The sequence below is a fragment of the Ochotona curzoniae genome, unplaced genomic scaffold (assembly GCF_017591425.1).
Source record: "Ochotona curzoniae isolate NIBS_2020 unplaced genomic scaffold, NIBS_Ocur_1.0 scaffold_3208, whole genome shotgun sequence".
Classification (NCBI taxonomy): Eukaryota; Metazoa; Chordata; class Mammalia; order Lagomorpha; family Ochotonidae; genus Ochotona; species Ochotona curzoniae.
The window spans coordinates 24876526-24948614 of record NW_024467106.1 but is presented as its reverse complement, the minus strand read 5'-3'; the positions used below and the strand labels follow the sequence as shown (position 1 = coordinate 24948614).

The window sequence follows — 72089 nt, the reverse complement described above, 5'->3', positions numbered from 1 at the left end:
TAGATTAGACTCCCAGTCCTCTTCACTCAGAACTCCAGGTGAACATCCCTGAAGTCTTTGTCTTTGTACTTCATGTATTGACACATTAGAGACTGAACGATTTTGCATCTGGAAAATAATCCAAACATAAAAGCTGATCCTCAGTGTGATTATTTTAAGAAATGGTTCCTGACCTGGTGCTATAGCCTACTGGATAAAGTCCTGGCCTTGCGTGCTCCACGATCCCTTATGGGTGTCAGTTTGTATTCTGGTTACTCCACTGAATGAAAAAAATGATTCCTTATGTCAATAATTGGATCATGAGGGTGAAGACGCAGTGAATGGAATTAATGCAGTGTCCTTCTGACTGATCAGAAAATTAGTTCAATATTCTTCCATCCTTCCCTCCCTCCATCCCTCACTCTCTTCCCCCAACCCTTATTCTCCGTGTGAGCACCAGACTGCAACCCGGAAAAGGGTGCTCATCAGCACCCAAGGAAACTGAAAGCCTAATCTCAGACTTCAGCGACCAGAAGTGTGTGAAATACATTTTCATTATTTGTTAACTCACACCCAGTAGTGTGCTATTTTAGAGTAATCCAAAGTAAGCCCGAATCATTTGTTTAGAATATGTGAAAGCCTACTGAAACCTCATTTTACTGAACTTTGGTTCTTTGGTAATTTGAATATTTTATCTCAAACACAGATGGACAGTGAGAGTTGGTTCTCTCTCTTTTTTTTTTAAGATTTATTTATTCTATTGGAAAGTCAGATAAGCAGAGAGGTGGAGAGACAGAAAGGGTGATCTTCACCCTGCTGATTCATTCCCAAAGTGGCCTCAGCAGCTGGAGCTGAGCTGATCTGAAGCCAGGAGCCAGGAGCATTTTCCATGTCTTCTATATGAGTACAGGTTCCTAATACTTTGGGCTGTCCTCTTCTGCTTTCCTAGGTCATAAGCAGGGAACTGGATGGGAAGAGGGGTAGCCCAGTGCACCAGCACCCACGTAGGATCCCAGTGGATGCAAGATGAGGACTTTAGCCACTAGGCTGTTGTGCCAGGCCGGGACACTGGTTTCCTTTGTAAATAAGTGATTTGTAAAGACCTCCTTGGGATTTTTCTTTTCCTTTTATTACTATTATTTTGGCACCATTCACCCCACAAGAAATTCTTTATTTTCATTCTTTCTTGATGGATGTTTTAGACTTCTCCTTTATTTTGTGTCCCTCCTTGTTGGTGTGATTTTACTCAAGATTATTCATATTAATGGCTTCTATGGAAAACATGACACTTTTTCAAACTGGCTTATTGAAAATTTCTCCCTTCTTATCACTTTTACTCCTGTTTATTAAAAACACATTGTGCCCTTCAGCAAACTTGAGTCTATCTTCTTCAAAACATCTGTCTTCTCTTTTTTTCTTGATTATTCTCTGCTGAACTGAATCCTACCCACTCCAACACATGAACTTCAGTGGTGCTTGAACTTACGGCCTGTTTTCCTATCAGGGTCTCTATAGGAACTAAGGAATTCCAAAAGCAACCTCTTGAGATTGAAAGGCTTAACATAATACGCTGTACCTACCGCAGAATAGTTGATTAATACAAATATTAGCATATAATAGAAGCTAATGCACACACACAAATATTTATTCTGGGATCAATTGAACAGTTAATTTTCTACAAAATAACAAAAGAGATTAGATAAACCTCATGATATGTATCTAATGAAAACTATCTTAACGTCATTGCTATATGAGTCAGAGTTTATGAATTACATCAATCTGAAAATAAATTACAGGTACTTTACCAGCCACTCTTATGGTCCATAGATGTACATAGAACCAGTACTCATTGGAGATAACACACCCACACATGGTGAGCAGCTGTAACTGAGTGAATTTGTCTATTGATTTTTGCTTATCTCAGTACTGAACAGTAAAATAACACTGAAATATTAACATTTGATATTAGAAGTTCATTTGTCTGAGCCAAAGAGTCAGAACTAAATATATATGATTGTTTCTAATACTTCTTTGAGTAAAAGCTTAATCAAACTGCAATGTAATTAAAGGCTTAAAAAGTTTTAATTTAAAACAGAATCAGTTTTATCAGCAACTTATATTTTCTTTTCCAACTTACTTATCTTTGAGGACATAGATGAAAACAAAAGCAAATCAAAAATATCTACAAAGGCTTTACACCCACAAGTAACATGAGATGAAACCTAATTCTAGTATTTTGAGGAACACTTACGAATAGGCAGATAAAACTGAATCTGTAAGAGAATGATCTAAGCTTGCTTTCTCAGCACCCACAACATAACCTCATAAGAGAGAATTCCTGATAAAATGCAGCGATTCCATTCGCAAATACTTTTTGCCTCTGACTTCAAGTCATGATGTTAGGAAAGAAATAAGAAAAAATAGATACACATTCCAAAAGGATAAAATGCACACACAACTTTCTGAAAAGTCCAAATCCTGTTTCGATGTCTTCTTAGTCTTTTATTTCTCACACCCATATTTAGCAAAACAGCAAAATTTTTCAAGGAATTTGTGTAGAAGGTAATTATTTTGGTTTACTTGTGTTGCCTCCTTGAATGATATCAATTAGGTGCATTTGAAAATGAATCTAAAATGTAGGTTAAATTATTTTCTAAATATTTTATAATCTTGTGTACTCTGTTTTCTCAACCAAAAGCAGTTGATCATTGCAGTAAATTCTTTACATTTGGGGCCCGGCACAGTAGCCTAGTGGCTAAAGTCCTCGCCTTGAACATGCCAGGATCCCATATGGTCACCGGTTCTAATCCTGGCAGCTCCACTTCCCATCCAGCTCCTTGCTTGTGGCCTGGGAAAGCAGTTGAGGATGGCCCAAAGCTTTGGGACCCTGCACCCACAAGGGAGACCCGGAAGAAGTTCCTGTCTCCTGGCTCCGGACTGGCACACTACTGGCCTTTGTGGTTATTTGGGGAGTGAATCATCGAATGGAAGATCTTCCTCTCAGTCTCTCCTCCTCTCTGTATATCTGACTGTGTGATAAAAATAAATAAATCTTTTTTAAAAAATCTTTACATTTCTAGTTATCTTTCTTTAAAGCAAAATAAAGCAAAGAAAAACAAAACAAATAAATATGTGTTTAGTTGTTTGAGAGTCAGGGTTCCAGAGAATAACCTCTTTGTTGATATCACTCCCCAATTGGCTGCGACAGCCAGTGCTGGAACATGCTGACATCAGGAGCCTAGAATTCCATCTGGGAATCCCATGTGGGTGGCAGAAACTTAATTACTTGGATCTTCATCTGTTTTCTCCCAAGAGCATTAACAGGAAGCTGTGCGGGAAGCAGGGGAGCCAGGACTTATGCAAGTCCCTGTAACAGGGAATTGCATACATCTCAATCCAATGAGCCACGATGCCTGCTCTCCTCCCTTTAACCTGTTTCTTGCAAAGACATTTTGAAGTACAAATTTTAGCACGCTGTTTAAATCCCCTCAATGGCTTTCTAATGCTCTATGAAACAACATAAATTTGTGAAGTCTAAGTCTATGCAGACCTTCAAGTTATGGCCCCATAGATGTACTCAGACTCATTTCATGCTTTCCTTTCCCTCTCTGCACCTCAAGCACACATACTGTTACTCTGTGTGTTTATAAACATGACATCCTCTTTTCTTAATGCTGGGTACATTTCTTACTTCGATTCCCTTCACACACACACACACACACACACACACACACACACACACACACACACACCTTTCCTTCAATCCAGATAATTTGCTTTTTCAGTTTTTTGACATTTAAGATCTACTGTCTCTTCTGTAAGATACACACGATTTCCAATAACTTTTTTTTTCAACTAAATAAATTCAATGCAATTGAGACCTCTTGGGTGGAACTCTTAACTGATCATTTCAATCAAACACTTGTGAATTAGTGATAACTATGCTATGGAGCCAGTGCTGTGGTGTACCAGCTTAAGCCACTACTTGAGATGATGGTATCCCACACCGTGTTCCAATCCAAGTCCTAGATACTCCACTTCTGCTCCGTCTCCTGCTATTGCTGCTAGTAAGACAACAGATACGGATCCAAACTTTCAGGCCCCTGCCAACTATGTGGAAGATCAGAATGGACATGCCTGGCACATTGGCTGTAGTGTCATTTGGGGAGTGAACCAGCAAAAATAACTAAGTAAAATCTTCCCTAAAGGAGAAATGTGTGGTTTCCCATCAACAGCACACAATGTTAAAACAGAGAAGGAATGAGAACTATGAACACTGCTGTTGGAAATGGTGGCAAATGAAGGCACATAGTCATCAATGATGTAGCATTTCAGAAAACCAGCAGGGAACATAGACAGTATTTTTGTTTGGAGCTCAGAGTTTGGAATGCTACTGCTTTCCAGATCACTGATTTGGCCTTCAGAGTGAATTTTTTTGGTGCTACAAGCAGTCGCTCTTTTACAACTGAATCATTGCCTTGGTCTGAAATTCGAGTATGAAAATGTAAGAGCCCCAAAGGTCTCTTTCCAGTTCAGACTGTTACTAAGTTTTCAGTCCTCAACAGAACTGTGGTTGATCTTGCAACTCTCTTAAAACTTCTGAGTCCTTTATGAGTTTTTGTTCCTCCATGAGACCAAAGTCCATCAACAAAACCCTTCAAGCCAAGTCTTTCTCAACTTGTAATTTTTTTTTTTTTCCTGAGCATGCTGTGGAATAAAGTATTCAAGATTCCAAAAGTACTTGTTATTTGACTCAAGGATTATCTGAAACGCTGTAACAACTTAAATGAGTTAGTATTGAGACAGGCTTTGATCCAGTGACTAAGACTCGGTAGGATGCCCACATCCTGTATCAGAGAGCTCAGGTTCAATAACTATAAATTCCACACTTTAGCTTCCTTCTTATTCATATGCTGGGACACAAAGGTGATAGTTCATGGGGTTGGGTTTCTGGATCCAAGCTTTAGCAACAGTCAGGGAATATTTTTGCCCAACTAGACATTAAAACAGTGAATGTGAACTCTATCTGTATATCTGTTATTCAAATAAATATATTTAAAATTAATTTCCTTATTAATCTCCTGTGTTCATTCGTCATGTTTTCCTGACAGTACATTATATTTTATATTTTTATGGAGGAAGTGATTTCTTAATACTAATATCATTTGTCATATGGAAAGCTCAAGATTTTTAAACTACATAAATCCTGTCTTCCTCACATTTAACATTTATTCTTTAACTTTTTAGTCCTCTTTAATATTTCTTGTAATCAACAAAAAGTAATGAGGTAGCATCTTGAAAACTCTGCCAAGTAATCTTCTTAGTTTCATTGCTGAATTCATCGTGTATATATTCTGCCTTTCAGAACGCCATAAATAAGTGTTGCCAAACACCATACACAAGGACCACCTTTCTTTAACACATTCCTCCCCCTCCAGCATTTCCTTCACTTTTTTAAGGAGAGAAGTTATTTTCATTTGCATTCTCTTTTGCTTGCACTTCACGCTTGCCCTCCTAGTTTTAACTCAATTCCTAGCCCCATAACCACTTGGTATTTAAAGGTGTTGTTACGACAGCATTCCACATCCAGCTGTCTAAATCTGCATCCCATTGTCTAGTACCATGTAACACTGCAATGAAACATTTATGAAACAATCACACACTGCTTATCTGTCAGGATCCACAGGTCATGGACTTCGTGGCTATTTGCCAGGTTGCTCATGGTGTCTTTACATACTGGTAAGGAAGAAAGTCATCTGAGTGTCAGGATGAGGTTGGCCAATCTATTTCTTTTTTGCATGTGTGTTTATGCTATATGTTGTTATGTTTTTAATTTATAAAAGGGGATATAACTCACGTGTTTTTAGGAATACAATGATACTTTCTACCTTAATTCCCTCAATCATTCACTCCCACCTTGTCTTTCTCTTCTTTTTATTATTCTTTCAATTTTTGCAAAGACATACTTTCAAGTTTGTTTCTAATCACAAGCTATCACAAACTTAACCATCCACTAAATGCAGAATTTAACAAGCAAGTTTGAAAATTACTGTTCCTCAAGGCAGTCTGACAGGTAAAGATTCTGCACAACAAAGTAGTTCACTTGCATGGCTTGGTAGGTTGGTAGCAACTAATTTGTCATTTCCACATACATCTCTTAGACAGGAGTGCTAGAAGATCCTCATTACATGGCAGATCTTAAAAACAAAACAAAAACTTCTCTCAGGGAAAGCATCATGGTGCAGCAGATTGTGCCATCAATTAGATATCTGAATTCCACATGAAGGTGCCAGGGTAATCCTGACTATTCTATTTCCAATCCAAATTCCAGCTAATGCATCTGCATCTGCTAATGTTTTCCATGTAGGACAAGCACACAGGGTTTCTGGCTCCTGGTTTACTTTTAGCCTAGACATAGTCATTAGTAGAGCAAAAACAGTTGCTAAAGATCTCTTTCTCACGACCTGTCATTCTTCCTTCAAGGCAAAAATTCATTTTTTAAATTATTTTTTTAAGACTTTTTTATTTGAAAGGTGGATTTACAGAGAGAAGGAGAAACAGAGTGAATGATCTTCCATTTGCTGATTCACTCACCAAAACGGCCACATTGGCCAGAGCAGAGTCAATCTGAAGCCAGGAGCCAAGAGTGTCTCTCAGATCCCCCATGCGAGTGCAGGGTCCCAAAGCTTTGGACTATCCATTACTGCTTTCTCATGCCATAAGCAGAGAGCTGGATGGGAATGGAGAATATGGGACATGAACCAATGCCCACAGGGGCACTTGTAATGGGAAGATTAACCACTTGAGTTATTGAGCTGGGCCCAAAGGTAAAAACTCTTAAAAACAAATATAGATTACTTCTTTTTTGTTTGTTTGTTTATTTTTTTTGTATTCCATATTTTAGGTACCACAAACATGGTGTTTGTCTTTTTGGTACTGGTTTATTTCAATAAATATAGTGGATATTTGTTGAATTAGTTATTTAACAGTGTTAAGCCTATGATTATGAATTCAATTTATACCATGACTTTGCAAAAAAAAAAAAAAAAATAGAAAGAAACCAAGAAGGAGGAGGATGGGTGAGGAACATGGAAGGAAGGGAGGCAGAATGTGAAGTATCATCACACTCCTAAATCTTCATCATGAGATTCATTCATTTTATATTTATAGTAACATAATGTCACAAAAATAATGAGTGAACAAAAATTGCTTCATATAAATAATGTCATGGTTTCTCTGTGATATTTGCCAAATTGTCCTTCCAAAGAATTTCAACTTTTCCTTGCATGATTAAAAATGAAATAAATCAAATAACAATAAAAAACATTGAGAAGAGTATCCATTGTAAATTGGGTAACCTCTATTTTATTTAAACACTGATTTCTTTTTTAATCATTCATTATTATTTACAAGGAACTGTGCACTTGTGAGTCAGACTGCTAAGGTTTAAGGCCAAATTGAAATTGTAATCTATGTGAAAAAAGTAACTGCCTATTTCTTCATTTCTATATTAGTAGCAATTTTGTGGTATTGTTGACGGCATTAAATAGAACAATACACATCAAATGCTTATAGAAGGCCCTGGCACAGCACAAGCATACAATAACCAGTGGTGATTGGTATTTTACCTACAGCAACCCTATCAATAACAAGTATACAACTATGAGATATTTACTGAGTTGTTTCCACTGAATATAAATTTCCCAGTAAAGAATAAACACACTTCTTTCTGAAGCAATTACATCCTGATTTTGCAGCTTAGTTTCTGACAGATTGCCTTCTGCTAAAGCATGGGGATTTAAATCATTTTGTTTGCATTTGATTTGGCAGTAGTAATAGAAACATCTTGGCATGATTTTTTTTCCCTTTTTCCCCCCAATTTTTCATTTCCTGAGATGACCAACTATCTGATTAAATGAATGTATTTTAGAATAGATGCAGATGCACATGTGTAAATCCTCTTTGTAAATGCATAGATGCTATATGGATGTAAGAATAGAACCAAGATGCTCTTTTTGACTGCGTGTTTCCTTTATTCGCCTCTGCAATCAGTGTTGTTCCCCGAGCTTTTAACTCTAGTGGCAAAAGCAGTAAGCAAAGTTTTATTCTTTGTTTTGAGTATAATGCCCTTCCCACATCAACTAAATCCAAACCGGAATTATTCAACAAGCTCTCAACTCCCTTGGTTACACCAGTGTTTGATTTTTGTTACTAGCACAATGCTCTGCCCACTCAGTCCTGACACATGACTTCAGCATGTATCACAGAAATAACCGGGACTCCCCTGCTCTAGAGCACAGACTGTTTAACATGATGAGAACAACTCAGCTCTGGAACTCTGCTAAGGAGTTCTGAATATCTGAAATCAGATAATCTGGATAGAAAACTGCTTTTAGAGATAACATGTTGCTTTTAGAACAACAAAAGTAGTGATCAAGAAAATGAAGAGTCAACCTGTGAGATGGGAGAAAATAAAATTTTGTTACATATCTGAATGGGGATTAATGTACAAAATACATACAGAACTCAAACAACTTGGTATAAAGAAAATGAAAATCAAAATGTCAAATTTAAAATGGGCAAAGGATCTAAGTGGAAATTTCTGAAAAAAAGCACACAAATGATTAAAATTATATGAAACTTTGTGCAGCATCAGTAATTATGAGAGAAAAGTAAGCCAAAACAACCATGAGGTAGTATCTCATATCTTACTCTGTTAGCATGGATACTATCAATGGCAACAGATAGCAAGTTCTAGCAACAACATAAAGAAGATAAAATCACTTTTCACCATTGATAGGAATGTAAAGTGGCATAATTAGCATATGAAATGATACGGGCTTTTCTAAAACAAAATTAAAATTACTTCACACCCAGCAATCCCACTCTTGGCTGTATAACCAGAGGGTATAAAATGAATATGTTGAAGAGACACATGAACTGTCACTTTCATTTCAACATCATTTAGAATAGCCAATCCATGAAATCCCCTAGAGTATCCATTGGCAATGATGAGCACAGGAAGCATGTGTAAGGCAGAATCAGTTCTTTGAAAAGAAGCAGAGAAACCAATACCAAAAGCTCCCAGTAGTGCAGAGAGAGGGGTCCCTGAGGAAGGGAGTCACTGGGAATTGATTGTCTAAGGTATCTTGCAGATTGTAGAAGGGGTGTTCTCAAGCACAATCCAAGGGAGGGATGGTTTTGATTGGCTAATTAGATGAAAGATACAAACAAGAACAACAACAACAACAAAAATCAACAAGAAAACACCTAGCCAGGAATTTATCACTTTATCTGCCCTGTGAAGAGAATGGAAATGGCTATTCTGGCTACTTCAAATCGAGACATGGGAGACAATCGTAAAGATTTCTTCACAACATCTATCCCTTGATCCCCCACAGAAGCCCTAAATCTGTAGCTCCATCTTGGGGTAATTTTAGAACATATCTCATATTCCCAAATAGGCTGTCTCAACTAGCTGCTGCTTAAACAGTTAAGGTATGAGGAGGGAAAAGAATTCCCTGCCCACTCCAAAGGGTGCATACTGAAGACAGCTGTACTCCTCTGAACTAACAGGACAAGAAAAAAAAAATGACCCTAAATTTCTACCTCTGCCCATTTGAGCCACCCTGGCATGTGAGAGCGTAGCACCCGGGAGCCCACTTCTAGGAGAGGTTGGAGAATGGGCGTACACTGACTTACATACATCACCACCCTTGTGTTTTTGGGCATGTGCACAACCTATCCTAATTAAGAAGAGTTGAGCTGGCAAGGGTAGCTGCCGATATATTCACCTCATTTGGAAACTCTGCCCTGTATCCTTTCTGTATCCTTCTCCTTACTGTAGACATTGATGTAGCTGGCTGCCTAAGACATCCTGCCGACATCCAAAGTATGCCTGTAATTGAAAGCAGGTTTCCTGGAGGAGCCAGTAGATGACACTCCTCAGGATATTTAATTTTGTAGGCTTGAATCCCTTTATGTCACATATCTTAGCCTTGTTGCTCTATGAGCCTATTAGGCATACATTCTTCTTCTTCATAATAAACTAGACCTCCTTTTTGGTTCTGTTTTCAATTTGGTAATGCCTGGCTATGTGATGTTTAGCTTTATACTGCCTTTGGTAGTCCCCTTTAAAGAATCTGGGCTTCTCACTAGTCAGCCACCTTGGGCAGAACAAAAATGGCACTTAGTTGCTATTTTTTTGTCCTTAGCCAGCTGCAACTATGCAGCCAGATAATGTTTGCACATGTCTATTTGACATATACTGGAAACTTCCCTGCCCCTCGTGTGGATGCCTTGGTCAGGTGTGGAGACTACCCATGGGTACTTCACTCCAACCCACACACTCATAGAAACATCTGGTAGTTGTAGTTCCCCAGGATTCTGTGAGAGAACATGCTAGGTAGGGCAGTGTTGGGAACAAAGAAGTATGTGGAAAGAAGGCAGCCAACTTCCTGTTCCAGTGTTCACAGGGCCCTTAACAGATACTACGTGTATGGGAGCATCATGTATTCTCACTGAGTCAGTCACCATGCAGCCACATGACACGGAGGTCAAGCTATCTGATATAAGTAATGGAGGATGCTGAATTCTGGAACCATCTCTCATTGACTCGAGTGTAATCATCAGACTTTTACCTAAGTGGAACATTAACTTTGGTATCATTTTAACTCAGATACTTATTATCTCTCCTTGTAACAATCTTACCTTTTGAGAAATCAAGGGATCCAATTAGAAACTTTAAGGTCAAAGACTCATTTTAAGAGTTTTAAATCTGGAGACGTGTCAGAAGATTAAGCCATTTTGTGCAAGTAAAAGTAATAACAAGCCATTTAACCAAAGCAGTTAGCCAGATATAATGAGAATTATTGTAATCATCCAATTAGCTGTAAGCACATACTGGTAGTTTTCTTAAGACTCAGTTCTCCTGAGAAATAGGGATCTGATAGTGGAATAAGCCAGTGAACAACGATATCAAATCAAATAAACAGATGGGGTGGTCCATTTTAAGACTGCATGTTCATGGGCCCGGCGCAGTGGCCTACCGGCTAAAATCCTTGCCTTGAACATGCCTGGGATCCCATATGGGCGTCGATTCTAATCCCGGAGGCCCTGCTTCCCATCCAGCTCCCAGCCTGTGGCCTGGGAAAGCAGTCAAGGACGGCCCAAAGCTTTGGGACCCTGTACCCATGTGGGAGACCTGGAAGAAGTTCCTGGCTCCTGGCTTCGTTTTGATGCAGCACCGACCGTTGCGCTCACTTGGGGAGTGAATCATTGGACAGAAGATCTTCCTCTCTATCTCTCCTTCTCTCTGTATATCTGCCTTTGCAATAAAAATAAATAAATATTTAAAAAAAAGACTGGATGTTCAATTCTCATGTTTTGGATGAAAAGCAGACGAGTGTTGAGAGCAGAATTTACCGAAGGAGCAGAGAAAGCAGAATTGAAGTAAAAGCTCCTGGTAGCACCCAGAGGTCCCCTGAGAGCCATGGCACGACCATCAATGCATTTTTATAGCCTGTAAAAAGAGGAAGTGCTCATGACTGGTACTGGAGAGAGATCAGTTTGATTGGTTAATTGAGTGGAAGTTCCAATTGAGCCTCACACACACACAAAAAAAAAACAATGTAAAACTCATGAAACTTTCCCCCAAGACACATAAATTTCCTGTTATCTGGATCAGTTACAGCAACATAGAAAAGCATTGATGGCAAGGACTAGTGTGTAATCATCATCCTTCACAGAGGCTGGCGGCTCGACATTGCTCATTTCTCCACACAGAGAGAACCAGCCCCGACCCCGGCCTGCCTAGCCAGGAGTGAGAGAGGACCAGCCCCAACCCCGGCCTGCCTAGCCAGGAGTGAGAGAGGACCAGCCCCAACCCTGGCCTGCCTAGCCAGGAGTGAGAGAGGACCAGCCCTGACCCCGGCCTGCCTAGCCAGGAGTTTCTATCAAGATGATCCTGATGGTCCGCGAAGCTAACATGTTTACCAAGTCAAGTGCAAATACTGCTGAGATCCCTTATAAAAATTAATCCATTTCCTACATTAGGTATGTGATGTTTCTATAATGCAAAAAGAAAATGACGATTTTTATAGCTAAAGCTCATTAATTTCATTTTTTTCTTTCTTTTTAACCATATGTTTGATTCTACGTTAATGTTGTATGGTCAATAATTATGTTTTGATTAATTCACTTGAATATCATATGGCCTTATTTTTCATTTTTTCTTTTCTTTTCATGAATTCTATCAGATTCAATGTTATTTTTAGATACAATTATAACTTCAGACTATCCCCTTGCTTCCTGTCTCCATCACTCCCTCCCCCATCCCTTGCCCCACCTCTTCTCCTTTTCTTTAATTTTTATGATAACAAATTTTAAAATTACATTATAGTAAAAAGTGCTTAATATTACACCGAATAAGAAGCTTAACAAATAAAAAGCAAAAATACTCCAGTGGAAATGTAAAGAATACCTATAAACAGTAAGGGAATGGAAAAATGTTTGATGCAGTCCCATTTGCTTTGCTTTTGTTGCCTGTGCTTTGGAACTTCTTGTTCACTCATTTGATCCTCAGATGCTTGTTAATAACACACACACACTTTTTTCCTTGTTTTGAAGGGGAGGTATGAAAAACAAGCAAGCAAGCATGAAAGGGAGAGAAAAAGAGCAATTGGGAGAGAGAGAGAAAGAGAAACATTCCCAAGTGAGGACGACGAACTGTTCATAGGAGCTGTCAACTCAGTCCTGCTTCCATGTGGGCAACTAGGACCCAACTACTAAAGTCTGCATTTGTGGGAAGCTGGAGCAGGGAACCATATCTGTGGCTCAAACCCAGCAACGCTAATGTGGGATTAAACATCCCAGCTGCCAGCTGAACTGCCAGTTCAAAAGCTCACACATACAATTGAGCTCAATTCTCAATTAACTAGTAGACTTAATTAGACATTGAAAGGGATTAACTATTGATGAAGTGATATGGTTAGATCTTGCTCTAATTGCAGGTAGAGATATAAATACATACAGTTATATATATTATATAATATATAATATATTACATATATTACATATATTACATATATTACATATTATATATATGTTATATATAATATATATATGGATATAGATGCTTCAAGTAATGTTAATTATAGTGCTCCATAACTCTAGGATGTTATTATTAATTAGCATTATTTTCATTTGCTGCTGGGGGTCAGAATTACTTTCCTATATTTTCTATTAGGAGAACATTTGCTTCTAAATTTGAGAATTTACAAGTAAGGACAAACACATATTTCTGTCTGAATATTTGAGCACTTATTGTGAGTCAAGCACTGACATTACCTTTGTGGCTAGGTTGTGGAGGCAATGAAAGATAACAATAAAACAAACACAAAGATATGAAAGTGACTACAGGAACAGTTTGCCTAGGATAGGTTAGGCAGATGACGTGGAATAAGGTGACATACAGACAGTGTGATGAAGTGAATATGCAAGTTCTGTAGATGGTTAAAGAAGTAAGGCTTGCAGGAAACAGACGAGAACACAGAATCATATCAACCTCTGATCACGCTGTGATCCCATTTTGCAAAAGAAATTTTTGATACTACAGTTATGTAAATTACCTGAATATGAAAATAAGTTTCCAAACTGTAATATGAATATCTGCTTTAAATATTGTTATAAATATTAAGATAATCAAATAATGTAAGTGCAAACAGTGTTACTTAACATTCTAAATTATCAGCTCCATTGCATTTCATTGCCTTCGGAATAGTCTCAGTTGCTTTAGATTATTTTGTGTATCACATATGCTAGTTTTCTTTCTCTTCCCATTCACTTCCATTTATTCAGCATCAATTTTTTAATAATGAGTAGCCTAGACACATTCAAAACCACATGACTCATTGATACTTAGAGCAAAGCCTGGTACTACTTGTACTTTCTGTAAAACATAGCCAGTGTTGGCACATTTACAATTCATATTATCAGGAAGATATTTTACATTTATTTATAGCCACTGGCATTTTGCACAAATCATAGTAGTCCTTTAGATTCATGCATAGTAGAAACATAAATATTTTCTGATGGACTATATTTTGAAATTTTATTTTATTCTGTACAGTTAACCTCCACCTTTGTGCCCTCCTTATATATTACAAACTGAGATTCTCCTGCATTATTTGACTAACGGTTAGATTACATATGTTAAGAAAGAACAGTATCAGTGTGGCTTGAGCATTATTCACATTTTCTCAATAGCGCTTCTTTTTGTCTTTTGAGTGAGAAGTAAAAAGAAAGAAAAACTGATTCTGTGATTCTGTAATGGCAACAAGACCTTGGAGCAGCTGGATATAGTCAAAGCATGGTGAATGTATCATCTTTTGCAATACATTATTATCTAAATTTTTATTTTCATAATTTAAGCCATTTAGGAAATGTTGAACAGACAATGTCTTATACTATTAGAAAACAAGATAATCTCATTTTTACCATCATTATGTATAAAGGAATTAAAAGATATAATTTTGTAATGACATAAACTAATTCATAGTTGTAGAGCATGACAGAAAGAATATGAGGACATTTTCAGGAACAAAATGACATGATAAAATAAAAATCTCTATACTCTTAGACCTACTTATTACGTTTGAAGAACTATCATAAAAAATGTAACTGACTTGATTGTCTTGCATGTAGGCAAATGTTATGCTGTTGGGAGAAAAGCACCCAATCGCTGGTAGGTATTCTGGGCGGGGTTAATGCCAAATTTGTGTTAACTATACTGGTATACCAGCACAGGTATCTATTCTATTTCTTTTCTTCCTTCCTTGCCTGCCTTCCTTCTCTTTCTCTCTCTCTCTGTATATATATATACATGTATATAATATACATGTATATTATATATTATATATAATATAATATATATAATAAATATAATATATATAAATATAATATATAAATACATAAATATAATATGTGGGGAAGACAGACAACAAAGGGCTGGACATGACATCCTGGCCCCCAGGGCTGGAGGGTTGTCAGTTGCCATGGGAGGAGGGTCTGAGGACATATTGTAATGGAAACAAGTGATGGACTGATGGGGAGGAATGACTTCTGGGGTCTCCCACAAACTGGCTCATGTGTTCACAGATAGGCAAGGGAGATAAGACAAAGTAGTTTGGGGGCTCAGGGACTAGAGGGCATGTCCCAGGTCCAGGCAAGGTTTTTTGGTTTAAAGAAACTTTTTTGTTAAAAAAAATTTATATTTAAGTATTGCCTAATGATCTGTTAAAATATTCTGATAATTTTGTGAGTAGGCTAGTTCATCATTGTGCCGGCGTAATATAGTGTATTTTCACAAGAGTATCTGATCTAGGTCAACCCTGGATATGATCCCTTGATACTATCAAGAAAAGTGCTAAATAAAAGATATATGTATGGCTGCTGTCAGCAGAACAACATACTATTTTAAGTAAGATTATAAATAGCAGTAGCATACTCCAAAATAATAGCAAAAGTGTTCCAAATACAATAATCAATATCATAGTCAATTATTGTCAGGTTTCATGAACTGTATATCATTGCATATACTTCCATCTGACTGGGTACCACAGAAGTCTTATTAATACCAGTGTCATCACAATTGTCATATGTTGCACTGGAAAATTATATCCGTGATCTTACTGGGTTATAGGAATCTTTCAGTTGCATGATACATCTGCGGGATTGCCATAATACAAGTGTTCTATGACTGAAAAGTTATGAGGAACATTAGAGTAATTAAAAATATATGACAAAAATGTCCATATGCTAAATACTTTCAACAAGTATTACAGACCAGAAAATGACTTACAGGATAGCTGGTAATGTTATAAAAATATATTTTTTTTTAAAGTGAAGGTGTTTCATGTAATGCTTTGTTACTTGGGATACCCAACTCACATATTAGAGTTTTCCATTTTGTGTCTTGGGTCCATGTCTGATCACAGCTTCCTGCTATGAACGTCTTTTTTTAAAAATTTTATTTCTTCTTAATATTATAAATCATTTTATTATACAATTCCATAGGCCTTGGACCCCTCCCCACTACCCCTCACCAAGTTCCCCTATATTATTGCTATAACATAGTTCTTCATAAATAGTCATATTGCATCATTGTGGGCATAGACAATGGCAAAGAGTCTAGCATCCTATTGTCAAGAAATAGTAAATGTTTTCATTGAGAGTCCATCTTTAGTCTGGAAGTAGAGATGCATACTGCATTATATCCTCATATCTGGATACGATAATTTCCATTACACAGTTACTATACATCTCCCCAAATGAAAATCCACAAAACAAAATCAACAACAGGAAGAAAAAGAAATTAAAAATGTCATGAAGTTAAATAACATGCTACTGAATGACTAATGTAACGTTGAAAAAATGAAAATCAAGAATGCTATGAACAACGTATAAACATCTTGATAGCAACAAGTGATGATACAAGTATTTACTGGTACTAATATGCCATATTTCTTTCATCTATCCACATGTTGACAAACACTTAATTTGTTTCCATAACTATTCTATGAGAAACTAATGCTAAAATGAACCTGGATTATAAATTGCTCCCTACTGTTTAGATTTCATCAAATAGTAGATGAGTTAGGCGCTACAATAAAAACCATGAGTTATCCTACAACCATTAGGATGAATATCATGAAAACAACACTGATAACCAGTAGGATGAAGCTAAAAAAGGAACCCATGAATTCTGGTCGTAATGGACACCTGTTCAGCCAACACTTTGAAAGTTCTTCAGAACAATTATAAATGGAACTGCCACGTGACCCAACAATCCCATGTACTTCCGGGTACATATCCAGCAATTTCCTTTGTACCAGGTTTCAGGTATGCACAGTCCCTCTACCAATACAGGTCATTTTTGGGTGCTGGATATTTAACATGAGCCTGGAGAAAGCCTCTAAAGCAGAGAAATTGCCTACCAGTGTTGGAGACTTTGTTATTTAGATTGCCTTTGGTTTGGTAGTCTTATACACTACTACTATGAAGACTAGAAGATCCCATTCATAATTAAATAAACAATCCCAGCAAGTGTAAACACATGTTAACAGCACAGCTTTAGAAAACTACCATTCTCTGTTCTTAGCATGAGCAGCAGATTTACGTAGTAGCTTTTAAAAAATAAAACAGAAGTCTGCTGTAAGAAGCAAATGACCCACAGTTGGATGCGGGTTAACATGCCAATCAACTGTACAAGTTAAAAGTCAAAGAGGAAAAGTCTATATTTTAGAATGCCTCACCTGCTGCTATTTTTGAGGTTGGGTAGCCAATGGTATCCAGCAACCTTTCATTCTAAAGTCCTGTCCACACGATAAAAATGCAAGACTTATGTTCAATCTGGGTATGTATAGAGATAAATCTGTGTGGCTGAATGAATCTTTAATATGTTAGTAAACTATTAAGTTGCTTTAGCAGTAAGATGCTATGAATTATGGCAACACCCTTGGAAGCTGTCAAAGTAATAAGATTCTGAGTGGAAGGACCTTGTGTAATAAATGAAATATACAGTGTATCACCTGTTGCAAATCATGGAGCTAAATGATTTATCACTGGTGTAGCAAGGTTGGTTTTACTGAAGAGGTAATGAACTATGCATCCAGCTTTGGAATAAAAGTATAAGTAGTTAAACATCTTGATATCTTTCCAATATTCTTTTAATTAACTTCACCATAAATTTAAGTATTGAATAATATGTTTTCCTCATCTGAAGAATCCTAATTTGTAAGCATGGTTTCTTGAGAGTCAGTTATCATGATAAACAAGCACCAGGCCATCTTGAATTAAAAGTTGGTCTCATGAGTGAGGTGGGTTCAAGTGACTAAAAACACTCCGAGCAGTTGCAGCTTTGCTTTTCATTCTTAAATACAGACTGGGATCAGTATTGTGGCATGGCAAGTTAAGCTGTAGACTGTGAAATGAGCATCCCATATTGCAGTGATAGTTCCAGCTCTGGTTCCATTGCTTCTAATCCAGATTTATGCTAATGTACCCGGGAAGTTGAACATTATTCAAGAATTTCAGCCCTTGCCACTCATGTGGGAGACAAGACTGGATTTCCTGTCTCCTGACTTCAGGCTAGCCCAAACCTGCTTGGTGAGAATATTTTAAAAGTGAACTTGTAGATGGAAGATCCATCCCTCCTTCTCCACTTCTCCATCTCTGCATGTTCCTCTGCCACTCTCCCTTTCAAAAATAATAAATCTTAAAAGAAACAATTCTGGCACCTGCAGGGAATTTTGTACAACCAGATGTATATAATTGGAGAACCCATAAGGATGAATTGGTTACCAGACTCAGCCACATATATGTGAAAAACAATAGAGGAAATCTCCATTGTTTTTAAACAAAAGGCTGCATACTTTCCACACGGCCCAAGTATTTGAATTTTGGCAGCTAATTTTTTCCAAATAAGCTTATAAATAGGGGCTTAATTTTGGCATACTCTACATTAGGAAATGATCAGATATATTTTAAACTATTAAACTAATAATAATTTAAGAATATCAGATTAATAAATAACCCATTTGCATAAAGGACATTCTACTTTCATAGACAATACATTATTCAATATTAGGAAATAGCTACCAGTCCTGGTCAATTACAGTGCCTCATCAACCAAAAGATTTATCAAATTTTGATCATGTAGGTGACCTTCCCATTGAATTGATGTATCATTCTAGTTTCTTATAGATTTTAAACAGCTTTACTGACATATAATTTTATCCCACAATCTTTGCTGTATTGAAAGGTTTAACATAGTAGTCACTAGTGTATGCATTGGTACAATAACTAAAATTAGTTTAGTTTTTAAAATATTTTAAACTCCAGAAAGAAATCTCTATATCACATTCATTATTTTTCAAGCTGTGTCCTTTATTTCTCCAGTTTCTGGTTTTTATTATTATAATCATGTTTACTTGAAAGCTGTATAATAAAAGGAATCATGGGTTCGGTGTTAATTTGTGGCTAGAAACTTTTACTTAGCCTGATGACAAAGTTCATCATGTTGTCAAGCACCTCTGTGCTTCTTTTTTCTGCAGAATTGTACCACACGTTACAGAAATACTTTCACTTATCCCTTCATAAACTGAACAGTACTTAAATTGTTTCTTCTCTGCCATTATGCTGTTATGAACATGAAAAGATAAGGACAAACATTTCCAATTTTCTTGGGTTTGAAGAATTGCTAGGGCACCTGATAATTGTATTTTTAACATTTCAAGAAACTGATGAACTCTTTTACTGACTTACTGTGTTTTTTTTTTTTATAATTGTGTGTATGAGAGCTACACCTTCTTGATACCCTTGTTAGTGTTTTTGAAATATTTTGTCTTTTGCAGCTGTAAGCATGTGTGTGTGGTCACCCTCTGGAAACTCTCAATCCAATGTAGTTGCTGTGGACTGTCAGAAAAGCTATTGTAGTGCTATTCTTCTAGCCTTTAGAAGACTGTACTTGGTTCCTCCCAGCTTCCTTTCCCTGAGTTCACCTGGACATTGGCTATTTGTTCAGCAACTGAACTACTGAAGATTTATGATTAGTTTTCATTCTAACCAATTAACAGCCATCTGACTGGCTGAAACTTTGGGTTCTAGAAATCCTGCCTTACCTAGGGTAGCCAAACCACTGTGGTTATATTGAATGAGACACTTTGACTCAAAACACTTCATTATTTGAAAACTTTGTCTTCTTTTCATGTTGATTTTTCTTTCCTCCTGCCTTCCTTCTCTCAACTCTACATTAGCATTTTCCACTTTACAAAGTAAATTTCACAGTCATTCATTGCTGTGGTTCTGGTCCTTGTCTTTTGAAGTCTGGCTAACTACTCATCAACTTGGAGTTGTCTTTTTTTCCTTTCCTGACTTCCTCCCAGTGCACTTAGACATCTTCCACAGTTCAGAGAACTCCTTGCCAAGTACGAGCGTGACACCAGCATTCTCCACCTAAAAGTGCTCCAGGGTCTCTGTACCGCCTCTTGCTGATCTTCCTGGCCTTACCTCTTAGCCTGTATCTTCCAAGGTATTCCCTGGGGTCCTGCCCATACTTCTCAGGTAGCAGCAATTGCAGCCAGTCCACATAGTCCTACCTTTGCATAGCTATCGCATATCCCATAACTTACACTCCTTATCCCATTGCTTACCATCCAGGTGGATGTATATTTTCAATCTGGTTAACTCTAACCTCTTTGAAGTTTAACTTGAAACATTATGTTGTAAACAGGCCAGGATTAATTACCCAGGGCTCCCCTCCCCACACTGGATCAACATCATAATAATGTAACATGGATTGACCCATCATATCCCTGTCATGACCTTAATTATTCTGTGATAATATTAATTAACATTTATATCATGAAACTGTTGATTTACTAATATATTTTTTCTGCCATTCTGATTTGGCAGCTGTAACATCTATTTGTGATAATGTACTACTGCTTTTGTTGTAAATATTTACATATACATTCTTAAAATCACCATGTTATATTTAGAGAAGAATGAAAAGAAGAAATATTATTTCAATCCAAAAAAGCACAATGCTAAGTTAAATTCATTGCTAATCTGAAATGTAAAATACAAGTTCAAAACACCTGGCCACGCTGCAAACTGTCAAGTAGCCACCCAATATTTCTCAATGGTTACAGAGATGTCATTTAAAAAAATATTACAAATTGTTGCATATAGATTTTCTCAGTCTACATTATATATATGTTATATATATAGCATATCAGAATATATGTGTACTATACTGTGAAAAATGGAACAGAAAACAATGCATCCTGTTTATAGACTGAGCAAGGAAAAAAATATAATTTGGTGGTACAGGGACAGAAAGAGTGGTTAAACCTGCATTTTCAAAATTTAGTTGCAGTCCTAAACTATAAGATGTTAATTTTGTTTTCATATTTTGCAGTCAACTCAGATTCATTTCTAAACTCACCTCATAAATATATATTTTAAGATTTATTTATATTTATTTTTATTGGAAAGACAATTATATACACAGAAGGAAGTACAAATAGATGTTTTGTCCACTGGTTCACTCCAAAAGTGGCCACAACACCTACAGCTGAGCTGATAGAAGCCAGGAGCCAGGAGCTTCTTCTGGGTCTCCTACATGGGTGCAGGGCTCTTTGGGCCCCCTCTACTGCTTTCCCAGGCCACAAGCAGAGAGCTGGAAGGGAAGTGGAGCACCCGGCACACAAACTGGCTCCCATATGGGATTCTGGCACATGCAAGGCTAGGATTTTAGCCACTAGTTTACCGTACCAGGGCCCGACTCATATATTTTTAATGCTGATTTTTGAGAAACAAACAAACAAAATCTTTTGAATTAAAATGTTTTATATTCCTGCATTAATATTTTAAGGCTTAATTTATAAAACTAAATTTAATTGCTTCCTGTAGATATTTTGACTTATCATGCATTTAAAATATCCTTTGAGAGAATAAATACCAAGATAAAAGTAAATTAAGGAAATGAAAGTTATGATATATGTAATATACTTAAGTATGTCAGTAAAAATACGTAATAGTAACATATCCATCTATTTTTAATTTATTTAGTTAAGTTGCTTATTGTGAGTGTAAGATGTCATCCTCATCAATGTAATACATAATTTTCTGATATTTATGTGAAATTTCCTATGTCATGGCAAATAGGTGATTCTTTTTTTCTGACTCTTTCATAAATAATAATGCATTATCCTTCTTCCTCTCTCCACCCCTTGCTGATAGATAGATGAACGAGAGATAAAAAAAAAAGATAGAGGTATAGAAAGAGATGGAGGGAGAGAACAAAAAAGTTTCTAGGACCCCAAATTTTCTCATTGTTTGGAATGATGCATGAAAAGTTCTGCAGTGGTACTAGGTAAACAAAAAGTAAGCAGCAGATACTTGGTGAATTCAATGTTATCCCATTTATTCAGAATTTGTGTTGTAGCACAGGCACTTGGCCTGTGTTTATGCTATATTGATTGTATCTGGAAGCTCTATCAGAGATAAATGGTTAGTATAATTTTCTTCTGGCAAGGTCTTACAATTCATACATTAATCTTAGAAAATACAGGGAAACTAGAGGAAAGGCTGTTATACTCTGTGACTGAGATCTTTTTTTTTTGCTGCCTTTTCTAACTGTAATGTTATGTGCCACCTTGCAATGACTTTGGAACTTATTACATAGCTACTAAGTGAATGCTGTTGAAAGAACAATGACTGAATTCTTGAAATATTCAAGAATTAAATTTTGAGTATTAAATAGGTGGACCTGCATGTAGAAAGGAGAGATATCATTAACAAAGGAAGCATCCTAGGAAGAAGGCTTTATAAAGACATAGAGACAAAAATACATTGGATTTTTGGATATCAGCAAGTAGTTAGAGAATTGTATATAAAAAATTCAGCCTACATAAAAAGCAGCAATGTATTTCATACTTCAGCAATATCTCCTTTAGGATAGATTATATGGCAGACCACAAGATAAATTTCAACAAATTCAAAAGTGCAATGATAATAACTCTCTTGTTACCATAAATCAGATAAAATACTAGAACTCGTAACAAGATAATCCTTGCAAAATATAAGAACACATAAAAATTAAGTAAATTACCCCTGAATCATAAATTTGCCAAGGAAGGAATTAAGAGGGGAATTAAATGTTCTTGAAGTAAATAAAAGCCAGCATTTAAAAATCTATAGTGTGTAATAAAAACAATATTCAGAAATCTTTTATAAGAATCAGCCCTTATACAAAAGACCTGAGATTTTCAAGTTGGCAACCTATTGCAGCATCAAAGGACCTAGAAAGACAAGACTGAGCTAATCCCAAATTAGTAGCAGAAATAAACGCAAGACAAGGTAACATAAAAGGCCACTATCAACACAGATAAGCAAATATTCACTAAAATATTAGCAAACTAAGTAAGACAACACATTTCTCATCATATCTAATAGGATTGATCTTAGGGATTCAAGAATGACTCAACATGTGCAAATCAATAAAACTGGCCCTATAAACAACATCAACAATAACTATGTGATTATCTCAATGACTATACAAAAGACAATTGACAAAAGTCAACATTCATTCATGATAAAATATCTGAAGAAATTAATTACTCAAAGAATATACCCCTGCAAAACACAGGACATATATAATAAATCAGCATACTGAATGTGAAAAAAATCAAGGTTTTCTTGTAAGGTCCTAACCAATACAAGGACATTTACTTTAATCACTTTTACTCAGCTTAATCCTGGAAGTCCTAGCCAGAGTAATAAGGCAGGAGAGAATAAAGGGGATGCAAATTAGAAATCAGGAATTCAAATGATAATTATTGCAAGTGATATGATCTTGCATAAATCAATAAAGAACAATTAAAAGCAGTAAAGCATATTAGCAACATTTCAGGATATATGTTGAATAAATAACCATCAATAATGTTGCCCTGTATCAATCATGAAGTACCTGAAAAATAAATTAAGAAAACAATTCCAATTGAAACAGCTATAAATTTTTTACCTAGGAATTTTAGTCAAACAGGTAAAATAATGATGCATCAGAATATGTACAACATTGGCAAAAGAAATTAGATGGAACAAAAAAATAAAAATGTTCATGGATCAATAGAAACAATATTGTTCTATGTGTATGCTTTCCAATTTATGTAGTTAACACAATCCCTCTTAATATTCCAACGCATACTATATAAAACTAGAGAAAATAATCATATAATTCATACAGAATCAAGAAAGAATACCCTTGATAACCAAAACAATCTCAAGGAAAGGAACAAAGCATGAAGTATCACATCATGTGACTGCAATGCATACAGGACAACTGCAGAAAAAAATAGCATGATAAGGGTCCATGTGGACAATAGAATAGGAAATTCAGAAAGAACCTACATGTCCACAGCTACCTGAACTTTAATAAAACTAAACCTCATTTTTTCACTCGTTATAAATATCATTTCAAAATTGAACTGATACCTAAAAATAAGACCTGAAACTGTAAACTACTAGTAAAACTGGGAAAATTCTTTAGGTCGCTGAATCAGGAAGTATTTTTTTAACATCATGTCCCCATAGCAAAGGACATACGCGACTTATACATATGAGACTTCATGAGACTAAATTGTTTCTTCATAGTAAAGAAATGAATAACAGTGTGAAGAGATAATGAACAGAATAGGAGAAAAATTTTGTAACTTCTTAACTGAGAGGGGATCAATAAGCAGAGTATATGAAAAACTCAACTAAGCCAATAGCAACAAAACAAATAATCAAATTGAATAGGGTCAGCGGATATAAACAGATATTTCTCAAAGGAAGATAATATAGTCAACATTAAGATAAAAATCGTTCAACACCACTAATTATCCTGAAAATGCAACCAATACCACAATGAGATACTAGGTAGAATTTCTAGTAGCAAGAAGACAGAGGATAACAGGCCTGATCAGTAGTAAATGGAGAAAAGGCAACATCCTCTCAGTGAGCATCTACAGCTAATGCGGAAAAAAAAAGTATCAAGGTTCGTCATCAAATTAAAATAGTACTACCAAATGATATGGCAAGCTCAGTGCTAGTGCAGAGGTAACCATGGGAAACGACCCTGAAGAGAAATGTGCACTCTCACATTCACCACAGCTCACTTTACAATGAGCAAGGAATAAACTAAACGCTCATCTACTGACAAAAGAAAACGCAGAGCGTGATGGAGTACTAATAATGCTGTCACTTGCAACAATTTTGACACTTGTTTTAAATGAAGCAGTCCAGGAACATAAACACCACTGTCATATGATCTCACCAATATTTAGAATTTAGAAAAATTTACCTCATAAAATGTTAGGGTATAATGATAGGTATTAGAGTTTGGGAGTGTAAAAGGAAAAAGGGCATGGTCACTGTTTGAGTAACGGTTTCTAAAAAATAGTTTTCATGGGAGAAAGAAGTGTTATGCTCAGTGGCTATAAAAAATAACATTTTACTGTATAGGTGTTTTAAAACCAAAAGAAGGCTTGGAATGCTTTTTCCCCAAATGTTTATTCTTTTGCCCATTTAAAATTTTATTTATTGACTGATGTATCTGTCAAGCTATCAGTTGATCAATCTATCTAGAGTGAACAAATTTTATGTGTTTAATGATGCAACCTTAGGGGCATAGTGATACATCCCACAATGCTATCCCCCCTGCCCACGTTCCCCACCCATGTAATCCCATCTTTATTTCTTTTTTTCTTCAAATTTCTACAATTGCCTGTTTTTACATCATTTTGTAATCTCAAGCTCACTATTTTATTAGGTAAAGTTATCAACACAGAGCAAGTAGAAGAAAAAAAAAATCCTGCTATTCCTCAGGAGTATAGATAAAAGCTATAACTAATAAACAAACCCTAGGATGCCAATCTCACTCAGATGACATTTTTTTACTCTGTGTATTAGTTATGACAGATCATGGAAAATGCAGTTGTGTTTTAGAGACTAGCTTATTTCACTAAGCATAGTGATTTCCAGTTGGATCCATTTATTTGACAATTAAGAATTTATCCTCAAAGACAATGGTTAACCCACTACAGTCACAACCTGAGTTTAGATGTTTCAGAATCTTCTTTTCACATCTTATTTAGCATTCCCAGTTAGCAAAGGAACCATCATTCTCTTGTAACCTTCTTGCAGACAGAAAAAGCTGTTGATTCAGAAATTAGCAGATGCTATTACAATAAAGATCTCGGTAATTCCAATCAAGACCCTCCCGTGTGGTAAATAAAATTAGATGATTGGAAATTACATGATCTTTCTTATGCACCTATATTTCAGATTGATAATGTTATATATACTTCACCCAAAATTCTCAAGTATATAAGCTAAGGTTTGAAAATTAAAACTGTCAATTGAAAATTTAAGATTTTAAACATATTGAAGAGCACACCTGATATTTTTCATCTTTTCATTTCTAGCATAAAATTTAGTTCTGGGGAGACTAAATGATATAGCCCTTGGAAGACTTTGTACTCCTAGATTTAAGCCAATCTCCCATATACAGCTTAGAGATTGTAGAGTTTCTCTAGGATTTTCTAGAAATCTGTTTCATGCTTGTATGGTAATAGGGACTCACATATCTTGCTGATGAGACATAATCTATTTTGTACACATGTAAATGCAGAAATAAATCCTTCCTGCAGAGTAGTAACTTCTGTTTACTTTAATCTACAAGCCGAGTCAGATCTAATCAACAAGTTCACTGAACTGTGGGACATTTAGGTTTGAAACAACACCAGCGATGATTGAGTTATTGTGGGACTGTAGAATTATTGCAGCATTAAAGCATGCTATGTGTATGGTTACCAAGACTGAAAAAATGTTTACCTCTTTCTCAAACCATATACAAACCTGGACTGAGCAGTTCAACACTGAAAGATGATGCTTGCTCATAACTTTAGGTTCTCAAAAAACATTCCATAATTCACCAGCTAGATTCCCGTTTAATTGCAGATAGGTAGAACCAAAGCACATATCTGCCTAATATTCAATCCCATTTATACTACCTATCATTTCTTGGTCTTCTCAAGTACAAACCTTATATTTTATCTCTTTGGGAGTGCAAAATAATAACACCATTTTAATATTCATCTAAAACTTTTGTCTTAATTTTCATTCTGTCATACTTGATTATATTGTAATTCTAATTTTGTCACCTTTTTTCCAAATTTCTAGGTCTGTTTCTTTTGGCCTGTTTTCTGGAGCAAACTCAGAGATTTGTTACAACAGTCTGTAAGGCCAACTCTCACCTGGATTAAACCAGAGATTTGAGAATGACTGGGAGGTACGATGGATAGACTTCATTCATGTTTCCATTGTTACTATTCTATTCATTAATTATGACCTTCTGAGCTACGTCTATCAATGCTGCAACATCTTCTAGCAAGATGTAACGCTTCCAGAAGATCTGGTTCTAGTTTCCTTAAACTGCCTCAATTTTCCACACCTAATTCTAAATCACTTGTTATACTCAAGGTATTTTACAAATTGGAGAAAACAGATTTAAATTATTTCAAGAAAATAATGAAAAAATATAAGCAAACACAGTGGTTAAATAACTTATAAATTATCTATTCAGACTATTCAATTAACTCTTGCAGTTAAGCACTATGATACGATGCTGTTGTCTAATATTTCATATTTCACTCACAACACATGTAGCCAGTAAGATAAGGAGTGCAGGGACAATACCACACTTCCTGGATTTACTGACATGATAACACACTGACACTCAAATAATGTCAGTAAGGATTGAATTAATCCTCTAAACTGCCACACAATAAATAAATAATTCTGGAACAATTATTATATATCAAACACTAAGAGTATTATTTACATAAAATAATATAAAGCAAAATGCAATACATACAATTACAAAGAGAATTATCCAAAATTATGATAATAGGTATACAAGGTTTGAGATAATAATTTTGCATAATTATCTTACATAGATTAACCGTCAGCTATGAAACTATTAAAAACAGTTTCTTCCAAACTTCCAAGGAGTAAGCAGCTAAGTGACTAATTATAATAGCATTTAAGGTGTTATTTTTTAAGATACAACAACTAGTTGTTCATGTCTGTTTTTAAAAGTTCAACAGTTTATTTTAATCAAATACTGATTTTGCAAGGGGGAATATTACTAATGATATGGTTGTAAGGGTTATTATGTACTTACTATCACCAAAGCCATGATTTCTCTCTTTTTGAAGATGGTTAGTATTTCATTGTTTATATACACTATACTTTTTCCCTCATCCATTTTTGGACACTTAGTTGGATTACATAGTTTGACTACTGTGAATAGTGTTGTCATAAACTTGGGAATTCAGAAATATCTTTAATATACTAATTTCAAAACATTTGGGTAGATATTCATGTTTGGGATTATAGTATTCACATGTTAATATTATGTTCAGATTTGTTAAGGGACCCTAAAACAGTTTTTGGTAAGAACTACACTAATATATATTCCTACCAACAGTATATGAAGGTGCCCCTTTGCCCAATTTCATTAATACTAATAGCATTTTTTAAAAAACTCTTTCTTCTGTTATTTTAAAATCAGAAAGTCAGAGAGAGACAGACAGGCAATCCTACACTCACAGCATGAGTCACCGAAGCCCACCACAGTCAGGGATCTCCAGAGGAAGCCTGTTACCCAGAGCTCAATCTGGGTCTTAACATGGATTGCAGGGACCCAAGCACCCATCTGCTGCCTTCTTGTTTGAATGCCCTTTATCAGGAAGGTGGAATTGGATCTCTGAAACTTGAATCACGCCCTGCAGCACTGAATATTGGTGGTCCAGATGGTTTTACTATGGCCTGAAGTAGCAGCTCATTTGCATTTTAAAAATATATGTACATATGTATATATGCATTGAAAAACATAGACAAGGAAAGACAATGAATCCCATCCCCAGCTTCATCCCTCAAATATCTACAATAGCCAGGTCTAAACCAGGTCAAAATAAGTAGCCAACTCAATCTCCCATGGGTATGGTATGGCACTAACTGAGTCATTATCTGTTTTCTCGCGTGCTGTTTATTGACTGGACTCAGAAACGGGCCCAAGACTTGACAGCACTCCGATATTGTTATCCCAGCCAGCATCCTACCACTGGGTCAGTTACTACTCAGGTGTCTGTGATAAAAAATTTTGACAGGTGTAAGGTGATATTTTATTGTGGATTTAATTTGCTTATCCTAAACAATGTTGAATATCGAGAACCTTTTTTGTATATTGGTTAAATATTTAGATTCTTTGTTTTTATAAATTTATTTATCTTTATTTCTAAGTCAGATTTACAGAGAGAAGGAGAGAGAGGCAGACAGACAGAAAGATCTCCCATCTGCTGGTTGACTCCCCAAGTGGCTACAATGGCTGGAGTTGAGCTGATCCAAAGTCAGCAGCCAGGAGCCTCTTCCAGGTCTCCCACACAGGTGCAGGGTCCCAAGGCTTTGGGTCATTCTCCACTAATTTCTCAGGCCACAAGCAGGGATCAGTGGAATAGCTGGCACACGAACTAGCGCCCATACGGGGTCTCGGTGCATGCAAAGCAAGGGCTTTAGCTACTATGTTACCATATCCAGCCCTTATATTTTTCTTTTGAAAAATACCGCTAAAGTTTTACCATTTTTAAAATGTCATTTTTATTCTTGCCATTGCATTATTGGAATTCCTACTGCATTTGGAATATTAAATCTTAATGACATGTATATCTTGAAGATATTTTCTCTTTTTTTTGTAAAATGCTTTTTATTATATTTATTGCTTTTTTGATATGCAAACCTTTTTATGTATTGTTTTTTCCTGAGCTCTGATATAATAAAAAAAAAAATCATGATCCAGACTAATCTTGTATGGTATTTTTCTTTTACTTTATTCTAATACTTTTGTAGCTTCTGTACTTATACTTAAATCTTCATTGCATTTTAAGTCAGACTATGTACATAGTATAAGGGTTTTATTTCTGCATATGCTTACCAAGTTTTCCCAATACACAGTATTGAAAACAGCCTTTATTTCTTTGCTTATTTTTAGCATTGCTGTCTTAAATTAATTGATGATGGAAGTTATTGTAGGCTTTGAGCCTGTATATTCTGTTCCTTTGCTTATGTGTCCTTTTGTACTCTTTAACTAAGATGTTTTAATTATCAACAATTTGTAATATTATTTCAAGTTAGTGTAATATTTCTCTTTTAAAAAAATCTTTCGATTCGACTTATGATTTGTTCTACATAAAGTTAAGAATATTTTACTCCATTTCTGTTAAAAATAGCACATAGATTTTTGATAAACATTGTATGAATCTAATCTTTTTTTAATAATATGAAAATTTTAGCAATGTCAATTCTTCCAATTAAGCAATGCGGCATATTTTCCAACTAATTATATCTTCTGAAAAATATTTCATCAAATTTTGATACTTCCAGAATATAAAATTTTCTTTCATCTCTTTGGTCAAAATCATTCCTAAAGTAGGTATTTTGGTAAGTGTTAAAATGGATATTTTCAGAAAATGTAAATATTCTTGATTGTTAATATAAAAAAACCTAAGTTTGCAAAATTATTGCATATCCTACAAATTTACTGTATTGATTTATTACTTTTGAAAGAATGGAGTCCTTAGAGTTCTCATATGAGAGCATATACTCAGCAAAAATGACACTCTTTCCTCCCCTTTTAAATGCTTTTATTTCTGTTTCTTGCTTAAATGTTTGGGTAATAGTACAGTGAATAAAATTGAGAGTAAGAGTACTTGCCTTGTTTGTGGTCTTAGAGAAAAAACATTCTCACTCTTTAGCACTGGATGTGTTAGCTATGACCTCGATCTATTTGAGGCGACTTCAAAGTGTAGATATAATTAAAAGATAAGCTTATTTTAGTGTGAGCAATTTTAAATACATGAATAGCTCTTTCATAATATACATTTATCAGAAAATATTTGAAGATTCTGTACTGCCTTTAGTATGTTCAGATGAATTTCTTATTAACCTGATCCACTACAAGCTTTTATCATGAGGTTATTGAACATTAGCAATGTCTCTAATGAGATACTTACGTTGATCTTATCATAGGATAAATTAGTGAGATGTGTCCTATTTATGTATTTGTATATGCTGAGTCATTCTTGCATCCTTGGCATAAATTCATTTATATATTTGCATAAACTACTTAATCCTGGTGAATGGTTCTATTAGTGTGCAATTAAATTTGGTTTCCTTGTGTGTTATTGAAAATTTTATATCTATAGTCATTAGAAATATCTGTCTATAATTTTTTGTTCTTAAAATGTCCTTGCTTAGTTTTATCAACAATACAATTTAGAATAATTGTTAGGAATTATTTCTTTATCTTCACTTTCAGAAAGGGCTTAGAAAACATTGCTATTAACTCTTTAAATGTTTGGTAGAGTTTACCAACAAAGTTCCTGGAATTTTCTTGATTGAGGCTTTATATTACTTAAATTGATTTCGTCCTCTTTTTTTAAAGATTTATTTATTTTGGATCTGGAATGATCCTAGTGGTTAAATGCTCACATTGCATGTGCCTGGATCCCACTTGGGCATCTATTCATGTCCTAGCTGCTCCACTTCCCATCCAATTCCTGCTTGTGGACTGGGCATACGGTGGAGGAAGGCTCAAAGCATTGGGACCTTATACTCACATGGGAGACCAGGAAGAAGCTCCTGGCTTCAGACTGGCTCAGTGGCCATTGTGTCCACTTGGGGAGTGAACCAACAGATGGGAGATCTTCCTGTCTCTCTGCCTCTCTTTTTCTGTGTAAATCTGCATTTATAATAAAAATAAATAATCTTTAAAGCATAGACACATATAACATGCTATGCTGAATTATACATACATTTTGAAGTGATTAAATCTATCTAAATAAATCAATTAGCTCACATAATTACTGTCTTTTGGAGGTGAGAGTATGTAATACGAAATTTCCAAATTTTTTTCAAGAACACAATACATAATTTTAAGCACTGTCATCTTGTCATACAGTAAACTTCTTGAAGTGTATTCTCTTGTCTAAAAGTAACTGTGTACCCTTTAATCAATGCCTCCCTTTTTCCATTCTAACCACACCAACCATTTTCTAAAATAAACACTTTGACATTCCATATCAAAGTGAGATCATTCATTGCCTTTCTGTGCCTGGAATGACCAAAATGGCATGCAATCACTACATAAAAATAAAGTTGAAAGCACAATGGAAAGTGCTATTATGACACATTGAAGAGAGAGGCTGATGATAATGCTAACATCAACTTGCTTTATTCAGGTAATTAAAAAAAAATTTTCAGTGTCACATGAAAATTATCTAGTTCAGTTAGTACTTACAATGATCAATTTGGGCAAATCTAAACAAAAATACTAATTTTTAAATTAAAATAATTCAAGCCTCTTTTGTTAGTTCCTTTAGGCTGAATTTCCTGTTAAGCTGTTCATGTGTATTGTTTTAAAAAAATAGTTGAAAATCATTACGTAATTTTGTAATACCATTGCGGCATTTTTATTAAGGGGAACAAGTCAGTCAACATTTGGGTAAGAATTTTAGGGTTTTTTTTTCTGATAAGCCAAAATAAATGTTTATTTTCTACCTAGAGATATTTTTTTCAGAAAAAGAAACTGATATAATGTCTACTAAATTTTTCTTTATTTTTACTTAGTATTACAATAATTACAGCTATTTCACTTCTTCTCAAGCTGTATGATTTTAGCCATTAGATGCCCATTTACTAACTTGAGTCCTTTTCAACAAATCCTATTAGATTTTTAGTAATTCATAATTTGCAAATGTATTGAAATGTTTCAGGCCCATTCTGTATATTCATTACACAGACCTGCAATTAGTTTTTTCTTTCTACGTTCTTTATTTTTTTAAGGTGTATTTTACTTTTATTGGGAAGTCAATTTACAGAAAGAAGGAGAGACATAGAGGAAGATTTTTCCATTATGTGCTTCACTCCCAAAATGGCCACAACGGCCAATACTAAGCCAATCCAAAGCCAGGATCCAGGAACTTCTTCCAGGTCTCCCACGTGGGTGTAGGGACCCAAAGCTTTGGGTCATCCTCCACTGTTTTCCCAGGCCACAAGCAGGGAGCTGGAAGAGAAGGTCTTGAATTGGCTCCCACATGAGATTCCAGCACATGCAAAGTGAAGATTTAGTCACTGAGCCTTATACAGGGCCCTTTCTAAGTTATTTCTTAAAAGTGATCCTGTTCTCTAAATTCTTATGGTTAGGGGTGGGTGTAATGGCAGCTGTTAAAATGTGATTTGGTATACCTGCATCGTTGCTCTGATTATAGACCTGATGGTTTTCACCTCCTAGCTTTTCTGATATACATCCTGGGAAGGAACAGGTAATAACCCACTGTGGCTGGGTTCCTATTACTCACATAGGAAATCTAGATTGAATTTCTGGCTACTGTGGCTTGGCCTAGGCCCAGTTGCTGCAGGCATTTAAGGAGTGAATTACACATGGAAGATCTTGGTCTTTTTGCCCATACTTATATTATGGAATAGGAATTGAAATAACTGTCATTAAATAACATTGGTGAGAATCATTTCAATCAAATCCTAATTTTAAATAAATCAAAAATATGGAAAAATAAACTTTTTATTAACTCTTAGTTCTGAGTTACATTTGCATAAAATAGGTATAAAAATGAAGATTAAGTAACAGGCAAAAGATTTTGGATTCATGATCATCTTAGCCCACTTGTCCTAAAACAGAGTAAGGAGACTGGGTAATCTACAACAAAGGAAACTTGGCTTACAGTTTTGGAAGTTAGGAAGTCCAGTGTGAAACTGGCTTTTTGGCTTTATTATTGCATCGCCTTACAGCAGAAAGACAGAGAAAGAACAGTAGAGGGACAAATTACCCTAATATAACAAGATCATCTCACCCATGAGGATGGAGTCCCCAAAGCCTGAAATCCTCTTACAGGGCGCATCTCTTAATACTGCTGTAACAGCCTGCTCCCCAAATGTGCATGCTTCTCACAAAGATTCACTATTCAATCCCAATACTCACAATAGACTTCCAACTTAAAAGTCCAAAGCCTAGAGTCTCATGTAAATCAAATAAAGTTAAACTGGAGGAACGATTTATCCTGAGGCAAATTCCTCTCCAGATTTGAAACTAAAACCATTAAAATTATCTTTAATCTTCCCTTATTTCATTTCCCACATTGTGGATTTATTGGGACAGAGACTGGATCACCAAGGCCCTTTCAGCCCTGTGCCCACAGCACAGCTTACCTGGCTTTAGAAGCTGTCACAAATTCGATTCTCACAGCTGCAGCTTTCCTACGTTAATGTTACATAGTGGAACTTGCCCAGTTCTGAGAGCTTACCCACTAGGTAATGATCATACTTACAAGTAGCACATAGACACAATGAAGGTTTATACTTTACATCATCCAGAGTGAAACTGCAGCCACATTTTTGCCCACTTGAGACTGCAGTACATTGGTATGGGGGTGGGAATAAACACTGAAGATAATGCAGTAAGCGAATGCTTACTTCAGTTAATCACCTCCTTGCAAGATTTGTCTTCAGAAAACTACTGTATTGAACTTGGATGGAGGGATAGCCTTGACATGTTCCTAAATTGTTTTTGGTTTCATGAATAGCTTCTAGTATCTTCCTAGTCACATTAACTTCTTACCATACTTATCTTGTTATCAAATGGTTGCTGGAATGCATTCCTGGCTTTCTTTCCAAAGCATGTGCTTTTATCCTTTAGGTATTTTCAAATCTCTATGTTGAGCTTCCTTTTTGATTATAAACTCCATCTTTAAGCAAATCCTCTCTAACAGTATTGCAATCAGTCAGGAGAAATCGTGCAGCTGTTTTCATGCTTGGCTTAAACATTTCTTTAGCCAGATATAGTAGCTTAACACTCTTCAATTCTGCCTTCAACCAGGTCAGATAATGGCCATCATTCTGTAGAGTTTTTTGTAGAGCTCTCTAAAGCTCGATGACAAAGACAGCCTTAGCTCCCAGTCTTTGATAGTTCGTACCCTGTTTCCATTTGAGATCTCATATAGAATGGTCTTTATATAATTTTTTATATAATCTTTTCATCATGGCCACTTAGAAAGTCTGTAAGATGTTTGATACTTTCTGCTTTTCTGAGTCCTCACCAGAATCTCTCACAATGCTCCCTCCTTGGAAATCTGACCATTTTCTAGCCTGTTTCTCTCAATTTTGCTAGCCTCTTCCTATTACAAATTTCTAGTTCCTAAGACACTCTCACATTGTCAGGAATTTGCCCCAGGAATACCTTACTTCTGGGTGCTGATTTTTTTCTCAGTCTGCATTGCTTGGTTGTGACAGAAGAGCTACACCTGAGAAATCCACAATGACCAGAAATTTATCTGCCTGTAGTTCTGGGCACTATCAGCATGATGACATCTGCTAAGGACAAATATTGCTGCAATGTGACACATCCAATGACAAGAAGACAAAAAGGAGAGTAACATGGGGTTATTTCACATCTTTATGGCAGCATCAGTCCCATTCATAAGGGCGGGCACCATCATGAACTAATCACATCCCCCTCAAAAGATCCTGTTTTTTATATTATTACAATGGAAATTAAATGTCAGCATGAGTTTTGGAGCAAACATTTAAACCATAATAATGGGAATAGTAAGTTGTAAAAGGCCAGTCAGTGGCTTTCATTTAATCAATACTCATTCATTCAGTATATACTGTATGTGAATAAAAATAACAGGATACAGAGATATAAAAATGAATAAAGCAAGGCCCAGGACCATTGCATATCAAGCTAATCTGCTTGTAGTGCTGGCATCCTATCTGGGCACCTCTTAACCACTCTATGTCTGATCCAATTCCATGCTGATGGCCTGGGAAAACAGCAGAGGATGGCCCAATTCCTTGAGTCCTGGCACTCAAATAGGAGATAAATAGCTACCTTAGAAAAAAATAAATCTATACTATAAGATATTAGATAATGGGGATTTAAAAGTAACCATACATTCATATTTATATGGTATTATAGGATTTAAACATACCCATAAGTTTGTACTTAAAATAGTATTATTGATGTCCATTTTTAGCATAGGTGCTGCCAAAGCCAGCACAAGGTCCCTTATCACCAGTTTGTCTCCCATATTTCTGCTCACCCTCCAGGTGTTCTCAGGGACTGCTGGGCATAAGACCCTGAGAACAATGAGCTTGACTGAGTTATGTTCATGTATAAAGGCTTTATGGGAAGCAGCATTTGAGAGTGCTGAACCAGGATATTTAGCAAAAGAAATACATCGTAACTTTGGAGAAAGAGAGAGAGGAGAGAGAGTTAAATTAATAATGTAACTTGCAATTAAAAAGGAAGCATAACTTTAAGATGTGGAGGGTTTTCGGCTGTATTAGATTGTGAAGGATAAAGGAACATGTCTGAGAAAACAAACGGTGTGAACTTTTAATAAAGAGATTAATATACTTAGAATATGGCAAATGCTATTCAACCAGACAATGAAAATGACTAGTGACACTGGCCATCTTTCAAGTTTCTACTTTCCTCACAAAGCCAAAGTACCAAGACACTGAGGGCAAAATGGCTTCAAGGAGGTTAAACCCAGATCTACCAGATCTCACTGCTCTTAGCTCTCTGTCAAGGGAAGCCTCAGTTTACACTCTTCCCATTCTGATTCAGTGTTCCTTGGTCACTCCAGATATGGTTCAAATATTGCATACTTGGCTACTGCTACAACAAAAACATTCATAAACATTGCTGGGGTCTATGTGGTAATGGCTCTTCAAGCATACAGGACTCATGAGTTTTAGAGAAATGGATATAACCACCCAGATTTAAAAGGAGGTCTCAAAAAGCCTGGGGATTTAAGAGAAAGTCCAGATGCAAAGATATCTTAGAAAATTCTCATAAAGATGGTAACTAGTGTAGTCATGGGGTTAGTGCTACCACTGAGAATATCTACTAGGGCAATGTCTAGTGAAGCGATGGGAGCCAAGATGCTCTCAGACCTGGGAATTACAGAGCAACTGGAATCCAAGCAAACATTGACACTGGACATGTCTGATTCTACCAAAGGCGAGAAAGAGGATTTGGGACCAATTTCAATTCGGGAAGCATTAACACTAAATCAGTAAAAACATGTCGGGGCAGACCTGAGGCAAATCACAACTCAGTGTTTGATTTAGTCCTGAAAGAGCAGTACGGAGAGACTCAGAGAAAAATGAATGGCACTGCTTAGATTTTCTAGAAGGACAGTCATACTTAAGCTGGATTGCTATAAGCAGTCCTTTAATATGAATATGCTACTGCACTCCAACAAACATGAAGGACTGCCAGGAAATAAGAACTTCATTTAAGTAACCGAAGAAGAGGTACCAGAAACCAACCATCTATGAAATGAAATTTTCAAGTGCTAGGATAAAAAAATTAAGATATATTTTGCTTGTTTGTGGAAGTTAACATAGATACTAAATGGTGCAAATGTCACATTTTATATGTAGTTATACGTATTCCTTAGTGAAATTATATCTTGTAAATACCAATATATCCTTTTTCCATACTATGATCATTTTGAAAATACCTCTCTTAGCGATATTAATACCTGTTTTCATGAAAAATTGTGCATATTTATTGTGGCTATGTGTGTATAATGTCTACAATTGAAGGGAATGTGGCGGAATGGTAAAAAATTGACAAATTTTAAATCTGAAATAAATTTATAGTTTAACAAATAAAAATAACCATTTTAAGGAAACAATGGAATTCAGACAATTCAATACTCTCCTAAAACTGACAGATAAATTGAAGCAAAACCAATTAGAAGTACTTCCACTAGGAAATACATTAGGTTAAATTATGAAAGTAATAGAGAACATCAACAGAAGTACAAAATAAACAGAAGAAAGCACTAATTAGCTCAAGCAAAGAGTATTAACATTATACAGCTGGAATAGAAAAGAAAAAAAATTAATCAGGATGAATGAAAAAACCTTATGGGAAATGTGAAACAGAAAATAATTTAGTGATTGGGATGAAAGAAGGACTTGAGTATGCCAATTAGATAGAGTGTGTATTCAAAGATAACAACTCATAAAATTTCCTATGCCAGAGAAAGATATAATTATGCAGATACAGGAAGATCCAAAATCATCTGTCAGATATACAATTAATTCTATCCTATGACATGTTATAGTCGAACTCTCCAAGGATAAAAAGATTCACAAATCTTCAAGAGAAGGGATGCAAATAATACATAAAGAGCTAAATGCACCTGACTACTTCACATCCATTTATGGTAAAACAAACAAAAACCTTTGGCCAAACTAGGGATAAAAGGAATATTCCCCAACATAATAAAGGCTATTTAAAATAAGCTAACAGCTAAGATCATGCTAAAGTCATCATTTGAGACTGTCTCTTCAAATGAGGAACAAAAACAATGATGCCCACTTTCATGGTTTTCAACACAGTACTGGAGGTACTAATTAAAGTGATTAGGCAAGATTAAAGGAAAAAGAAATAAAATACATCCAATCTAAGATCAACAGGTCCAATTGTCACTTATCAAGGCCCTATGCCCAGAAAACCCCTGTTTTCTCTACTAAAGAGAGACAAAATCAGCAAATTTTCAGGATATCAAATTAATGTTCAAAATCTACAGCATATGAATACAACAACAGTGAATCACTTAAGAAATCAAGAAACTGGCTCTACCCATATGCAACAGCTAGAAAAAGTAAAATAATGGGAAATAACTTACCAAAGACATGAAGTACCTCAAAAATGAAAACCTCTTAATTGATGAAGAGCAATGGAACTAAAAAAGAAAAAAACATGTTTATGGATTAGAATAATCAATACCAAAAAATCATGAAACACTTTAAAAATGGAAAAACGTTACTTGCACATGGATTAGAACAAAGTGTCATTAGAAGAAAATGGCACTGCCTGTACTATCCCAAAAACCTACAGAGTCAATAAAATCCCTATCCAAATACCAATGGTATTCTTTACAGAATTAGAAAAGCAATCCTAAATTTCATATGGAATAAAAGAAAAACAGAATACGCAAAACCATCCTGAGGGAAAAAATTTAAAAATTCAGGCAAAGAATACTATAAAATATATAGTAATTAAAACAACAACATATGGGCATTAAAAACCAACACATAGACAAATGAAACAATATATAGAATCCAGAAATTAATCCACATACATACATCTGATTTATGTTTTATAGAAATGCTCAGACCATAAATTACTGTAAGCATAATATAATAAATGGTGTTGGGAAAACTGGCTTACACACATATACACAAATTATTTCAGTTATTATTTTCATTTATATGTAATACACATGTCTTTTCATATATGTGAATGAAATTAGACGATATCTAAGGTATGAGAGAGACTGGGCACCAAAAGCTATCACCCCTGGATATGCTCTATTATGAAGCACAGTTAATTTTAACATAGAAATACTATGTGGGTGGACCTTGCAGCCTTTAAGGAGAGAGTTTTCTTCAGTTGGTAGCATTACAAGAACAAGGAAAAAAAGAAATGACGGGAGATATTTCAGTAATGAAAAGAAAGGAACAAAATATTGTCACGATAAAGAATATAAACAACTGCTAATAGTAAAAGGCAGTTCACAATTGACAGCAAGCAGAAAAAGAGAGATATAATAAATACATTCACGGGCCTTCTGGCTCAGTGGCTAAAGCAACCATTCGGACAAGCTGTGACACCAATGGGTGTTGGAGTGTCTTGTTCAATTTCTACTAATCGGAATATCCAACCAGCTTCCTGTTGGTCTGCAGGCAACACTTGTGGCTCCAGTCCTTGAGTTCCTAGCACTGACTAGGGAGATCTGGATGAAGCTGCACTTCCCTCTGCTGTAGCCTTGGCTGTTGTGAGCATTTCAGAAGTCATGCTGGGGATAGAAGATGTTTCTCTCCTTATCCCTTCTTCCATTTTGGTAATTATGCCATTCAAAACAATTAATTAGTCTTTTAGAAAATAATAGCTAAAATTACAATCAACTTTTTTCAAAGGGTGGGGATATTTGGATGTGTTCAGAAACTGTTTCTTCCTTAGAAACCTCTGGTTAGGCCCTAATGCTGCTGATGATTTGATTTTAGCTTTCTGATTGAACAAAAAAAAACCCAGATGAATTTGACTGATCCTCTGTTCCACATAACTATTAGAAACTAAATGAGCATTTTGTTATGCTACAAATGTTTGCGGTAATTTGCTTTATAATGAAAGATAATAATCCTCATTTTTATAAAGACCACGGGTTCTCTAAGCCATTAATAGACAATATATATTTAATTACAGACAATAATTGGAGTCTCTGGAGAAATCATGGAGCAGAAATCAAGGTTATCCAGTCATACTTTGGGTTTGATTACACATATGCTATTGGAAAATACACATTAGTTATGTATATTTTCATATACTAGGCATAAAATGTGAAACATTAATTAACATTTTGTAAATTTAGAATTTATTATTTGCTTATTAACTCAGTGCATTTCAGGAAAACATCACTGTGAACATTGTTACGTCAAAGGATAAGGAGCTAGTAAGATCACAGGAAACTAACGATGTCTCTTCCCTGCTCTTATGATTCTACAACAGCATGAGAAACTTCATCCTGAGTCAAACAAGTAAAATTTTCACGGCTCATCTCTTACTCTAGATACAATAAAGCTTTCCTTTAAGGAAGAAAACATCAAGTGAAATGCCCTGGAAAGAGCTAAATAAGAACAACATGCTCAAAAAACATTGCATATTGTGCTTGTATTTATTGATTTGTGGAGTATAGCTGTTGGTGCGCATTTATAATTATGTATTATAGTACATAGGACATAATTGTTTTATGAAGTATATATTATAAATCCTATCTTATATAATAGCTGTATATGAAATTATATCATGTATTTATGGCATAATATATTATAAAATACAATATATCACATGCTATTTATATATTATTTATTACAGTTAATTATAATTTTAATGGCATTTGAATTTGTCTGAAAGTTTGAATCCTTGTCAGTAAGTTAAAATGGAAAAAGATAAAGTTACAGCAAGGACTTGTGCATGAACATAAGGGAAATTATAATTACACTTGAACTTCAGAGATAATATCTAGGTTTATTTTTCCTCCACACCAACTTATAAAACTGGTATAAATCACAAAATAATCATTTCATTAAAATTTGTTATCTAAGTGAATTTTGACAGTAATAGAGGGAAAGCAACTCCAGATAGCACAGCATATAAAAATGGGTCCTTTTGCCCTTCCCCTTTAACTACAAGTACTCCTTTCCCCTTTATGATGTCATTCCTCATCATCACCAATTGGAATGTACAGTACCTAAGTGTTGGCAAGCCATAGGTGGGGGAAATGTCTGTACCAAGATTGTAAGTTGACAATCTTTTTGTTTCAAAATTAATGAAAATTTCCTGTCAGTTTGTTCTCCTTGGCATGAAGATGCTCTTTTAAATCCTTATTACATTTTATTATTTTGTCATTCATATGCCAAAGAAAACGTGTTACATACCACTGGTTGGTTTGATAAGACTTAGCAAGTCCATACATTTCAGCAAAAATAGATATATGGTTTTAAATAAGTCTTTTTAAATGTAAGTTGATCTTCACTTGCTATGAGACTGTATTGGGGGGTTATAAAAGTAAACACTTTATAGGTCTCATTTGGGTGTGAAAGGGGAAGATCTCTTTTCTGGGACAATTTAGAAGTCTCTGGAAACTCATGTGTGTTGTGTGTGTGTGTCACAGTGACTAGAGTGTCAAGAGTGTTAAACACTTTGTAATGAGTGTGGTACTCTATTATTATTGTTATTGTTATTAATTTTTATTATCATTTTCCATTTTACAATTTTTCAGGCACAGGGCTTCCTCCCTCTCACTACCACCCATTGTTTTTCCTTCCTGTTGTCCCTGTGTTTAGTAGTAAAATAATCTATCAGGTAGTCTTTTGTAGTAAAATAACTATCATGGGTCATGGCATTGTTGCTATAGGCAATGGCAGAAAGTTCAATCTTTTATTGTATAGGTATATTTAGAAGTTTTATTGGAACTCTGCTTTTATTCAGTGGTAGAGATGCATTGTCAGTTTTCTTTGATTCTTGATACTCTGGTCTCCATTACATCCTTTAATTGTGAGCTTACAAGTGTATGTTTATTTACTTCTATTTTTTGCTTGGTATTTTTTACGAATTGAACACAAACAGGTGCTAATTGCAATCTCCTTGAGAAATGCTGAGTATGCAAAATACTTTCCATTGTAATGTATCAGGACATAAATTTCATAAAAGTAGTTTCTTTATGCTTGGTTTGTGTCAAAGATAAAGAAGATAACAAGATTTCACTAGTTCAAGATTTTTAAGGAAAGCATAAAATCTTTGTTAAAGGACGGAATTCTGATATACAAAGAAAATTGTATCTGGATTATTTTTTTATTATTATTTTATTTATTGGAAAGGCGGATTTTACAAAGAGGAGGAGAGACAGGAAGATCTTCTGTCTAATGGTTCACTCTTCAAGTGACTGTAACGGCTGGAGCTGAGCCAATCCAAAGTCAGGAGCCAGGAGACAGGAGCTCTTCCAGGTCTCCCACACGGGTGCAGAGTCCCAAGGCTTTGAGCCGTCCTCAACTGCTTTCCCAGGCCACAAGCAGGGAACTGGATGATAAGCAGGGCACTGGGATTAGAACCGGCACCCATACTGGACCCCGGCACATGCAAGGCGAGAACTTGAAACACTACTTCATTACACCAGGCCCTGTTTCTGGATTATATTTTAATTTATCACTAGAATAAAGATAGAATATATATTGAAAATAAAAGGCTGGCATTGTGGTGCAACAGGTTTAGCTGCTACTTATATCAGAGTACCAATTTAAGACCCAGATTCTCCAGATACAGATCCTTGCTAAATTACATGAGGAATGAATCAGAGAATGACCCATGTGCTTAGGTGATTAACACCCTAATGGGACGGAGTTTTGAGATCCTGACTTTAGTTTGACCTAACCCAAATTGTGGCCAGCATGAAATGAATCAGTGGATAGAGGATCTTTGTCTATCCTGCTCTCTCTGTAACTCCACTCAGAAAATAAATCTTGAAAAGAAAGGAAGGAAGGAGGGAAGGATGGAAGGCATGAAGGAAGGCAGGCAGGCAGGCAGGAAAGAAGGAAGGAAGGAGGGAAGGAAGGAAATAAGTTTGCTATAGGTACTTGTGTCAACTTTATCTAACAACATCATTTTTTAAAATTTATGTAATTTATTGATTTATTTAAAAGGCGGGTTTACAGAAGAAAGGGGAGAGATAAATAGATAGATGGAGAAAGAGAGGGAGAGTCCACAAACTGTTTCATTCTCTGTATGGTCTCAGATAAGGTCGGCCAAGTGTTTCACGTAAGTCTATTTAAAAGTAAATGGGCAGGGGAAGAGGGAGAAGAAAAGAGAGATTTTCCATTCTTTTGTTCCCTTCCCAAATAGCCCAACAACTAATTATGGGCCTTGGCTGAAGTCCAGAGTCAGGAATTCCATTTTCATTTTCCATATAAGAGGCAAGTATCAGCACAATATTCCCCTGCCTTCCCAAGTTCAATGGCAGGAAGGTATATTTAAAGTAAAAGAGATGACACCCCATCCTGGACCCAACATCACCACTGTTGGCTTTATCGCTTGTGTCACAATGTTGAATCCAAATGAAACACTTCTTTCAACATAGAGACTTTGAAAAGAAGAGAATTTTTCATTTGTCATTTTTCAAAAATTATTATGGGTAGCTAGACTATTGTTTTGTTAATACAATGTTTCTGTGAGTATGGCACCAACTTGTAGCTAACAAAAAGCTTCTTTGATTTTCTCATTTCCCAATTTACTTATCATTAAGGCCTCCATCCAAGTCTGAACTACTCCGTACAACCAGTTTCATCTCTTCTTGCACTGGCCTGCAGTTGAAGTTGTGCTAATCAACTCATTTCTTCTATTTCTTCTTTTAAAGATCTATTTATGTATTTAGAAGTCAGAGTTTAGGAGAGAAAGAGGGGAAAAACAGAAATGGTGAAAGAGAGTGATTCACTGAGAAAGATAGAGATTCAACATTCTGTTTTATTCCCCTATGGTCCCAGATAAAGTCAGCCAGAAGCTTCACATGGGATGTCTATATGTGTGACTGAAAACCAGACATTTGGGTCATTTTCCACTGATTTTTCCAGGCCTTTAGCAAGAAGTGGCATTACAAATCTGGCATCTGGACTTAAACAAGCGTCCATATACAATGTACTATCACAGTGTTTTCATTCTTCCTTCCTTTATTCCTTCCTTTTTTTCTTTTTAAAAATTTTGCTTATTATTTTACGATATAATTCCATACACTATGGAATTTCCTCTCCACCCTCCCCCAATCCTCTCTCGTGCAGTGGTTTCTCCTATATTCTTACAATTAGCATAGTCCATTATAGACAATCATAAATCCATCATTTTACTATTGAAATCTATCCTGACATTGTAGGTATGGACAATGGCAGAGTCCACTATCCTATTGTCAAGATTTATTTAGCAGTTTCATTGGATATCTATCTGTGATTTGACATAAGAGATGTATATTCCATTACATCTTCACATCTGGATATGATAGCCTCATCTACACAATTACTGTAGATCCTCTTAAACAAAAAGCCATAAACAAAATCAACAACAGGAAGAAAAATTTTAAATATTACAACAACATGTTAAATAACATGCTACTGGATGGCATTTAATTGATAGGTTTAAGCCATTTACATTCAGTGTTAATAGCGATAGGTAGTAATTTGGTACTGTCATCTTAGCAAATGGGTTGTTCATTGTTGGATTTAGTCTTTTGTTGTTATTTTACTGGGATGTTTTTCACATTTGCCCTTGGTTTTGGTGGGAGCTATTCTTTTGGCTTTCCTTTGCTGTGGAAGAATTTTATTCCATTTTCAAAGACAAAGGAAAACTTTGCTGGGTAAGCTATTCTGGACTGAGGAATTTTTCCTTTTAGAATCTGAAATAAGTCATGCCAATCTCTTCTGGCTTGAAGAGTTTCCTGTGAGAGGTCATCGATGAGCCTGACTAAGCTTCTTTTAAATGTTAATTGAGTTTTCTCATGTGCACCTTTAAGGATCTTTTCCTTACGTTAGATTGAAGAGAGTTTGATTATCATGTGTTGTGGCGAACACTGCTTTTGGTCAACCCTGTGGGAGTTCTATGTCCCTCCTGTATTCTGTTTCCCAATTCCTTTCCCAAATAAGGGAAGTTTATCTTTGTTATTTCATTAAATACATTTTTTAAACCCAACTTCTCTTTCTGTGCCTTCTAGACCTGCCATAACTTATATATAGACCTTTGAACAGTGTCTCTTAATTCTTGAATTTTTTTAGCTTGACCCAGTTCTGCTTCCAGCTTTTTGATTGTTTCCCCATTGTGAGAAGAAATATCTCCCAATTCTGAGATTTTTTTCTTCTTCCTCATTTAGCTCTGGAGACTTTTTACTGGATTTTTAATTTGCCCCATTGTGCCCTTCATTTCTTATAATTTGGCCTGATTTTGTTTCAGTGTTGTTATTTCCTGTGTGACATATTCCTTAAATTCCTTGAACCTCTAGATGTGCTTATCATTGTTAAGAAGCTTTATAATGAGTTTTCTGCATTCTGTATCACCCACTTTCTTGATGTTTTCCTCAGTTAATGCTGAGATTGACAAAACTTTTGCTCCTTTGCAGGGGAGTCTTCAATAATATTCATTGTGCCTCTGTTTCTTCTTGCTCTTGGTCATTGTATTCCAGTTAGCAGATGCGTCTCCTTAGGGACAGTTTCTAAGCTGTGTTGCCCAGTAGTCTACAGCTCAATATTCCTGATTACATTCGATCCTAGTTCCTCATTTGCAGTCACTTGCACCACTCCAATGAGTTCAGTCCTGACTTCTTGTGCTAGGCTGGCCATTATGTCTGAACTCCACCCAAAATGATTTGGGTGGAACCTAGAGGATGTCAAGTTTGTACCATTTTCCCTGACAGACAAGTGCAGTATGTTGAGCCAGAAGTGAGTTCTCTCCTGGCTCAGCACCTGGGAGGCTTGCTTTTGTTCCTTCCACTACACAGGCTTTTCCTCATTTCACAAGAGTGCCCAATGTGGCACTGGTAGATGTCTGGGCCTGCAGGCAAATTCAGTATTCTTTTCTCTGTGGGATCAGTGCAGCACATTGAGCCAGATATTGGTTCTCTCCCAGCTTAGCACTTGTGAAGCCTACTGTTATTCTAGCACCCACCCCCAAATCTTTTCTTAGGTAAATAAAATAGCACCAGGTAAGGCACTAGTGGATATATAGGCCTACTGACCATTAGGCATGGAGGATCCTGTCTTTGGTGGAACCTGGCTTAGTGTACACACTGCTCACTGCTGTCTTTCCAGCCCCACAGTCTTTTTCCTCAGCACACAACATGGTGCCCAATGTGGCACTGGTGGTTGTCTGAGCTGTGAAATCTACCCTGTTCCTGCACCTGCTGCTAGAGCTCTTGCCCACTGCTTCTATTCATGGTCAAATCAAGAAAATCATTAGGATTGGCAGCTGTATGCCTGGGTTCACCTCCTGAGCTCTCAGTGAACTTCCCTTCGTACCTGGCCATGGGTGAAGCTCTGATTGCCAATTGCCAACCACCACTGGGGCATCTTGTCACTGCAACATTACAAAGTGCCTCTACTTCTTTGCTATGCCATGGGTCTCGAAATATCCCTATACCATTAATCTGTCCACTCCTATTCCAAGAGATTGCAGCCACTCTGCCTCATGCTGGTTAATGATTCGCCATCTGTTTGAACATGTCTATTCCCAATTTTACCATCTTATTTCTTTCTACTGCATTTCACAATGGTTTTACATGCTATGTCACAATATAAGTCCAACATCATGCATTTGTAATGTTGAACTAGAATAAGATTTCAAAAGGAAGCAGAATAATCTGCCATAAAAATTTGATATCATAGAGTATCTAAAATCTGAACACTCAAATTTCTATTGTTAGCACATTAATCTTATGTTTGCTGTGTCTTGTTTTTCTTCCCTGCTAAGAAATAGAATCTTCCCTTACCTTACAGGTCTAGGTGTTAACATTGATGTACATAGGCCTCAAAACACTTGTTCTACATGCAGGCTTGTCAACATTTGCTTTACAGATGTTTAAAGGTAGACAATTCTTTGTTAGAATGACAAGTTAGGGAGGAGGGTTTGGAAGAGGGAAGATGATAGCATCTTGCAGATTGTAGGATATCTAAAGATATTCCTGATATCTACCTGCTAAATACATTGTCTTTACACTGAGCCCACTTGATGTATACTAACATAAATACACATGCACAACTCAGATCACAAAAATGTCTTTAGTGCCAGGTATAGTGGCCTAGTGGCTAAAGTCCTCCCCTTGAACGCACCAGGATCCCATATGGGTGCCAGTTCTAATCCCGGCAGCACCGCTTCCCATCCAGCTCCCTGCTTGTAGCCTAGAAAAAGAGAACAACCCAAAGCTTTGGGACTCTGCACCATGCTGGAGACCTAGAGAGGAAGCTCCTGGAACCTGGCTTTGGATTGGCTCAGGTCTGGCCATGGTGGCCACTTCAGAAGTGAATCATTGGATGGAAGATCTTCCCCTCTGTCTCTCCTTCTCTCTCTCTCTCTCTCTCTCTCTCTCTCTCTATATATATATATATATATATATATACATATATATGTCTGCCCTTGCAATAAAAATAAATAAATCTTTTTTTTTAAATGTCTTTATTTTGAATTCCCTAGTCAAGGAACTCAAAATAAAACCATCATTGGAACTCATCTACATTCAAAAGAAAATAAGTTTTGAAATAAAAAAAAAATAAACTATTGGTTTGTTACTTTGTGTCAGGATTTCTCACACTGTTATAAGAGAAAAAGAAAAAAAAAAATCCAAATGCATCCAAATAGAGAATTTCTTGAAGGCAGGGAGGAAAATTTAGAAAAGTTCTTCATAATAGAATTAGATTTGGGGGAGAAATGGAAAATGCTATCGAGTTCAAGGATGAACTAATTTACTTGATTAAGACATAAATTTTCACAGTGAATTCACTACATTTTGAAGAGCTTATAAACTCTTCTCAGTAAAACAGCAAATCAGCAGAATCCATTTCATTATTGCTGTATGTAAGGTAACTAATTTAAAGAAACATACATTTTTTTCCACAACAAAAGATTATACTGGGCCATATTTCTGTCAATTCACCCTGCTTCTTCCTAACAAAATGCTCTTCAGTTTCAATCTTAGAGTGACAGTTCTGCCATTTCTTGAAAGGCTTGCCGAGAAAACCTTAGTGAACACACATTTAGTATATATTCCTGTATGTTTTTATTAAAATGTTTCATAGTATCATGTTATATGCCAGTAGTCTACTCTTCTAGATTGCTCAGTATCATTGCATTGCATGGTAATACCACACACATAGTTTACACATTGAGCGGAAGAGAGAGAGAAAGAGAAAGGTTCACTCTATAAATGGCTATCACTACCTGGGTTGATCCACCGTGAAGTCAGGAGCTAACAGCTTTTTCCAGGTTGTCCATGGGGGTGCAGGGGCCCACACAGTTGGGCCATCCTCTGCTGCTTTCCCAGGTGCATCAGTAGGGAGCTACACCCACAGTCATGCAGGATGCCAGCACTGCAGGTGGTGACTTAGTTCATTATGTCACCAGCTGACCCTAATTTTCAAATTGTTGAAACACTGATTTTAATCTCTTCTGTTACATAAAGCATTATCTCATGTAAATTGTTAACAATATCCTTTACTTTTTGGTATGTTATGCTATTGCCCAGTTTATTTTTTATAAGTTTGCATTGTGATTTTTGTTAAAGAATTGGTTCTTTGGAGGAAGTTGTTTTTTTAAAACATTTTTACATTGAGAATATATTATTCATTTCTAATTCAATTTGTAGATTATAAAGAATATGCCATAGATGGGCTGGTTTTGTAGAGTACCAAGCTGAGCTCACAGTTCCAATTGTAATGTCCCAGATCAGAGTACTAACTCAAGTCCTGGCTTTCAATCTGTGCTTTTTTTTTTTTCACTAATGATCTTCATAAAGCAATGAAAGATGGCCCCCATCACCCACTGAGAGACCAGAATAAAATTCTTATCAACTGATTTCAGCTGCCACAAACCTTTATACTGAGGCCATTTGGGGAGTGAACAATTGGGTGGAAGTTTTCTCTGTGTAATTGCTTCTCTGTCACTCTGTCTTTGAAATAAATGAATGAAAATGTTTAAAGTATATGCCACAGTAATTGATTGATTATGGCCATTGGCCATTTTGAAATTATCAAGTTTAATTGCATTTCCTAATCAAATAATTTTTTGGTTTCATAACATTTGGAATAGGATAATGCATAATCATAATTAAGCATCCAAATTTCCTCCTTAGTTTGTGTACAAAATTGGATCAAAACTTTGAGATTCAGATTGAGTCAGCCAGGCAAAATTGGTATATTCAGTCACTGAAGAAAATTTTTGAGTGCATAAATTATTAAGAATTAATTGTATATTTTACTCAATGCAAATTTTATATATTTTTATGGAGTTACAGTAATGTGCTAGGTTTCATGATAACCACTTCAATCTTTAGTCATGTACCAATATTTTATATTTTATGAACTTAATTCTTGATTTCACATACTATCAAAATAAGTAAAATATTACATAAGAACATTTTTGTGTGAATGTATTTACAAGTTGAAAATTCATAATCAATGATGACAGTGTATCTGCAATATAGTGGAATATTACATACATTTTATCTAAGGGATTTCATTGCTGATTTCCATCACACATTTTAAAAAGATCACAAAACTTCTTCTCATTCAAGTAAGCATGTTCATATATTCATAAAAATAGTAAGTATTTGGAAATGGAGGATGGTTTGTAACAGTTTTATCTCTCAGACTTTTCTTGAGAATAAATAAATGAAATTCCATTTCGATACTTGTGATGCCCACGTGCACACACACAGTCAAAGGCACATGGATATGTTATTTAAAATTTAGATTTTCTGGGGATTGACACAATGGCTCAACTGACTAATTCTCCTGTAAGTGCACAGCATCCCATATGGGCACAAATTCATGTCCCAGCTACTCCACTTTCCATCCAGCTCTCTATTAATGGCCTATGAAAGCAGCAGAGGATGGCTTATCTATGGGAGCCTACATTCATGTGGGAGATCCGGGAGAAATTCCTGGCTATTAGTTTTTAGTCTCAGCCCCAACGGTTGTGTACATTTAGGGAGTGAATCAGTGGATGGAAGATATTTCTCTTTGTCTCATTTTCTCACCATAAAATTGCCTTTCTGATTAAAATAAATAAATCAGGTTTTTTTTTTTTAAGAAGAAAATTTTATTTGCTGAAGTTCTCTGACCACATTGAGGATTCAATTAATACTATATGATAGTGTCTATAAAGTTGTATTTGGATTTGAAATCATTTGTAGGGGAACTTGGAACAGTAATTTGGAAACCTTAATTAAATATTTTTATTTTAAAATATGCAAATGAAGCATGTGGTTATACATAAATGATAGTTCATAAAATGAAAAAACAAAATTTCCAGTTTTTGCGAGCGAGTATTTATCTACAGTAATGGTTATTAATTATCTGGGTTTGACTAAGTTGTTAAAACTTTCCCTTTCTTTTTAATAGCCAAAAAGTAAACTTTGGGACATATGATAATTATATTCCAGGTAAGAAATAATTTGAAATTCCTTATAAGATGTATTTGATTAAGTTTAAGCTCGAATGATTGTTATCATCCAAACAAAATTTACATCCAAAAACAAACAAACAAAAAACCCTGTCACAAAATATAATCAAAAATCGTCATTTATTCTCCAAAGTAGCATACTCCTGGGATCAGTGAGAAACTTCTAAATATATTTCACCTTTCCTAAGTTAAAGGAATAATGAGTAATATGTTCTGCCATACATAAGTACATTGGCATTTTAGTGATCATGTAATCATATATTCCTACAGCTGAAAAGCAACATAGAAATTAAAGAATTCTGGCACATGTCAGGGATCTCTTACAGTACATTCTCAACAAATTGTTTCCATTTACAATTGGGCAACAGACACATCATTGGAAAAGGGAAATCAACGTAACTTGGAAAAAGCTTCAGAAGATCAAGTGGTTTCCCAACAGATTCAGCATAATTGGCCTTTCATTCACTTTTCCCCAGTAATCATCATACATTGTTTCCAGGAAGCTCAAAGGAAAATGTTGTCTTTTTGTTTTTTTTGAGTGTGGGGGTTGTGGTTTTGTGGGGTTTGCTTTATTTGTTTTTATATATACCAGCATTACAAATCTTTGCAATGGCAATATCGCTCACTATGGATATTACTCCCAGTTTCTGATAGTTTCTGGGTAACCTGTCCCTTTTCATCTTTAAATATGTCACCTGTGAAACTAATTTGTTGAGTATATAACATTTACTCTTGTACCTTGGAAAATGACTAATGATAAGGTAATATATGTTGCGGATGGTGTTGCAAAGCTTTAGTACTCATTTCAGATTAAGTATTGAATATTTATGTTAGCTCTTGTGTTTAGTATTTTGGGCTATAGAAGCAATAAAAACTGTTCTGCCTTCAATATAATTGTACTCCATCCAAGAGAATAAAAGGAAAATCCAGAATATCAGAGATAGAAAGATGTAAAATGAAGCAGTTATACTGTTTCATCCCATTTATTTCACAATATACAGTTAACTGTAAATTAAGATAGAAAAATTAAGTTTTTTTCTCATATTGATAGCAGTGAATTTCAAATATTATGTGAATGAAGCCATAATTCCAATAACTTGTTTATTTACATGCTATGCATTTCACTCTTTCAATTACAATAAATTTTTAACTTCTTATAATTATGGTTTTTTTATTCATTTTAGTCAGTGAATTAAGCAAGAAATCATGGAATCAACAACACTTTTCCCTGGCATTTCCCAAACCACAGCGACCAGGAACAAAAAGAAGATCAAAACCTTCCCAATTGCGAAACCGTACAACTCCTGTTAGTATTGAAAATAACATATATCTACTATCTTAATAAATAATTTTTTTAAGCTGATCAACAAAATTTCTAGGATGGTGGAACTCACATTTGAAATGAGGCTAGCACAAATGAGACATTGAATTTTTTAGCATAAATTTATTAATTTTGAATTTTATGGTATAATTCCATAGAGTCTGGGATTTCCCTACCCTCTCCCCAAATTCCAACCCCCTAAACTGATTTTTCCCATATTACTACAATAGAATAGTCCTTCATAAGCAGCCATAAGCCCATCAGTCTGTTATTTAAGAACCACTGATTTTTACATCAAATTTAATTAAGAAAAACAAGTGCACACATGGCTGATTGCTGCCATAGTGTATAGCGCTGTTAAGGATCACTGAAATTCTACCAATGGGGACATATGGAGTATCTTATTTGCATTTCTCTCTATATAATGTCTGCCCCAATGTTAACTGCCTAGGAGCACAGAAATCTAGAAACCAAAATGATACAGTTTCACTTGACAAATGCTACCCAGCTGGAGGAACCATTCAGTAGAGTCACAAATTGTATTAAAACTTGCTGAATTTCAATCTTCAGTTCTAAGAATTGGGAAGTAAATTTTTCCTAACATTTCTGGAACTACCATGAAATACAAAAATGCTTAAACAAATGTTTTGGGGGAGTAAGTGTCAATACTATTGTTGACAAAAAACCACCACCTGTGATGTCAGTGAGCATCCCATGTGGATACCATTTCAAGACTCTCTTGCTCTGTTTCTGATGCAGCTAATTGCTAATGTGCCTGGGAAAGCAGGGTAAGATGGTCCAAGTGATTAGGGAACCAGGAGAAAGTTTCAGGCTTTTTTATGTGGCTTGGCTCAGCTTCAGCCTTTGCAGACATTTGGGGAGGGAACTACCAGCTGAAAGATCCTCCCTCCCAACCCCCATCTGTCTTTGTAATTGTCTTTAACACAAATTGAGAAAAAATGAAGTGTTCACAAAACAATCATATGATCAGCTCTTCCTTATTTTAGAAAATGAATCCCATCAATATTGGTCATGTTTCCTTCTCAATTTGTTGTTTTACATCCCTACCAACTTAGCTATTTTTGCCATGTACATGTACAGATATTTCGTAGGAGCTTAAAATGTAATATATCACAGCACACACTGAATGTCACAGATTTTATTAATTGTTACTGACTTAACGATAATTTATACCCAACTAAGAAGGAAGAATTTCAAGTTTTTCCTTTAAGTACATACTGAATTCTATTTCCAAAATCCATAAAAAGTGACAATAAAATGATGATATTCCAGTATTTGCAACTAGCATATACTGAAGAATAACTAATTTCTGGGTTTATTTAGAAAGGGAACTGGGAAAGATATCCCAAGAATTTTCAAGAACACAATAAAAAAAATAAAAACCTTACTTGATTTTCCTGATTATGAATATTGATTCTGATAAGATATGAGTTACCACTTTTAACATAACCTCATGTGGGGATTACAAAAATACTGAACTAAAAATCAGCTGAAATGAAGTACAATTATACATTCTAAAAATGATCTGGGTGGGTCCGGCATTGTGATATACTATGTAAATGCCTTGCTTGCAATTTAGACACCTAATATCAGGGTGCTCACTTGTCTCACCTGTTCTGCTTCCGGTCCAACTTCCTGTTACTTGCCTGGGAAGGCAGCGGATGACAGAGCAAGTGTGTATTCCGTGCCATCCACATGAAAGACTCATGTGGAATTCCAGACCTCTGGTTTTGTCCAGGACCAGAGCCAACCATCACAGGTGTTTAGGAAATGAGGCAGAGGAAAAGAAGATTCCCGCTCTCTTTCTGTCTTTGCCACTGTCTCTGTTACCCTGCCTTCTGAACAAAGAAAATATAACTAAAAATTATAACATCATAGAGCAGAACTAAATATGGAATCATTTTTAATCACAATATATTTTTTATTATTGAAATTAGAATATATTTGGCATGTGATACTACACACATACTCACAAACTGCCCATCATTATTCTACCCAACATTTCAGGCAATCGATGAAGAAAAATTAAGAGATCACAAACGACCATTGTGGATGCATCGTTCTTTAATGAGAATTTCTGAGAGACCATCTGAGTATTTAGCTGCTCGGAGGAAGCCTCCAGCCAAACCAACTCATCCTGGCAAGGGTGCTGGGGAAAAACCATCATCCCCAGAACTAGGTAAGAAAGAAAAAGATGACAAGAAAGCAGAGAAGGACAAATCAGAGTCAGAAGCAGAATTAAAAGGTAAGCCTGATGCCGTGAAAGGAGACACAAAAAAACCCAAGAAAGGTGAAAAGGACAAAGATTCAGAAGCAGAATCTGAAGGGGAAAAGAAAGATGACAAAAAGGGTAAAAAAGATTCAAAGAAGGGCAAGAGTTCAGATTCTGAAGGAGAAAAAGAAGGTCTAAAGAAAGATACCAAAAAAAGCAAAAAGGACAAGGGTAAAGATTCTGGCTCAGAGTCTGAAGGAGAAAAACCGGGTTCAAAGAAGGATGACAAAAAAGGTAAAAAAGACACAAAGAAGGGTAAAGATTCTGGCACAGAATCAGAAGAAGAAAAGGGGGGACCAAAGAAAGATGATAAAAAGAGCAAGAAGGAAACAAAGAAAGGCAAAGATTCTGGCTCAGAGTCTGAAGGAGAAAAACCGGGTTCAAAGAAGGATGATAAAAAAGGTAAAAAAGACACAAAGAAAGGCAAAGATTCCAGTGCAGAGTCTGAAGGAGAAAAACCTGGTGCAAAGAAGGATGACAAAAAAGGCAAAAAAGACTCAAAGAAGGGGAAAGACACACCTCCAGATTCAGAAGCTGAAAAACCTGGTGGAAAGAAAGACAAGGAAGGAAAGAAAGGTGATGAGGCAAAGGATGCCAAGAAAGATGCAAAGAAGAAGGACAGTAAAAAAGATAAAAAAGATGAAAAGAAGCCTGGCGATGCAGAGGGTGGACCGAAGGATGACAAAAAGGGTGCAAAGAAAGATGCTGGTGACGCCAAGAAGGATGCAAAGAAGGGGGGAAAGAAAGAGACGAAGAAGGGAAAATAGATCTTGGGGATAAGAATGCAAACAGAAAGAACATCACAACAAATAAAAGAAGTTGAGGGTTTGAATCCTAATCTGTAAGTGAAAAAGAAGGTTAGAATAATTAAGTTTTAAACGGGAGCAAAGAAGAATACAAGGAGGACTCAGATACATAAAATATGAAAAAGATGCTAACACATGTTAAGGGGAACTTCATTGAAAGACTTGGAGAACACATATGCTACCTTTGGGGCTGTAAAGGTTTCGATAAAAATTGCTAGAAGAGACCCAACTAAGAATAAGCAACTTAAGTTGTAGAAACCAGTGAGAATGAATCTGTGGATGCAAATTTTTTTTAAAATGGTAGTTATTTTTTAAATTCAAGAATAAATAAATTGGATCTATGAGATTTTAACAAAACCTCAAGCTACAGCTACATATTTCAAATAAGATCTAGTGGTGTCATGACAAATGAAACAATTGCCAGAAAAGTATAACATTGAAGTAAATATGAATTAATGTTATCTTTCCTCAACAAAAGAAAAGAGAAGCGTCACTACTTTCTTGTGAGTCTATATGTCATTCCTGAAATTTACACCATCCCAACTACATTCTTGGATGTTCTACTTTCATCCCAGATGGAAACACTTGGTAAGTTCATTTTATTTCACTTCAGTCCTAATTAAATTCAACATGGGTGAACCAATTTAAGGGTTTAAAAAGAAACTTTTCTTTTAATAGATCCATAAATTGCTAATTTGCTTTTATCAAGCTTGCATTTTCTTTTTTTTTTAAGATTTATTTTTATTATTTTTCTATTGGAAAGGCGGATATACAGAGAGGAGAGACAGACAGGAAGATCTTCCGTCCAATGATTCACTCCCCAAGTGAGCGCAACGGCTGATGCTATGCCGATCCAGAGCCAGGAGCCTCTTCCAGGTCTCCCACACGGGTGCAGGGTCCCAAAGCTTTGGGCTTTGGGCTTTGACTGCTTTCCTGGGCCACAGGCAGGGAGCTGGAAGGGAAGCGGGGCTTCCGGGATAGAACTGGCGCCCATATGGGATCCCGGGCGTGCAAGGCGAGGACCTTAACCACGGCGCCACCGTGCCGGGCCCTGCATTTTCTTTTTTTAAGATTTATTTTTCATTTGACAGTCAGATTTACAAAGAGATTTAGATACAGAATTAGAAAGAGAGGGAAAGGAAGGATTTTCCATCTGCTGGTTCACTTCCCAAATGGTCCCAAGAGCCAGAACTGGGTCATTAAATGTGAGACCAGAAGCCTAGAGATTCTTTTCAGAGCTTCCAATGGGTACAAGGGCTCAAGGACTAGAGCCATCCTTGCTGGTTTTCCAGGGCATGAGCAGGGAGCAGGCTCAAAAGCAGAGCAGCCTGAACACAAACTGGCACCCATATGGGTTGCTGACAACTTGGGTGGAGGATTAGCTTGTTTTACCACCACACCAATCTTTGCATTCTCTCATTGTCAATAATAATTTAAGAACACCGAAAGTTGAATAAATAAAAGAGGTTTTTAAACCTTCAATGTAAAGTTTAAGGGAAGTATAATTAGTTGTCATACAAAATAAACTATATTAATATGGCAAATAATGGTGTATAATCATTTCAACAACTGAAAGCCCATATTTCACCACTCAGTTCCAAATTCACATACAAATTTACTTTAAAAACAGTGGCCAGATTCTTTATATTTAAGGAAGGATGAAAAAAATCATGCAAATTTTCAACAAGAACAAACCTAAATGATACATAAGAAGGAGGCCTTTGACGAACTGCTATATATTTAATAGCCCAAAGAAGCAGGATTTAATGGAGTATAAAAAAAATACCTATGCAACATCATTTAGATATGAAAAAATAATTTCAAATTATGGTAATTATACTGAACTTTGTTTTGGCCCATAAATCATATAAAAATTGAAGAAAAACAAAACATGCTGCAAAGTAAAATTAGCATTATTGAACTTCCCAATAAGTGGCAATTCATTTATTCTAAATTAAAACATCCTCTGCAAGAAAAACTCCACCTTATTCCAGAAGTTAATGATTTTCTTTCCTCTTGCTCCTTCCCAGTATAATCTCTGGATTCAAGATGAAGATGATTGACACTGAAGGAAGGAGTCCCTATTCCACAAACACTGGAACAATTAAAACAGTCAGGTCTGGTGGTTTTGTCTAGTCATGAAGCACTGGCTTCTGGGCTTTGCGCATGAACAACCAAGGATCAAAGGTTGTTGGAACTCACGGTCTACCAGGTGAAGCTACCTTGTTTTATCCTGTCAGCTATACCAACAGTAAAGTCAAAACCTGCCATTCTTTTTGTTGGCTTGCGTCCTTGCTTGCTTTCACTGTCCTCCAGCTACATTTTTTGATCTACCATTAACTTATAGTCAAATTAAATTTTTTTGATCATTCCAGTGACATGGCCCAAGATCATCAAGAGTAATTTTGCAGTCAAATTAGTAATAGCATTCATTCTGTGTCTCCCCTAGCATCTCTTCTATTTGATCAGAATTATTTTTCTCAATGTTGCATTCTCATGTTTTTTTTTAACATAGTTATTATGCTGTTGAGTATCATATTTAAGCCCATACTTGCCCTCTCATCTCCAAACTCACTTAACTCATACTTGACTGTCTTCTAGGCATCTTAAAATTAATATTGTCTGAGCGGAGCCCTTGATACCCCTCCACTGAAGTCTATGCTTCCACAAGTCTTGATCAAGTAAGTAAATGGCATTATATTCAATCTACAGCTCAGTCCAAAATGGTGAGCAGTCTGTAATTACTGTTTTTTTAAGATTTATTTATTCATTTATTTATTTATTGGAAAATCAGATATACAGAGAGGAGGAGAGACAGAAAGGAAGATCTTCCATCTGCTCTTTCACTCCTCAAGTTGTCGCAACAGTCAGAGCTGCGCCGATCCGAAACCAGGAGCTAAGGAGCCTCTTCCCTGGTCTCCCTCACGGGTCCCAAGGCATTGAGCCATCTTTGATCACTTTCCTAGGCCACAAGCAGAGGGCTGGATGGAAAGCAGGCTGCTGGGACTAGAACCAGTGCCTATATGGGATCCCAATGTGTGCAAGACGAATTACTCCATTTTTATTCACCTCCAAGTTAAAAACTCCAGACCTATCTACCTCTAAAATACTCTGAATTGGTCTGTTCTATTACATTGCTACTGGTTCTGCACAAGTCCAATTATTACATTTCACTTGGTAACTGAAAGTCTTCTTAGCACTGGTGAATTTCTCTGCTTCATCTCTCATAACTACTCTACAACCCATTGTTTTCACACAAAGAAACACAATATTTTTCCAGTATCCCAAAGCACATAACACATTTATTTCATTTTTATCATAAGTTCCTCCCCACTTCTGGCTTACTCTGACTAATGACTATTCCTCTGATCTCATGTGGCACTGATATTCTTTGACTAATGTGCTTTTATCACACTGGATTTCTTTATATATTTAATAACACATAACTTTGTAATGTTAAGGATTCAAATTTCCCAAAAATCTAGGTTGTTCAAGTAATTTATTCTTAAATTTTACATTTTCAGACATTTTTAATAGACTGCTTTTTAAAAAGTTTTAGTTTCTCAAGAAAAATAAACAGAAGCTGTGGAGATTTCCCATAGACTTCTTGCCCATGTGCATAGGCTATATCAATGCCCCCAGACTTGCTACCACTCACAAACTTTAGATTCATTATTATTACCCATTATTGTTTTATTTATAGGAAGGTTCTCTCTAGGTATCATACATACATTTTATGGATTTGGATAACTTTTCATCACATTTCCACCGTTGTATATGAGTGCATCTTGAAAGGTTTGTAGAAAAAAATAGTTTTCTTTTGGTGTAGATGCTTAAAGTCAATGATCACTTTTTACATAATGCACATCTTTTGCAACATGCAATTTCACTGCCCTAAAAACTCTCTACCCACTCATTTCTTGCTCCCCTCTACACACAGCTTTGGGCAACCTTAATCTGCTCACTGCCTCCATAGTTATGGCTTTTCAAAGATTTCATGTAATAGAAAATATACTGTACTTGGGCACAGCCTTCACAAACTGCCTTCTTTCATTTAGTGATGCGTCTTTACTTTTATTTCCCTTCTGCATTCTGCATGGTTTCACACTGAGAAATATCTTATTGTCGGATCATCCCACAGTTTATTTGATTGGTTATCTACAGCAGGCTATCTTGGTGGCTTTAAGATTTTGGAAATGATGAACAAAACTCATATTACTACCTTACAGATGTTTGCTTGTAAAGATTACTAGATATCTATGTAAAGATTAACACTAATATATTTATATTATATAAATATCTATGTGAAACATTTTATGAGCACAAATTTCAGCTCCGTTAGATAAATGCTAAGGAACAGGATTGGTGTATTATATAGTAAAAGTAACTTTTGTTTCTTAAGAAGCTTTCAAATGGTCTTCCAAACTATTGTTTTGCATTTCCAGCAGTAATGATTAAGATTTGTACAGCCGCTTGTCCTTACCAGGCTTTGGCCTCAGCATTTTGCATTTTGATCATTATAAAAGATATGTAGTGGTATTTTACTACTGTAGTTTACATTTCTCTGAGGACATATGATGTGTAATTTTTTTTATAGGCTTATGTGACATCTTTATACCTTCTTTGCTGAAGTCTTTGACTATTAATAAAGGTTTTTTCTTTCTTATGGCTGAGTTTTAAGTTTCCTTTGTTTGGATTTTTAATTTTCTTCTGTATATATTTTGTTGTTGTAGTTTGACACTGCATGTCTTGTGCAGGAATTCCCTCCAAGTTGCAGTTCATATTTTAATGATTTAACAAGTTTTTCAATTCTTTACCTGTATTGCAAATTTCTGTATTGTTTTTTCTAGAAATATTGATTCTTTGAGATGCTAGTTTATTTTGTACTGAAAAGTAAGAAATTATATGTCATATATCTATTGGCCATTTTCATATCTTCCTTTGAGATACATTTATTTAGGACCTGTGCTACTACTTTAAACAGAATGTTTACATGTTATTGAGATGTCCTGGTTTCTTACATATATGGAATATTGACTTCTTAAGATATATATTATTATCAAATATTTTACCTTATCCCCTTAGATGTCTCTTATTTCTGTTGTCCTTTGTTGATGCAATCATACTTGTTTAAGAATTGTTTTATTTATTTTTGTGTACATTAACATTTATTTCAGAATTAATTTTTATCCATACATGATTGTGTTTGTGATTCAGTTAACCCTAAATCACTTTAACAATATCAATTTTCCCCATCCTCGAATCTAGAATACCCTGCATTTATTGGAATACGTCAATTTCTCTCTTAAATGAGACAAAAATAAGTGAGACTTCAAAAATATATTGAGATAAATGTTTTCAGAGAATAGGAATCTTATACTTCTTTGATTAAATTTATTCCTAAGTATTTTGAAGGTAATATTGTAAGTGGAATTTATTGCTTGGTGCATTTTTAATATATATAATTCACTGTGTACAGAAATGCTGTTTGCTTTTGTTATATTGCTGTATCTTGAAACCTTAGTAAATTCATTTATCAATTCTAACAATTTCATTATTGTTCACTTTTTAATGGTTTTTATCTATAAGTTCATATTTTCTTCAGAAATAATTTGATTTTCTTTTTCAGATTTGAACAACTTTCATTTTTTTTTCCCTTGACTCATTTTTCTGGATTCGACTTCCAGATTCGTTCAACAGAAGTGGCAAAAGCAGCCATTTATTTATGTTCAGTTACTCACAGGATGATAATTTCTATGCCTTTTGTCTCTGCATTCAGGGTTCTTTGTATTACTTCCTCACACATTTTTCTATTTATGCAGTCAAATGTGTTTAAATTTAATTAATGCTTCCAGTCTGGTAAAGGGAAATATTCTTCTAAGATCTCTACTGTATTTCCTAAAAAGGATGCCTAAGACTTATTACTTAGTTCATATTACATCCAGGTGAATAAAACAAATGGCTATTTAATTAATTACCAAAGAAGTCAGATCTATAAAAAATTCAAAGCATTTTTATTCACTTTCTTTCCTGAATATGAATATGCTGCATACATATATCTTTAACTCTCCTCCTAAATATATTATTGGCAGGTATATTGCATTTTACCTTTGCTGTAGATCCAAGGCTGCCATGACACAATTTTAAGGTATTTATTGAAAGGATTAACCCTTGCTTAAATCCAGAATAAGCAAAATGTATTCTTTTAAGACTCATTTATTTCAAAGTCAAAATTAAAGAGACAGAAGTAGAGGCTGGACAGGGAACTGGGGAAGAGTGAGGAGAGGCAAAGAGAACTTTGCCTCCACCTGTCACTCCCCAGGTGGATGCAATGGATAGGACTTGCCAGGCCAAAGCCGGAAGTCCAGTTTCTTACAGGTCTCCCACACACCCATGCCATATTCTGATAATCTTCCAAGGTTACTAGCAGGGAGCTGGAAGGAAAGTGTAGCAATTGCGACATGAATCAGCACCAGTAGGATGTCAGCATTGCAGCTGGCAGTTTTCCACGCTACATCACATAATGAATTACATAGAAAAATTACATAGAATAATTAATTAATTACATAGAAATGTTGTGATTAGGGCTCAATGCAGAAGCCTAGCAGTTATAATCCCCTCTTTGCACGTGCCAGGATCTCCTATGGGTGCTGGTTCTAATTCTGGTGGCCACTTCCTGCTTCCCCTCCAGCTCCCTGCTTGTGGTGAGGGAAAGCAGTGAAGGATGGCCCAAAGCCTTGGGACCCTTCATCCACCTGGGAGACCTGGAAGAAGCTCCTGGCTTCTGGCTTAGATCAGCTCTGCTTTGGTTGTTGCAGCCACTTGGTGAGTGACTCATCAGATGGAAGATCTTCCCCTCTGTGTGTCCTCCTCTCTTAATATATGTGATTTTCCAAGAAAATTAAATAAACCTTTTTTAAAAAAATGTTGTTATTAAAATATACTAGTGTATATAACCACAGTTTAAATGACAAATAGTGATTTTCGAAGAAAATAACCATGTACAACTCACAGTGAAAGTTCTAATCATTACAAACAGGATCATAGCTATAAAAGCAACTCCTCAGTAAGTACAAGTTGTAAAATGGGCACATCTAGTAATAACAGTTTTGCTGTACAAATAAAACACCAAAATGACGAAAGAGCTTTTTCACATTAAACTGTATTCTTTGGAAATATTGATTTTATTTTCCTTCTAGATTGAAAAAAGAAATTAGGGGAAAATGTTTAAGAGTTGGACAATTATATTTTTGCAGGTTGTGTAGTGCTAGGTATATACTGAAGCCATCACAACATATTTTGAAGCTTGCATTATAGGAGTACTTACAAGGTTGTAAGCAGTCTGAAAAACTTGCTTTTTTCCAGATGACAAGGGTAGCTTTAATTTGGTTAAAATTGATAAAGTAGATCATGTGCTAATTCTATTTTAACTTTTTTATGTGGAAACACCAAATAATTTTCCATAGTGGCATAACTAATTTCCTTTGTCACCAATGTTGTACAAAGGCTTCATTTGATTCATTTATCAGATATTAGCGATTCTGACATGAATCAAATGACAGTTCATTATGCTTTTAAATCTGCATTTTCCAAGTGATTAGTAACACTGATATTTTTCTGCAGCTGTAGCCTATGAGCGCACCTTCCTTTCAGTACTGCCGGTTCAATGGGTCAGCACAGTTTGGTAGACCCTGATGCTTCCTGTGGAACTAGCATCTCTTACGGAAGGCCTGGCTGTTCCACTTGCAGTCCAGGTTAATGCCGATACACTCGGGAAGACAGCATGAGATAACCTGGTACTTATTTCTGTGCTACCCACGTAGGAAAGCTAGGAAAGCAGCACAGAATGGAATTTCTGTCTTTTGGCTTCAGCCTGGCCCAGACCTGCAGGCTGTTAATGAAGCTGAGGATGAAAGACCTCTGCTTTTCCTCTCTCACTTCCTAAATTTCAAAAAAAAAAAATCTCTTTTAGAAGGAAAGAATCTATTCACATGTCTGTTTTAATCGAATTAAATTATTTTCTTACTACCAAATTCTAACTTTGTGCATATTAATTCTCTGGTGAATGTATTGAAACTATTTTCTTGTAATCTGTAAGTCATCTCTTTGTCTTGTTTCCATTTGCTGTTCCAAAGCTATGAAGTTTGATATCACTTAACTATTTCTTTGCATAAACTTTGGGAAACATTATCCAAACCAAGATCAATGGCTCTCAACAAGTAGTTTTGTAGTTTTAGGTATTTATTGGGCTTAAAGAGCTAATTCATTTTTACTTCATTTTTGTAGGTGGTATGAGGGTCAAATTTCATTATTCTGTATATAGCCATCCCATTACCTCAACACTCCTTATTGAAGTGATTTTGTTTTCCCATTGTGTGCTCTTGATATTTTGCTTAAAAGCACAATTGGCAAAAAAAAAAAAAAAAAAAAAAAAAAAAAAAAAAAAAAACTGAGCTCTTTCCTGGACTTTTATTTTGTTCCACCAATTGAGGTCTCATTTGTTTAAGCTATTTTAATTTAGTTTTTTTTTAATTTATTTGAAATCCAGAGCCACAGAGACAGAGAGATCTGCCATTTGCTGGCTCATTCTCCAAATGCTCACCATGGCCAAAGATGGTCCAGACTGGAGCAAGGAGAATGGAAAAAATGTACACATACCTAACAACAATAAGCCTTAGAAAAAGAAGTTCTGCCATCTTCAACTACATGCATAAACATGGTGACCATTATGCCAAATAAAATAAGGAAGTCATAGTGCAACAAATTTAATATAATCCCACTTACATGTGAAATTCAAAACGGTAAAACTCATAAAGCAGGAATAGAATGGTGCTTTTCAAAGAATAGGGTGTAGAATGTTGATGTTTTTATTCATAGCACACAGAATTTCATAAAGTTGTATGTTATTCTTAGGGTACAAAGTTTCATCCAAACTAGAGTAACAATTTTTGACATCTACTATGTTATATGGTGACAATACTAAAGAGTATTGTGTTTTTCAAAATTACTGAGTAATTTAAAAGCTTCATAACAAAATTATTTCTGAGTTGATGAATCCATTAATTGACATGATTTAATCATTCTTTATAGCACATTTGTATTTTATAGCATTTTCCAAATCCTAAACACACACACTTAGAAATATACATTTTTGTTCAATTGAATTTTGTAGAATTTTGTAAGAACCACAATATAAATGTGGCATTGCGAATACACATTTTACATTAATATTGGTTGTATCTACACTCTCCTATGATTTAGAATGCTGTAAGAAAAGATGCTCAACAACATAGTTGAGAATTGTGAGCATGGGAAACACACAGAAAAGTCTCACAAGGAGAGGAAATGTATAATGACCAAGCTGGAAGTACAACATCGTGTTGACAATAAAAGATCCTAAAAGTTTTATTCAAGATCTATGGTATGTGCTTATTTAGCTTTTGGTAAATTTATAATATTTAATGATAAGATAATGAGTTAACTTATCACTTAGCTCTTATGTCAACATAAAACATTCTAAATGGGTTGCTCTGACAAAGAAATGGAAGTTTTGTGAGATTATATTGGCAGCATAATGATGCATTCATTTATATAATTATTCTTTGTCTTTTTGTTGTTTTAAATTTTAGTTCCCACATATAAGTTAGAATCTGTGCTTTCTGTCTTTATGTGTCTCAGATCATTCAACATGATGTTCCCTTGTTTAATTCATTTTGCTACAAATGGTAGGAGTTAATTCTTTGTTTATACCTGAATAATATTACATTGTATATATGTTTCATGTAATGGCAGATATCTTGGTTGGTTCTGAAATTTCACTGTTGTGAACACCGCTCTTAAAGACACAGTGTTGCAGGTATCTCTGATAAAATGAGTCCAAATCTCTTGCAAATACCCCCAGTAGTGAGATTGCTGAATCACATGACAACTCTTATTTTTAGGAATTTAAGATATTTCTACACTTTTTTCATAATGGCTGTAAAACTGACATATCCAGTGACAGTGTATGAATTTTGCTTTTATCCACATCTTGGACAGCATTTGTCATTTCTTATTTCTTAGATTCTAGTCAATCTGACAGGTATGAAGTGATATCTCATTGTGGCTTTGATTTACACTTCCCTGATGACTAGTTATACTAAGCAGTTTTTCATACGTATTGGTCATTTGTATTTCTTCTTTAGAGACTTACTATTGTAGTACTTTGCATGTTTCTAGAGTTGATTGGTTTTTTTTATTGTTGAGGGTTTTTTCATGTTTTGATTATATTCAGGATATTAATCTTTTGTTGAATTGGTGGTATACAATTATTTTTCCATTCTACTGGGTGTTTCTTTACTCCATTCACTGTTTCCTTTGCTGTGCAGAAGACTTTGAGTTTGATATAGTTACATTTGTTAAATTTGCTTTAGTTGTCTATGCTTAGGTCTTATCAAAGAGGTCGACTCCTACACTTATGTGTTCACTCAATAACTTCACAATCTTCGGTCCTAAATTTTTGTCTTTTTTTTTTTAATATGGTGAGAGGTATATATCTAAAATCATTCTTCTATATATGAGGATCCAGTTTGACAGTATCATTTGTTGAAGAAATTATCTTTACCCCACTGAATGGTCTGAGCACTTTTTTCAAAAATCAACAGAGTGTAACATGCGGATTAATTTCTGGGTGCTCTGTTCCATTGACCTCTGCCTGGTTTCTATGTTAGTGCTGTGCTATTTTAATTATTACAGTTTTGTAGTGTACTTTAAAGTCACTTATTGCAATGGTTCCAAAATTATTCTTTTGTTTAGAATTATTTTTATACCAGTACAAAGGGAACAGATTTAATGTAGCTAGTTCATAGTTAAAATTTTAATGTAGTGATACTCCCTTTGTTCTTATATTCCCTCCCTTACATCTGAGTTCTTTGTGATTCCTTATTAATTTTAGAATATTTTTCTTATTTATTGAAAATGTCATTGACATTTTGGTAGGGATTTTATCAAATGTGTAAATTGTTTAGTGCTATAGACATTTTAATGACATTCTTCAAATTCTTGGGCAAAAAATATCTTTCCATATTTTTTGTATCCAAAAAAATGGTTTCTTTCATAATAATCAGATAATTATGTTGTATAGCTGTTTCTGGTTTTGATGAAATTCTACCTTAAGTGTTTAATATTACATTGTTTTTGTGGCCTTTTAAAATAGGAATTGTTTCTAGATTTGTCTTTTAGTTAATTTATTACTAACATAAAATCTTGACTGAATTTGCTCATCATTTCTAACAAGCTTTTGGGTGGGAGATTTGTGTTTTTCTATATGCAAGATTATGCCATCTTCAAGCAAGGATATTTTCAATTCTTCTCTCCAAATTTCTATTTCCTTTCATTTCTTTCTCCTTCCTACTTTCTTGTGCTATTTTTTTTTCAGTACTATATTGAAAATGAATGGTGGTAGTATATATCCTGGTCTTTTTCCGTATGTGAAGGAAAGTTCTTTCAAATATTCTCCATTTATTCTAATATAACATTATCTTATCTTACATATTACATTTATCATTTTGAGATATGTCTCTAATTTGTGGAAGCTTTTCTTAATCCAGAAAGGATACTGAAATTTATTAAATACTTTTCTGCATCCAATGAGATAAACATATGATGTTTGATCTGCATTCTGTTTATGTTATATATAGCATCTATTGATTTGCTAGTATTGAACTACTCTTGAATCTCTAGGGTAAAATCCTAGATTTTATATGTCTGCATGTGTAAAATCCCTTTGGGAGCCACTGCTGAACAAGGCTAAAGCTACTGTCCCAGAATTTCATCCTATTTGGGTAGCAGGTGTCAAACTGTTTCAGTCATCTCTTATTATATCACAAGGTGTTCCTTAGTAGGAAAAAGGAATTGGAAGTCAATAAGTTGAGAGTAATAACAAGCATTCTTTTAGGCAATGTGGATGCCCACCAATGAATTGATTAATGTGCCATTCACTTATGCCAAAGAAATAGTAAATCTTACAGATTTCATTTAGACAAAAATGGAAAACAAAATCTTACAGATTTCACAAAAGAATGAAGCTAAAATGTCCTTCCTAATTTTGTTTGAAAAATAATAAATAGAAAACTAAAAATCTCAACCAATTCATTCTATATGTATATGTGATTTTAGCATGAACTGCCAATCAATCACTATGGTATACCAAGAAAATTTTTATGTAGGAGCAGCTGGAGAATATTATTAATCATTAGTATGGAGAACTTATTTTAATTCCTTCATCTCAGGTGATATCTGTGGCAAATTCACACAAGTTATGTATTATTTTATGCTTCACTGAGGCCTGTGAAACAGTATTCACCATTTGCCAGAATTCAGAGAGCTGGATGTCTTAGATGACATGACGTGACAGGATACCACCACTCCTGCTTTTCAGTTCTACTATGTTTTCATTGTTGTTGTACAGATCAATGCAGTGCCACCAGGCAGTTGATTTTAACTTATGCTGCTTTAAATTGCATTGTTACTAATTAGCCCAAAAGGACAGGATCTATTTTTATTGTTCCAATAGAAACACTAAAACATTTGATGCTTTTTTCCCCTTATTTTTGACAATCTTTACATGGTTAATTAGGGAACAAAGGTTCAAGGGCCTCAGCAAAGTGGGTAAGACTATTATTTCCACATTTTCTTTTTTTTCCATATCTGGCGTAATGGGGGAGATAAAGAGAGAAGCCCCAGCCAGCCTCCCATTAATGCTTGAGAAAGTATGCCCATGAGTCATCTCTAAAATGCTTCTTTGAGTGTTGCTTGAGCATCTGAAGAAGTATGTATCATTATACTTTTCAAAGCAGCTCATTTTTGTCTTTGACTAGCTTATGTCTTCTCTAGTTTGAATTGTGCCTTCACATCTTCTAATTATCTTCCCGGCATAATTTTTTGAAAGTTGAATTTTTGAAATTTCTGAAATTTGTGCATTTTTATAATAATTTTCTATGATCATTTTGAAGACCCAACATAAAATGAATTTATAAATATGTATCTGATGTATAAATATATACAAAGATGGATAATTATATAACTGTATCTTACATTGTCATACATATTTATTAATATAACACATGCACATGTAAATTATACAAAAAGATAAATGTGCAGAGCCTCATGCCTGATGAGTTTTGGGTTTGGAGAGTGGCCTACAGCTCCGAGAAGCAGCAGCCTGAGATAGCCAAGACTCAACAGCAGGGTAAAGAAAGGCTGCAGCCAGCTCTTAGCTGCAGGACTTGGTCTGGGGCAGATCTATATCTGCTGGTACTCCTAGGCAGAAATAAAGGAGAATCCTGTACAGTTAGGAGGAAGAGGTAACAATAGATGTAGGTTAATTTTCATTCTGTTGAACTGTAAGTACCCAAAAACTGTAATCACTTGAGGATAAACAGCCTTCAGTGGAAAGGAGTGACTTCCTGAATCATTTAACTGTAGTGAAGCAAGTCAGGGTGATTAATGTTATAACCATGTAAGGCCAGCACAGTGGCATAGCAAACTAATTCTCTACCTCACATCACATATGGGTGCCAGTTAGAGTACTGGCTGCTTCATATTCAAACCAGCTCCTTACTTTTAGCCTGAGAAAGCAGCAGAGGATGGCTCAACCCTTGGAAACCTGCACCCATGTGGAAGACTCAGAATAAGCTCCTGGCTCCTGGCTTTGGGTTGGCCCAGTTTCAGCAGTTGCTGCCACTGGAAAGTGAACCAGAAGGAAGATTTTCTCTCTCTCTCTCTCTCCCCCTTTCCTCTCTCTCTCATCTCTCCTCCTCTTTGTAAGCTTACCTTTCAGGTAAAAATAAATAATATTTGAAAAAATATCATAGCCATGTGAAAGTTCTCACTCCCATTCTAACATTAGGCTCTCTGCCATGAGTATATGAACAACGTGTTTTAGGTGCATTAAGGCACAGTATGTGGCTTTACCAATTCTTTTTTAAAACATTCATGTATTATTTTCACAGGTTCTGTGTGCTTGCTTTCCTATATTAAACCAGTTATCACACTATTACTATACTATTTACCACTTGTATTTCAGATTCTGCTAAAGGTTGAAGGAGACAGATTCTTCCGTTATCTATGAGTTAACAACTAATTTCATAATTTTTGTTTTAGCCTCTCATACATCATTGCTTATATCATGGGTACAGAAATAGAAAAGGAAGCTAAATGCCGATTAATCTAATTGATTTTAGAGGCAAAGGCAATTTCCTTCCAGGAAAAGTAATTGTCCTAAATTCATGAACCTAATGGTATAATGGGATAGCTGAACATAGCAAACATGGAAGTTTATGTTAGAAATTACTTGTATACATAAAAGACAAACTAAGTAGCAAGATTAAACTAGCAAAAAAAAAAGCAAATTAGGTAGAGAATATAGTTTATGTGTGATGGGTGATGGGCACCTAATTCTAAGACCATGATATTTAATCTGCAATGAAAAATGAAATAAAGTCATGTACAAGACATGTCTTTGGCATAGTCTTAAAAAAAAAAAAGAACCGTGGAAATGCCTGTATTTCACACAGAAGCATCTGGATTCTATCCAGACTTCCAGACTTCCCTCATGAATGAACTTTCTGCTAATCACACACCGCTAGGCAGCAACTGATGGCTCAATTAACTGGGTCCCCGCCACCATGTGCTGTAATCATTTAGGAAATGGACCAATTAATGGGGGAGATTCTCTCCCTCTCTCTCCCTCTCCCCCCACCCCCCGAATTTGGAACACACAAAAACTGCTCTCTTTCTCGTTCTTTCTCCCGTTCTCTGAATTTGAAACACACACACACACACACACACACACACACACACACCAGATTTAGTTATTTACAGCAGTAGCTTTGTTTTGATGCTGAATAGGGGCAAGAAATGCAGAGTATATTAGGAGATATAAAATACTAAAGGGAAAAATAGAATTTGAAAGAGAAATTGAAAGTAAGCTGAATCTGAGAATCAAGTTTCAAGTTTAAAATGATCCAAGTGTGTGATGGCTCAGTGGCTAAATGCTCGCCTTGAACATGACGGAATCCCATATGGGTGCATGTGAGAGACCCAGAAGAAGCTACCAGTAGGCTCCTGGCTTTGGATCGGTCGTAGCCACTTGGGGAGTGAACCAGCAACGAAAAATCTTTTTCTCTGTCTTTCTTTCTATATGCATCTACCTTTCCAATAGAAATAAATAAATTTTAATAAATGAACAAATTAATTAATTAAATGATCCTTCAAGACTTCAAGATAATATCAGGAAACTAGAAAGCCTTAAAGCTCTGTTGAAAATAGCTATTGTTTTATTTAAACATATCTGCAGAATGATGAAGGTATTCAAATATATGAAATTAACTTATTTTTTAAAAGGCTAGATTTAAAGGGAATTAGAAATTAAACTCATTGTTGCTTATTTTTCTTAATAGAAAAATGGATTTGGAGCACAATATTATTTTCACAATGCTGAATAGATTTCTTTCTTTACCATTTCATAAATTTATTTCATCTTAGTTCATCTACTTATGCATAATATTTGTTTTTAATATTTATGTAAGTTGAAAAATTTGCACATATTTTGCAACAGGTTTATGATATAGAGGGAAGTATCACTACAACACTCTAATGTCATTATGTTCAAAACCTATTTTTTTCTAAATCTAACACAGTGTATATTCATTGAGACTCTTTATTTTCTTAAGAATAGTGGATAAATCTTTCTTAGAATTTGTGCAGCTTTAATTACTCAGAAACCTAAATTTCTGATTTGGAGATTCAGTAAAGGATCCTATATTTATTAATTCTGGCAGAAATTGCTGCATCTGGGGAGACTCTTCGGTATCTTATTTGAGTCTTGTTTGATTCTTTTCCAGGGAATAAATGAAGATGCGTGGGACGCTGCAGCACATCGGAGGAGTGCAAAATCACTCAGTGATCTCTGACTTGTCCATCGTGGAAGTTGCTTGCCAGCTCTAATTTTGAATTGATCACATTAAACATCTGGAAAAGATATTAAAACATCTACTTTCCACAGCTATTTGTGTTTATGTCCCTGTGTGTTCTGATCTTTCTCAGTTCTGCCTGCTGTGGGCATTTGTGAGTGGACAATGGTTAGGGGATTTTTTTTCTTTCTGTTTCCTAATCTCTCTCATTCTACCTTTCAAGTAAATATTTTTTGGAAAAATTGATATTTTTGTAAATTACTCAAGTTTAGTACTGACATTTTCTTGTGCTTTACTTCTTTTTTTAATTTTTGGGTAGAGATTTAAGTTTTTTGTGTATTCTACACAACCATTCCCTAGAATTTCTGAATTTTCAGTTGAATGTTCAGCATACTGCAATCTGAGGGTTCAATTTAGCATTTCCCTTTTTTCCAAAATATATTTTATTTTCCTTCAGCATTTGATCAAACTAATTACTTGACCTACAGTACATGAAAATTATATATATTTTAATTTTGGAAGCACAGTGACAAATCCATTGGTTTAATTCATAATTACTTAACTAGCATTGAATTTTAGACTTGGAAACTCAATCCCAGTCTCCCAGGAGAATTAGAGGGACCCATTTACAGGAGCCATCAACATTGGCTCCCAGTGTCTGCTTGAGCAGGAGGCTGGAGTCAGAAACCAAAGCCACATATTAAACCCAAGCCCTACGCTATAGGACACACGTATCTTAAACCGGAGTCTCAATCACTAACGCAAACACTTGCCCTCTGTCAGACATGTTGATATTACCAATGTCCTTAGTCCACTAATTTTTGGAAAGTTTCTAATCTATCTTCTGTAACCTATGTCTCAATCAGTAGGTGGCCACTTGGTACTGAAATGTTGGAATTACACTTTCTTTTAAAATGAAGCACATGCTTCACTTTTATATTTTTTGAAATAAAAAGAAGTATTAAGATCTAAACTTCACAAACAGTATTTGAAGCAAGTGTGAAAAGCATTATACTTCTTTCAAAGTATGTATGTGTTTGTGTGTGTGTGTGTGTATACATAGCTTATTTTCCATTCACTCCTCTAATCATAGTGGACTTCTTTACAATATGACTACTGAAGATAGATAGAAATCAGAGCCCAAAACTACCCATCGGGGACTGAAGTGTTCAATGACCATAATTAAAATTCTTAATAATTTTATATTTGTGTTTGTGTCCTGCAAATAAAAGCTTAAAAGACAGTGTGAAGTGTGAGCAGGTAAGACCAA

General features: G+C 35.4%; 1 protein-coding gene across 2 annotated transcripts; it reads left to right on the top strand.

Annotated features, from left to right (window-relative positions):
• The first annotated feature begins 40970 nt into the window (after positions 1-40970).
• Positions 40971-70909, top strand: CYLC2 (cylicin 2). Of its 2 annotated transcripts, XM_040962985.1 has the most exons (9): positions 40972-41041; positions 50386-50426; positions 51631-51752; positions 53796-54033; positions 54115-54165; positions 54259-55454; positions 56897-57078; positions 57468-57547; positions 70751-70909. In XM_040962985.1, exons 1-6 carry the CDS (start codon positions 41025-41027, stop codon positions 54825-54827), a joined length of 1038 nt encoding a protein of 345 aa, XP_040818919.1. In that variant the 5' UTR covers positions 40972-41024; the 3' UTR covers positions 54828-55454; positions 56897-57078; positions 57468-57547; positions 70751-70909. The 2 variants fall into 2 exon arrangements, with proteins under 2 accessions (XP_040818918.1, XP_040818919.1); XM_040962984.1 differs by having other exon boundaries at positions 40971-41041; positions 53796-55454.
• The last annotated feature ends 1180 nt before the right edge of the window (positions 70910-72089 follow it).

Bases quoted from the DNA above. Each gene is read 5' to 3' on its own strand.
- CYLC2 (XM_040962984.1), top strand. The intron at 50,427-51,630 runs GTAAGAAATAAT...TATTCATTTTAG, and splicing joins ATATGATAATTATATTCCAG to TCAGTGAATTAAGCAAGAAA. The intron at 51,753-53,795 runs GTTAGTATTGAA...CCAACATTTCAG, and splicing joins TGCGAAACCGTACAACTCCT to GCAATCGATGAAGAAAAATT.